This window comes from Elephas maximus, chromosome 13 (assembly GCF_024166365.1).
Source record: "Elephas maximus indicus isolate mEleMax1 chromosome 13, mEleMax1 primary haplotype, whole genome shotgun sequence".
Lineage (NCBI taxonomy): Eukaryota > Metazoa > Chordata > Mammalia > Proboscidea > Elephantidae > Elephas > Elephas maximus.
The window spans coordinates 76,284,028-76,354,786 of NC_064831.1; the positions used below are offsets into that span (position 1 = coordinate 76,284,028).

General features: G+C 53.1%; 1 protein-coding gene across 1 annotated transcript; it reads right to left on the reverse strand.

Annotated features, from left to right (window-relative positions):
- Window positions 1-18,239: 18,239 nt before the first annotated feature.
- Window positions 18,240-51,747, reverse strand: LOC126087849 (uncharacterized). The gene is made up of 7 exons (XM_049905701.1): window positions 51,730-51,747; window positions 51,431-51,575; window positions 51,017-51,199; window positions 50,620-50,949; window positions 35,164-35,267; window positions 23,490-23,661; window positions 18,240-18,314 (listed from the first exon to the last, which is right to left on the reverse strand). Exons 1-7 carry the CDS (start codon window positions 51,745-51,747, stop codon window positions 18,298-18,300), a joined length of 969 nt encoding a protein of 322 aa, XP_049761658.1. The 3' UTR covers window positions 18,240-18,297.
- Window positions 51,748-70,759: the final 19,012 nt, after the last annotated feature.

Here is a 70,759-nt window from a genome sequence, read left to right on the forward strand (position 1 = left end):
CTGGTGGTGCGGTATCATGGAGGCAGAGCAGGGCCCTGGGGGACGCCGGCACGTCTGCGTGGGCCGGTACTTTGCAATAAACCGAGGAGTTTCAGAAGGCGAAACGGGCCAGGGACCGCAGATCTCTCCCAACCCCTTCCAACCAATCCAAAACATCCTCAACATGACACGTCCAGGTGAGGTGGGATGGGAGAGCACCAGCCTCGCCGAAGTCCAGTTGTGCGGTCAAATAGCAGGCTTCGGGAGCGCCCAGCGTTCCTCCCCGGCCCTGCGCGTCTGTGCCGCTCCCTCCGAAGCCCAGGGCCTGCTGGGCTCCGCGCCTGAGCTCTGATTTCCAGGATTATCGAGGCGGAATCCTGCAGGCCTTCTTCTCGCGGTTTTCCAGCTCCAAGCCAGGGGGCCCCCGTGCACTCGGTCACAGGGATGGAGAAACTTCCGCGGCCCCTCGTCGGGAGTGGAAGAACAAAGCTGAAATGGGATATGCTGGGATTTGGGGAGGCCGGGTGTTGGAGGACGTGCCACATTGGGTGAAGAGAGCCGGGCTGCCGAGCTTCGCTGAGTCCTGAGTCCCGCACCGAGGGCCTCGCCCGGGCCCCCTGCGTTTCCCAAGAGGCTGCCTCAGACCTCGGGCCTAGCTGTGCTCCACGCAGGTGGGGGAACCAGCCCCTAGCGGCTGCGCCCTATTCCGACTGGATTCCGTGTCACCCTGGCCTTTTGGAGAAGTCGTGTTCGGATCTGGAAGGGCAGCAGGGACTTGGAGTGGCTGAGAAGGTGAAAAGGAGGGCGCCAGCACGGGAGAGGGGGCGGGGTTGAAGTCCTTCCAGCCGCGCCTCGAGGGCCTGTCCAGGCGCTTGGGGAAACCGCCCAGCTGCCCTCTTCTCCCCACCCCCAGCCCTTCGCCGCAGCCAGTAGCAGCCAGATGCGTGGGTAGGTACGGAAGCGCACACACCCACGCCACTAAAGCATTCAACACTAAAACGCAAGAGCAAGGAACTCGAATTTCAGAAAATTTCCCAAAAATAAACTAAACCTCACGTGCGACGCTCAAGTCCTGGACCCCGGGTTGGAGAATGGGCGCAGAGGTGGAGAAGGGGATTGAGGGATGCCCTATGGGTTGGAGGGAACCCCTCGACCGCGCCCACCAGGCCGTGGCCCAGGTGCCACTGCGGATGAGGGGCAAGCCAGGTTGTGGGCCGCCAAACGAGTCCACGTGGCCTGAGGCAGCCCACAAGCCTCCACGCAAAAGTGCCTGGGCTCTCCCAACACAGGGGCTGCTGGAGTCCGATTTGTAGCCAGAAATACCGGAGACGGGGAAGTCCGAGCCGTTCCTAGTTTAAACCGTATCTCTAGAAGTCACCCTCATCGTTCCGCGTCTCCCCCCCCCCCCATTAATTACCTCCCATTAATCATAAAGAGAAACGGAATATTGTTTTTTTCTAGAAGATTCCAAAGATGAGTGACTGTATGAAGGGCGAATTCCAGCGGGCCCAAGCTTGTTATTTTCGGCACAATGGAGCTGCCAGGGCTCGGGGAGGATCTGTGCAGTCCTGGCGAGGGCACGGTGGTGGGCGACACAGGGGCTGAGGGCTTGGGGCTACCCGCGTTTCCACCCAGAACCGCAGCCTAGATTCCTGCCCCGGCCCCGCCGCATTCCCGGGTTCCCGCGCTCAGACCCGGCGAGCCCAGCAGCCTCGCGAAGAGAACCCAGTTCCCCAGCAGGTCTCCCAGAACCAAGCCGGGCACAGCGGCTTGCACGACCGCAGGATCCCAAGGGTCCTACCCAGTCAATGGCAAGAGCCTGGAGGCTGGATTTTCCGAAGCTGCCCGCATTGGGCTCGTGGAACAGTATTAAGGGAACTCGCTAGGAAATTCTGATATGCAGGGATTTTCTAAACATCCCGGATCCTTAACTCTGCGTCGTCACCGGCTTGAGGCACGCAAGGGATGGTCTGCAGAGCTGGGCTTTCGGCAGTGGTTTCTAGGCTTGTTTATAAAACACAGAAAGAAACCGGGAGAGCTGAATGAAGACAAAGCCATTTAAAAAACGTTCAATTGGCAAAATCTCCATACTCGGCTAACACTTGAATTTTCCGAGCTGCCGAAGGCCCTATGGAGGGCCAGAAAATCGATTATGTTTCAGGGCGAATTCCTCCCAGGGAACAGAGTCCTGGGAACGTCTCCCGTATATACGGGAAGCACATATGTTGGAAGGAATGAATAAATGGTAGAGAAGGAAGCCCTCTGGACCCAAAAGCGTTTATAAACTTACTGGTGGGCATTTCTGGATCTATACAAATGTATGCCTGTTCTCCCTACTTTGGGCTGCCACCGGTGTGCAAGCTGAGACCCTTTTTCTTATACTGGCCTGGGGTTTTGCAAATTGAGTTGCCCATCCCATATCCTGGGTGATTTCTGTTCAGCCTTAAGAGCTGGACTTTTAGCTGTGGGGGCAGCCAAAGGTGGGGAAGGAGTCTCAGGAATTGGGAAAGAAGGTGCAGCTGGAGCCCACGCAGTCAAGGTTGACAGGCTCCACTGTACCCTGGCCTGCCGTTTCCGATATTTGCCGGCACCAAGTGGAGGAGTCCACGGAGTAGTGTGCCCGCACATTTGTGCAGGTGTGTCCCCATGCCCCTGTGGCCAGAACGCAGGGCAAGGCTTTTCCAAGGCCCTGTATTCTGCGCGCTGACTTTTCACATCAACCCTAGAGACATTCGGACTATTGACCCAGCGGCCTTCTCCTCTCTGCCTATTGTCGCCGCTCAATCACGCACTTACCGGAAGAAAAGCGAGTTTATCTTAGCCTGGAAGGAGCCTCGTGTTGTGTATGTGTGTGCGCGCGCGTGCGTGTGACTCAAGGGTGGGGGAAATTCTACAACCACGACTGTGCAGATGGGCTGAGGAAAGACACTTTCAGAAAAGGGCCAATTTCCCCTTCACAATGAGCGCTAAGTACCTGATAAATGGGACTGGTGTTTATTCATGAGCAGGTACTTTGGAGATGGCGATTAGAACAGCCAGCCGCGCCGCCTCGCCAAGGTACTTAAAGCCCGGCAGGTGCAGCGCGGCTCGCGGCCCCACCGCACAAAGCCCCCGGCCGCCGCCGCGCGGGGAGGAGGCGTGAATCCAGGCAGCTCCCGGCCCCGAGGACGCGCTGCGCTCAGGCACCTTAGCCCTTTGTTCCTCATCGGAGGCCAAGGCCACTTCACCGAGGGGCGCCCCGAAAAAACCTCCCCTCTAATTACCGAGATTCCCCTTAGCACCTCCTCCGGGAGTCCAGGCCTGCAACTCCGGGTCTGGCGGGCGCGGGGACTCAGCATGAGATCCGGCTCTGCGTTTGCATAAATGTTGCCTGGCTATTAGCTAACCAGCTAAATAACGAACTAACTCAGCAACTAAGGAAAGAAACAGACTCAGGCCTGGGAACCGCCCGGGCACGCGGCCCAGGCTGCTCCCGCCGCCGCGGCGCCACCTCTGGCCGTGCGGGTAACCTCGGGCTTTCAGGTTTTGTTTCAGCTCCAAGGGGAGAAATTTGGGGTCTGTCTCTTTCTACAGCTTCCTGGCGCCGAGGTCGTGGGACAAATCCGATCTGGCCTTCAGAGAGGCTCCAGAATCCCTAAAAACCCCCAGCTTTTGCCCGCGAGCGGCGGCCTCGGCCTGGCGAGCACAGGCAGCGCCGTGGGTGCCTGGGCCTCGGGGGACCGAGCGCGGGTCCTCCGCGGAAACAGACGTGGAGCTGCCGAGGGAACTCCTCAGGTCAGGCCTGCGGGCTTGCCGGGCACTGAGAGTGTTCTGCAGCGCCCGCGGGTCTGGCACTCCCTTGGCAGAGCGAGTGCTTCGTGTATGCAACGACCCGAGGGCTGAGGCACTGATGGCGTGAGCACCCTCGGCCGAACTCATCGGGCCTGTCTTCCCGAGGCCACTGCTCTGGACCGCTGGTCCGGGTCATTGCCGGGTGCACCGCCTGGTACCGCCAGGCCGACTCGCTCTGGCAGCCCGGTACACACCTGTCGGGATGCCTCCTGTTTTAATCGTTTAGAATCACAGATTCCGAGAATCTGTCCTGTCCAGAGACAGAGAGGAAAAATTTGTGTTTCAAACAAATCGGATTCCTCTTGGAGATGAAATTCTTTCAGAATGACCAGAAACGAGGACAGGGCTCTGACGCGACCCACGAAGGGGCAGTTTTTACATTTTCCAGATTGACCGGGAGATCGGATAGTAACATTATAGATTTCTTGGAACCTTCCCCAATAACTTGGAACCTTAGGGATAGATAGGATAAATTACAGAGATATTTAACAATCCAGGTTCCTGGGGAAACCCGACTTCCCAGATACAAGCGTAAATCGAAAGTGGTAACCAGGGGGCGGCAGGAAGCCGGCCCAGCGCCGTGGCCCACTCAGCCCGGCAACCAACCCGCGGCCAGCTGGGCAGGGGTCAGGGCAGGACGCTCAGGAGGCCGCAATAAGTTAGGAGGGGCCACAAGAGAATCAAGGCTTCCCTCGCGCCTTCTGCCAGGACCTGAGTTAGGGGTCGGGGATAAAGCGTTATCTAAGGCACTGTCGGCACCGCCTGCGCCCCAGCTCCAAGGAGGCGCTGGGGGATTGCGAGACAGCCCGTTCTCCGTAGAGAGCCCGGACGCCAGAAGCTGCCCCCATCCGCGCGCCTAGGCGTTGCCGACGCCCTACAAATAGCCTCATTTACGCTACCGCCTACGGTAAATGTTAAAAGAGCGCTGGGCAGGGCCGCACTGGTCCCTACGCCCGAAAGGCTAGATACCCGGACCGCCTCGCCGGGGCGAACCTGGCGCAGCCTCCTCGGTCCCCGCCGGGAGGTGGCTGCCGGAGGCCCCCAAATTAGGCAGGATGTGGAAGATAGGTCCAAAATGCATGAGGGTGTTAAAGACGACGCATCACAAAGCAGTATTTACATTTTTCCATTCGCAAGACCTTCAAGGCGCACCGAAAAGATGCAAACGTGATCAGGAGGGTCAGCAATCCTGACGCCCACAGTTGATTTCCTTCGCATTACACATTTACAATAATCAAAATATGAAGACTCCGAATCCCCGGAAGCACCCTTGGCCCCTACTCCTCTGGTCTGCCCTTCCCCAGCTGAAAGTTTGTTTTGTTTTTCTAAGAAAGCGATTTGGGCAAATGCATTTTGGGCCAGGTTAGGCGTCTGGCTTCTGCTTTCTGCCTCCTGCATCTCACTCTAACGGAAGCCCCACTGAACGCAGCTTTCTCTCCGGCAGTCCAGTATGCAGGCCAGGAGGATAGCTAAGCAGGAGCCCTGGGCGGCAGCGGCTAGTTAGAGTGGGCCCTTAAACTCCTACAGCCTCTGGGTATTGCAAACGTTAACGTGCTAGGTTCCTAACTCCAAAGGCTGGAAGTTGTGTCCACCCATAGGCACCTAGGAAGAGAGACCTGGTGACCTACTTCTAAAAGATCACAGCCATTGAAAACCCTATGGAGCACAGTTCTAATCTGATTCTGATATATATATATGGGGTCGTCCTGAGTCGGAATTCACACTCAACTACATTTTTTTTTTCTCCCTAATGCCCGTAATTTCATCTTCAGACTCTTTTTCTGGTGTTCCAGTGCATTGGGGCAGAGATCTCCAAAGGGGTTTTTGTACTCAGCTACTACTCATTTATTTATTAATTTTTTACTACATCAGGTGCCTAAGGTTTCAGTTGGTTGGTGCTGGAACCTCTCTATCTCTACCAGGGAAAACTAGGAATATCTCATTAATTTGTCATCCTCCTCATCACCAGCCCAGAGATGGATATAAAGTGGCGCTAATGAAATTTGAACTTGAAGGCATTAGGCTAGAAGACAGACTCCTGAACCTACCAGCTGGGTGTGTGTTGCCTCCCCTCACCCCAGCACCCTCCTCATTGTAGCAAGCTCCTCCACAGGGTAGGACAGAGGCAGCGCTCAAGATGAAGGACAGGTGGGGAACCCCAGGATGCCCACCCATATCTCTCTGTCCCCTTTCCTCTGATCCCCCGTCGTCTCTCGCAGGGTTTTTGATTGAAGGACTGAGGTTTCTTTGACCCAGGACCAAACCAGACAGCCATTGCCATGCTGAGATCTCCTGCCAACCTCATCCCTTGCAAAACACCCTCACACACAGTGCCTCCTCTAATCCTCCACCTGCCAGACATGCCAGGAAGACATGTCAGCTTCCCTCCACAGACAAGGAAGTGAAAGCTCAAAGAAAGGGTGGGATTTGCTGAAGGTCCTCCAGAAGGTACCTCCCGGTGTTCTGATTCCATGTCCACAGTGATCCTTGACAGCAGCCCCCCCAAATGTCGAGGAGGATGGGGGCATCTTTTAGGGGACTTGTGGGAAAATACGGAAGGAGTCAGTTATGCACCCCTGCTTCCCAATCATTTCTGTTTCTGTAGGACCTGGCTTGGCACCTAGAGGTGAAGACATTTAATTGAATGTCATTCCTATGGACTCCCCACTTCTGTGCAAGACACTTGTGGGGGAGGGGCACAAAGATGACTCCCTGGTCTCTGAAACAAGGCAGCTAATGAGAACATTCTCTGAAAATCTGGCAGGAAACCATGTCCCCTCAGAGGGGATGCCCAGTGTACCTCGGGCTCTGGAGGGGCAGGGCCAATTCAATGCGGGCAAGACAGGGCAAATGGGGGGTCTCTAATCAGGCACTGTGGTGCCTCAAGTGCCCCAAGGCCTTTAGAGATAATCTGGGACTTCTTTGGGAGAGGGCTTGTGTGTCACTCTGCTGGCTCCTGGCGCCAGGAGGTGGAGGTAGCTAGAACCATGAGGAGTCACCAGTAAGGGAGGCACCTCTTCACCTCAAGACCTCAAAATGCAGCCCCAGCAAGACAGTGTGTGGGCCTGGCACTGCCAGAGCCAGAGGTCCTCGTGTCCGCTTCGACAATGACACGTGGCAAGTCACTCACCATCTTCAGTGTCTTCATCTGGTTGCAAAAGAAGGCTCTTAATAGCTCTAATTTGGAGCTCCAAGAAGTGCAAAGGAGGGCTGTGGGAAGGAAACCCCTGCTGAAGAGACTCAGGGAATGGATTTCACCCCAAGTTAGTGGAAATTTCTTTCTCATACATGGTCCTGCAATAACCAGTTTGGTAGAGGTTTAGGTACACAGACTCTGGGTCCAGGCCGCCTAGGTTCAAATCTGACCTAGGTCTGCCACTTATTAGGTACACGACCTTGGGCAATTTACTTAGTCTCCCTATGCCTCAATTTCCTCATCTCTAAAACAGGGTTAATAACGGTACTGACCTCATAGGGTTGTGGTGAGGACTGACTGAGTTAAAGCACTTAGAGGCATGCCTGGCATGGGTTAGCTGTTAATATGATTTGCCCAGGCCCCTGGATGCAGCCTTGCCCCTCATCCATCCTCTTGGTTCCCTCCGTTGAATGTCACCATATCTGTTCCCATATCACTGACAGGGTCAGCCCTCCCTGGGTCATAGCATCCGTGTCAGGAAGGGGATGGAGGAGGGCAAGACAGTGCCTGGGCACCGTTGGCCCGCCGGACAGGTACTTTGCCTCAGTCCTTTTCTGATGTGGAAGGAAGTTTAGTCAGTCTCTCTCTCTCCTTTATTCCACCCACAGCCTGAGCCCTGACAGCTGTGTGAAAACATGTGTTCTTGGCTTTAAGGGGTGAGAGAGTGAGGAGAGCCCATTGGATCCTCCCCACCCCCCCCCCGCCCGCCCAGGGATCCTGCTCAGAAGAAGGCAGTTCTGTATAACACAGGACTATTGACGACCTCTCTCTCTCTCCCTACACACACACACACACAGAGAGGAATGAATGTCAGCTCCCTAAGGACAGAAGCTTTATCTGTTTTGCTCTCTGCTATGTATCCCCAAAATAATGCCTGGCACAGAGCAGGTGCTTGATAAATAAATATTAATTGAATGCAAAGGGGAAGAAATCTCCCACTGACCAGATCTGCTTTGGAGGTAGGGTCTAGTCTTAATTTGTTTTCCTTATCGAGAGGCGATGCTCAGATTTTATGGCTAAGAAGTGGGGGGAAAAGAACACACCTCAGATTTTTTTCCTTAGTAACCTTCTCAGCCCCTAATTCTCTCGATATCCATAGGGTCCTTCTTCAAATAACTGCTCCCTCCCCGCCTCTAAACACCCCTAAGTGGGTAGCACCCAGGAGGGACAGGATTTCAAGGATCTATTTTTAACTCATCACTGTCAAAGACATTGGGATCCGTGTGACCTCCTGGGACTTTGGTTTATCTGCTTGTAAAATGGAGCCAGTGTCCTTCCACACTCCTGCCAGCTGGCCCTCGGCTACTTGGTTAAAGCACACGGAGGCCTATTTTTTCCCTGAGGGGTGAGGGATTTTGTTTTTTGCAAATACAAAGCAAAGGTGACATTGTCATTAAAGGTGCTGTTAAAGGTTGTCATTCGTGGGTGCATTTACAATGTCTCAGGCACTGGGCCAACTATAGCATCTTATTTCATCCTCACAATGAGTCCAAGAGACCAATTTACAAGACCATTTTACAGATGAGGAAATAAAGATTTAGCAAAAAGTTATATGGTTTGCAAGGGAGAGAGCCAGAGCTTAAACACAGGACTCTAAAAGCTGGGCTGTTCACACCTACCTCCTAACTCCTTTCTGTCTTTGGTTATTAACTGAAGCAAGGGGATCAATGGGAAATGTGATTGAGGCAGGGGGATGGAGGTCAGGGGTGGGGCATTTTCAGCAACGAGTTTAGGAATAAAGCCAGAAGTTGGCAGTATAGTCAAGAAAAACAGAATCTAAACCAGCCTGCCCAAATTCAAGCCCACCTTAACTCCTTTGTAGCTGTGAGACTGAAGGCAAGTTACTTAACCCCTTCACACCTCAGTTTTCTCATCTGTAAAAGGGGACTAATAAGGACACCCACTACTTAGGGTTGTTGGGAGGAATCAGTTATTATATACAAATAATAAATCATTTTTTTTCTCACTCTGCTACAGAGTAGTATTTACACCGCCCTTTACAAACAAACTTCCTTGTTCTTCCCATCCAAGAACTGAGGTCCTTGGCTATTGGGAAGAAAAGCAATGGTTTGGCCAAGATGTCACAACAACCCAGGGAGGAGGAGAATCAGATTAGACCTCAGACCAGAGGTTCCCATGAGAAATAGGGGGGATCTAGAGTAGTTTTTGCAGTTTTCCAGGAAAAAAAAAAAAACTTTCCAGTTTCCCTTTTTAAAAAGGTGTAAACGTCTTCCCAGGCTCCTCTGACATCAGCATGTCAGTGATGAATCATCAGGAACTTAAAGGCACGCACTAGGTAGGCCACGTTCTCCATTTTTAGTCAAGTTCCTGGTGGCCCCACTGAGGCCTTGCAGGAGGGTCTGAGGTCTGTTGTGGTGCACTCAACATCAGCCCCTCCAGGCCCTCAGGGACCCAGCCAGTGGAGGCCAGGGGCTCCCTTCTAGCACTTTTTCATTAAAAAAAAATTTTTTTAAGCAATTTGCATAGAATTCTCCTTTATTATTATTATTATTATTATTATTTTTAAACAGAGCATGTGAAACCAGCCTTTTCCTATTGGTTCTGGCTCATGAATGAGATTTTGTAAGTGACCGAACAGAGGGAAGCCCCTAGAGTTGTTGTCTCATGTCTGAGCCATGTTAAAAAAAAAAAAAAAAAAAAGACTCAATCCTTGGTGCTTTTTAAGTTTATGTGTGTGTCTTTTTTTTTTTTTTTTTTAATACGGTTGTCCAGAAACTATTTCATTTATTGTCTACTACACACGTCATTACAACAGATACAAAGATGACTCCAGCAGACCTTGTATCTGGACTTGGGGAGATTGCAGTTTGGTGTGGAAGTTAAAACACAACACTAATTCAAAGTGGAAGCAGAAAGTGTGTTGAGAGTGGGGCAGACCCTCTGCTGGAGGCATTAACAGAGGGGAAGATGTGAGGAAAATCTGGGTGGGCTTCCTAGAGGAGGTGGCACCGGGTAATATTTGGCCAAGTGGAGCAGGGAAGGAGTACACTCTTGGAGGCAGGTACTTCAGCGTGAGTCAAGGCCCAGAGCTGAGAAATCTGGGGACCACGCAGAAGAGACAGCAGAAGGAACACAGAAGGGGAGCAGTACATCTGCGGGGAAAGGCCCTTCTCTCCCTTTCCACAGAGAAGGTGTCATTTGCTACTTCTAACTTACTGTGAATTTAGAATCCAACTCTCGGGGAAAAAAATTAGAATTGTGTATAAATCAAGAGTACATAAACAACCTCAGCGTGAGCACCTGAGAGTGAAAGACAGGAATGGGGGGCATGGTTTGGGCCACTCAGAAGCCCTCTGTGCCCTTTCAGCTTAGTGGCTGGCGTCCTGGCTGGGTGAGGTACAAGCTAACACCTGTCTCCACAGAGAATTCAGGAACCTCGCACAGCAAAGGGTCCTACAGGAAGAAATAGGGACCCACTTATGGCCACTAAATTACACCCCGATCCCACTCCAGTCACCACCATTTGACCAATACCTGAATTTAGGGGCTGTAGGGAAATAAAAAAATATATATATTTTTTTTTTCTAGGGAAATAGCCATAACTGATTCCCCTAAGAGCTGAGCCACCCACACACCTCCAGGGCTCCAGGAGGAGCCTCAAGGCCTGGGGAGGAGCTAGGTCCTAACTGGGAGCCCTTCTGGCCTGAGTCTGAGGGGAGGCCAGGAAAAACCAGAAGGAGCCGTGCAAAAGGGGAGACCTAGAGGCCAACCGACAGGAGGGGGTTAGCCAGAAGCCCTTGGGAAAGGCTGGCGCCCTTGCCCACTGTGCGCCCTACCCACCCCTCCTCCACCTGGTCCCCCTCAGAGCCCTGGAGCAGCAGCGCGCCCTCCGGAGGCTCGGCGTGGCGGCCCAACCTCCCAAATCTTTCGCAGCACACCGCCCTCGGCCCAGCTTCTCCAGGTCTCCTAGTTCCGGGCGGGGGCTGGGGGGACAAGGGGTGCGGGACAAACCCCGCCAAAGGCTCTTACCTGAGCGCCGGCGTCGGTCTGACCAAGTGCGGTTTGCTGCTGGGACTGCGGGGCCAGGGAGGCTCCCACGGACTCGCAGCGCGCCTCCCCCCTCCCCAAGCCAAGCCCAGTCCCTTTGGTGGCCCCGCTCGGGGGCGCCGGGACCAAGGGACAGGCGCCGCGCCGGCTGGAGGAGGAGGCTCCTGCGGGGCGGGTGGGGTGGGGCGGGGCGGGGGTGTTTGCCCAGCCCCGCCCGAGAGGGGACGTGGGAGCGATTATCCCGGAGAACAAAGGCGAACGGGGAAAGCGCGGAGCACCCCCGCCCCCGCCCCGGGCCTAGCCCTGAACTTGAACTTGTACTTGACACTTTGTCCGGAAGGTGGCGAGGGAACCCGTCTGAGCTGGGACGGGTCTCATCTGTCCACCTCCCGGCCCGGGAAGGGGGCAAGCCGGCCCTGCTCTGCGCGCGGAGGGAGCCAGGCAACCCCATGTGGTTTTGGCCACCAGTGCTCCTCAAACTGCCTCGGATTCGAGGGCCTTGGGGTCCCTGCGTCCCCTCCGAGGGTCAGGGTGCGGACGAGGGCGCTGGGTCTCCAGCCCCAGGTGTAGGCCAGAGTCCTGCGCCCTTCCCCCAACCCACCCTAACCCTCACCCTCACCCCCACCCTCGCGCCAGCCCGGGCCTGGCCCGCCGCCGTCACTGAGCTGGGCTGGCCGGATTCTCTGCACGTCGCGTCAGGCGGCCGCTATTCAACCGCTAATTGAACGTTAATGGCAGGTGCGGATGAGGTCACCGGAGCTGGCTTTTCTCACACATTTTTCATGCAAATCCGCGAAACTCTAAACAAATTTAAATAAAAAGCTCTTTGTGCCGCGCGCCCCCAGTCTTCTCCCTCCCGCCCGGGGTCCTGGCTCCTCCCGGGACCCCAGGGCCCGAGCCTGCTGCCCCGCGGAGCGCGGCTTGCGGTGGGAGCCGGGCACCCCGGGCAGCGCCGCCTGCCGGCCGGTGGTACTCACCCAGCCCGGCTGCCCGCGGCCAACGCGGTCTCCACTGCTGTGTGGGGGCAGAAGCGTCTCTCTGTGGCAGTGGTGCAGGGCGGGACCAGCGAGGGCGCAAGCCCTTTAGGGAGGCAGAGTGCGCTGTGGTTAAGTGCCTGGTATCTGGATTCAGTCGGCCTGTGCAGGCATCCTGGATGCCCACCAACCTGTGCCACTTTGGGTGGTTTATTCGGCCTTGCTCTCTCCGTTGGTTAAACAGGAATACTGTCTGGCTACGAATAGGTGTGTCTGAGGATTAAATGATTTAGGACGCGAAAAAGCACTTAGAACAGTGCCTGGCACAAGAAAGTGTTGACTATTACCTGGGGCCAAAGGGGGGACCGTGAGAATTGATGAATGCACATAAACTTACAGGGGCTTTGGGAACACTCAGACCTCCTGAATTCTATTCAGGGCTTCCAGGTTAAGAGCCCCTGGGGTAACAGAGTGACCAGATGTCAGGTCACGGAGATGCCATCTGGAACCCAAGTCCAAGGCTTTGTGTGGCTTTGAATATTTCTTAGCCTCTCTGATCCTCAGCTTCTTAGTCTGTAAAATGGGATTAAGTTTTATGGGGTCACTGTGAGAATCAAATAACAAGACATTAGTGAAGGTTTAGGAGCAGCCTTGGGGTTTGCCCCTTTCTTGGAGGCCAGGGTAGCTATGATTGCTGCCTTCAAGTCTAGAGGTAGTCCTTGAGCTGGCCAGCAGCCTTCATCTCTTAGCAAGAGCTGCAGGCCCTAGCCCAAGTCAGGGAGACAGGCCTTCCAAGGCCTTGGGAGACTTCTCACTCCATCCTTCCTATCCATCCCAGGTCTCCACCACACGTTATCTTTGCTAGTGGCTAAGCCTCCCTTTCCTCACCCATGTCCTCCCAGAAAAATGGACCCGGGACGTAGAAAACTTCGCAAAGAACCTTTATTCATGTTGAAGGCTGGGGAGAGAAAGACAAGTTCATGGGACAGGAAGAGGCCCCTTTCCCAGAACCTGCCCCAGTCCTGACTCAGGACTTTGTCTGATCTAGGAGGACCCCACTGGCCAATGATTCAAGCTGCCTGGATGCATTCCCTCTGCTCCCATTTCTGCCTCTGTCTGCCCAGAGCCCCTCCTCAGGCCAGTCTCTGGAAAGCACTGGAAAGCCTTCTCATCTTCCCGCCAGGCTCCTTCAGGCCAGGGACCCCAAAGAATAGGTGGGGCCTGAAGCAGTGCAGATGAACAGCAAAGGGGAAAGAAGGAAGGGGGACTGTAGCACCCAACAAACCCTCCAGACCCCACCCACCCCACCTCCCACCAGGTGGAGACCCAGGGCCTTCTCCAACACCCACATCTCCCCCAGTGCTCATCAGCTGGGCTGCATCCTTGCCTTCAGGCTACCACTTCCAGGAATCCCATCTAAGACTTGCAGCTACTTCTGGGCAACCCCAGAGGAAAGGCAGTACTAATGAGACCAAGGCCCCAATATGGACCAGGCTATACACTCCCCCCTCCCACCACCTCAGTGTCTAGACCACTGCTGGGCACACCAGAAGGAGATGATGACATTAGGTGGCATGCGGGGAGGACCCTGGAAAAGGGACTATTTAAGAAGACCTTGCAGGGAGGGTTAACTTTTCTATGTATAGGGGCTGGTGAGGGAGGAGTTGCAGCTTTGGGGACCTCCTTTAACTGGGGTGGGGAGTAAAGACTTTAAAGAGACTTAGGTTCTGCCACTTAGTACCTGTGTGACTTGGGACATATATCATAACTTTTCTGAGCCTCTGTGTCCTCATCTGTAAAATGGGTGTACTAGTGGTACCTACTGCCGATAAAGTTATGAGGAGTCTCTGAGCTAAAGTACATGGTCTGGCTCCTGTAAGTCCTCGGCACACAGCCGCTCTTAATGCATCTTCCCTCCCTTCTCTGCTGGCCCCGCAGCCCGTTGGGGTGAATGTAGACACCAGGGCTCCAGGAGCCCTCAAGGGCAAAGGGGGCCCTAAGGGAGACCTCCACTGACAGCTGTGGCCTCGCCCTGGCCTGTGGTGAGTGTCACTCCTCAGAAACACTTTTCAGGCCATTTACTCTTTGAGGGTGAAGTGGGCAGGGAGGGGCCACAGTTGGCGCTTGGCGCTGCATTCAGTGCGGTGACGTCTCTCTGTCCAGACACAGGCTGCTTGTGCAAACAGGGCCTTTCACGTCTGTCTACTCCCCCATGCTGGCCCAAGCTGGGCCCGACCCCAGCACAATGACACCTCTGTTGGCCTGCGGGGGGTGGGGACACATTCCCCCCTTCCCTACTTTCACCGTCCCCAGCACATGGACCCCCCGGGGGGGAGGTGGGGCTTCCAAGAGCCTCTTCCCAAAACTCACAGCTCCAGAAAGTGAAGGGGCAAAGTCTACCAGCGGGAAACACGGAGCCGACCCCCGCCCCTACTTCCCAGACACCTAGCTCTACCCGTCACCCACAGGGCCATGGGCAAACCCATCAACCTTTCTCCCACGACAGTGAAACTGGAATGACGATGCCCAGCTAAGCGAGATCTAGAGATACTCAACCTGGCGCTTAGCTGGCTTCTAATTAGTAATAGGAGACACAATGATGCTATATGATTATTGGGGCCCCAAATGGCCAAAAGCAGCAGTCATCAGTGTTGCTGGGATGCTTTGCCCTCCAACGTCATCACCCTTCTCTTGGAGCTCCCACCTCAAGATGGTTAGTAGAAGTTAAACCTATGAAACAGCCTCTTCAAACAGAAGGATTTCACAAGCATGGTAAGAAAACCTAACAGTACAGAAGAGTGTATCCCTCCATCCCCACTCCCCAGAGGTCGCTTTCAAGTCCATCTTTCCAGAAGCTCTCCATATAGAAGCGCACCTGTGCCTTTTACATACACACAAATAAAGACCATACACCACTGCCTATTCTGCAGTTTATTCTACCCATCTCCTGATACGCGCTGCCAGTATTCCACACCGGCTGGTAGACACAGGGCAGCCACGTTACTTTTTACAGTTGCATAGTATTCCACGGGATGAATGGGCCATCGATCTGTTTCAATTAAAAAGAAATGCTCTGTTGAACATCCTTGTACATACTTCTTTCGGGCCCTTTGCAAATGTAACCACACAGCAAATTCCTAGCAGTGCCATTTGTGACAAAGTATATGTGCCTTTTACATTTTGATACTGCCACATTTCAGAAACAGTGACACAATTTACACTCCCCAACCAACAGTGCTGGAGTGTGTCTTCAAACAGGCACACGATGGTACAGAAAGACACAAAGACTGCAAGCCAGCGTGAGAGACAGGCCACAGAGGCGTGGCCACGGAGCCCACTGAGAATGGGATTGGACTAGCCTGTTGCCAGTGGTTTCCTCCTGTCCCAGCTTGTACAGGCCGATGGCTCAGGGGTGCCTGGAGTCAGAGGGGAGTGGGGCCCGCAGGGGTGCTGGGAGTGGAGGGCAGACCAGCCTGGCTGGGACCCCGCCTGAATAGTTTCCCACAGCCATTGTCTCCGCCGTGCTTGGTCTCCTTGGGGGAGTTTATTCAGGGGCCTCCAGAGAGGGTTTGGGCAGGAGGAGGAGGAGGGTGTGCAGTCCTCACCAAAGGCACCCAGGAATATGTCACAGGAGGGAGAGAAAAGGGGAGGGGCCCATTCCTGGGAGAAACTGGACGTCAAGAACCCCTGACGAATGAATAGCAAGTTTGCCCTTGAACCTCACTGGGCTTCGCCATTCTCAGGCACAGAACAAGAGCCGAGACACGTCTGAGCCCAGCTGCACAGGGACGGCGGCGGTTCATCTCAGACACTTTGACAGGCTGGGCCTTTTCCCTGCATAGCTCAGATCTGCCTCCCGGCTCCCCTGGCAACAACGCAGCCACACGGCTCCTGGGTCCCGGCCCTGCCTGCTGTGAGTGGGAGGAGGGACGAAGAAGAGCACCAAAGGGAGGACAGCTGGGAAGAGAGAGGTGTTAACTCCTGGAAGGCTGGAGCCCTTGTTTGGCAGCCTCCCGGTGTGCTGCCCTGGGCCCTCTGGGGTGGAAACGTGGACGGTGATGAGCTGCCAATTGCCAGAAGCACCTCAGACCCAGCACAGGCAGGTGGTATAATGGGGCAGAGATGGTGGAGGTGGAGATGCTTAGCCAACAAACCAAAGGCATGGCCCCTGCAGGATGGGTTGGGCCAGGTGTCCCCAGGTCCCCTGCCCAGGTCCTCCTCCTCCATCCTGCCCCCTGGCTTCTGCAGCCTCAGGACAGTGGCAACTGTGGCTTTCCTTCCTTAGCAAGTGAAAGGCTTTTCCCATGCAATGGTCTCGCGTGTCCTGGGGCAGCTTGGCTCTGTATTCCAATCCTGTGACCTTCGAAAGACCCACAGTTCCTCTTGGTTTCCATTTTCAGAAAAGCTGAAAAGAGGCTGTCCCATCACACTTGACAGGGCAATCTAAAGAGAAGAAAAATCACACGTGAGAAGGAGCTTTGCACTCTGGGGAGGGAGGTGTCCTATAAATCTCATTCAGGTATTATTAGGGCTGAAACTAGGTATTTCTGCTCCCTGGGGTGGCTATAAGTCGGAACTGACTCAATGGCAGTGGGTTTGGTTTTTGGGTTTAGGGGAGGGAGGAGGGTTGGCTAGGGGGAGACGTTCACCTGAAGTTTTCTCAGAACCTCCCCAGCATGGCTGTCCTGAAACGGCAAAGTCAAGAAGTTGGGAAGGACAATGGTTTATGTCTGGCCTTTGGAACCTCTGGGTCTGGTTGACACTAAAGAGAGTATCACCTGTATTACTTCTATGCCTCACTGTAACTCTACGAGAAAGGGACAGTTATCCTCAATTTAGAAATAAGAAAACCGAGGCTCAGAGAGGTTAAGGAACTGGCCCAAGGTCATACTGGTCCTACAAGGATCTGAGCCCACGTCCCTCTGATTCCATGGCCCATACTTGTGTCAGCTACTACACTGGTGGCAGAGCTGCCTGACTGAGGGTGCAGGGGAAAGGGGACAGGCACCCCTTGGGGCTACTTCTCAAGGCTTGGAGCATTTGAGTCTTAAGGCCCTGGCCCAGGGAGGTAGGACAGGCAAGCTCCAAGGAGAACGCCGTAAACTCACCCTGAAGGCTGCCTTGCAGCAAACAGAGCCACTGAGAGCAAACAGTATTGAGGGCAAAAGTACTGAGAGCAAATGAAAACAGAAGTGAAGGCACTCAGATTAGGGGCTGGGAGCAAACCCAGATAAGACTTATGCTCCCTGGCCCAAGTCACTTCCCAGCCCCGTGTCACTTGCCAGCAGTGAACTGGGTTTTCATTTTTGTGGCCTACCTCCCTGCATCCCAGGGCAGCTTGAAGGGGACAAAGCCAGTTGGCTTTCCTGTGAGCCAGCATGGGAGTGGGGGTCACTGGCAGGTAACAGAGGAGAAAAAGCAAGAACTTTCAGATTACAAATTGTCAGAGCTAAAAGGGGCTTCAGACACCATCTTATCCAATGCTCATTTTCCAGGTCCAGAGAGGGAGCTGGTTTGCCCGAGACCACTCAACAGCTGGGCGGGGCTGGGGTGCAAGTCTTTCCCTCTCAGCTAGGTGGGGCTGTTCCTTCCTGTGCCCTTCGTACTTTGCCAGGCCACCTGGGGCCTTCTGGGATTTCACCCAGCATGGGAAAGAGAAAGGCCAGGGTAAAGAAGGGGTGGGGCAGGTGCTACCATGGGGCTAGAAGCCTTCGTCATCGACAGATCAAGAGGCTCCAGGCCCCCCTCCCCACTCCCCGGCCACACAGTAGGAGCCATACACCTCCTCTGGCTGCAGGAGAAACAGGCAGGAGGAGGTGGATCAGAGAGGGAACAAGCCCCTAATCCTGACCCACAATGCTTTTTGAGACGGAGGACCAGGACAGAGAGACAGCTCCAGGAGATGTGAGGAGGGTGGGAACCCCCAGGAGCAGCTTGTCACCACAGAGCCTGGTGGCTGAGCTGCAGCCAGGGCCAGGCCTGGAGCTGGGGATGAATCTCAGACCACTGCCCTTTGCTGTCAGGTCCTCTGCGTCAGGCAGGGGTGCCCTGTGCCAGGCAGATCTGACCTGCTCAGATTGCAAAGGAGATCCCAGAATCCCCGATCCTATGACTGACCTCGCCTCATCACGCACTGCCCTCGAGTGAAGTCTGTGCTTGCTGATGAACAGTCACGTGATAGAGCAGAAGGACACGAGGACAAATGAACGGATTTCAACCCAGCTGTGCCCCCCTCCTTGGAATGATGGTTTGGGCCAGCTGCCATTCTGACTGGTTGGGACCAGGCTGTCCCAGAGAAGTTGAACCCCTTCATATCTGCCCCATACCTAAGGGGAAGGGAGAAGAAACATGAACCCTTATTCAGTGGCGCCCACCTGCCCCACACTCCTTATAGCACTCTATGTTGTTGCTGTTCTTCGCTGCCCCAGAGTCGGCCCCCAATTCATGGCAACTCCATGCACAGCACAACTAATCGCTGCTCAGTCCTGCTCAATCCTGCATAGGACGCAGGATTCTGGGAAGGGTTTCGGAGCCGGCTTTTGTGATCTATAGGGTTTCCGCTGGCTGAGTTTCAGAAGTAGATCGCCAGGCCTTTCTTCCTGGTCTTAGTCTGGAAGCTCTGCTGAAACCTATTCAGTATCATAACAACACGCAAGCCTCCACTGACAGACAGGTGGTGGCTGCACATGAGATATACTAGCCAGAACTCGAACCAAGGTCTCCGGCATGGAAGCTGAGACTTCTACCACTGAAACATCACTGCCTCTCTACAGCACTCCATAAGCAGGGATTATTACTCTCACTTCACAGATGAGGGTTAAGAGGCCCCAAGACATTCAGGGCCCTACTGCGTAGTGATGCCAGAAGCACAGCCCTGATCTGGTCTCTGCCCACAGTTCCTCCTCCTCCTCCTCTGCCCCACCCCCACCAGCCAAGGCCCCAAATCTGGGCACTGCCATCCCAGTGTCCCAGAAGCCTCAGGACCACCTGGGCTTGCCCTCAGCATCCCCACCTCAAGTTCCTAACTCCCCAGGTTTTCTCAGGGCCCTGCCCAGCATGCTTGCTTAGTTCTAGAATAATCTGTGCCCCCTGACCAGCCCAGCCCTGAGAGCATTTTCTCACTAGCCAGAGGAATGCCTGCAACTCATAGGACAGTTTCTTCTGACACTTGGAGCCAGGAGATCTGGGAAGTGGCGGGGGGCAGGGGGAGGAACACCAAACAATAAAATCTTAGCCGTGCAGAAAGAGCTGGAAGGCCTTTGTCTCGGGAAATTTCCCCCTGTGGAACTAGGAGTAAGGTGGCGCCCCATTTCGTGCCAGGTCTGTGGCCCACACTGTACCAGGCTCCCCCATGCCAAGCCCAGCCCAGCCAGGCCGCCTTGGGAAGGGGAGCCACACTTGGAATGTGATTCCTAGGCTTTGTGTGACGCTCCCCTTAGAGTACAACTCCCAAGACCCCCCTGTCACCTCCTAAAGCCCCTGCCAGCCCGCCCCCTAGCACCATGTTGATCACCAGATTAAGGAGCTCAGAGCTACAGCTGAGGCGGCTAAAACCCTGGAGGGAGGAGTGGGGAGGAGCAGGGAGGGCAGTGGGCAGCTCTTCCCCACCCCTGCCATGGGCGCCCTCTCTCTCTGTCCCTGCTGCAAAGCTCTAAAGCTCTAACCTCTACATTCTTCTCTTCACTGACTTCAAGATTCACCTGCAGACACCCAGCCTGGGTGAGGAACAGCCAGGGAAACACAGGAGGGGGTAGAAGAGAGGCTCCCAAAAACAGGGAGACAGGTGGGCAGAGGGGACAGGCAGCTCAGATGCAAGGAGTGAGTATGCTGGGGCAGGACTGGCTGGCGGGGCCATGTGAGGCAAGGAAGGTGGGTGCTGGAGGGAAGGCCCAGGGCTTCCCCAGCTTGGACTGAGCAGGCCAGGTTAACCCCAGAGGCTCTGTGTGGGTTCTCTGGCCAGCTGCCAGACCCTGAGCAAAGTGCATTCCACAGCACTTGAGGGGAGGGTGAGAGGAAGCCCTGGAGATGGGGGAGGTTGCTAAAAGGGACAGAGAAGAAATCAGGGCATTAAAAGCTTTTCTCTAGGCAAGACCCCAGCATTCCTGAACCAAAGGCTTCCCAAATCAGTTCAAGTACAGGCACTGGAAATAGAGCTCCCTTCTTTCTGTCTAGGGGAGGTCACCAGGACTGTGAGAAATCAGGTGGGCTCAGTCCACCTGTGATAAAGACCAATGGGAAGGAGCTGGAGGATTCTGCACAAGACTGTGAAGGGTTCCAGGCTGGGATTTTCAATTAACCTGGAAGCTATGAGGAGAGGACTAGGCCAGCAGTGCTGAATAGGGCAAAGGCCAGGAAGGGCCTCGGAGCCAGACCCCCTGGTTGCTGAATCCCAAGGCCCCTGCACCCAAACAACCCACAACCCCTGCCCAGCTCCTGAGGTGACTGGAGGGGCTACGGAGAGGGGGAAACTCTTAAGGCAACACACCGGAAGCGATATAGAGGCTCAGCTTGGCAGGCGTCCAGCCCCTTCTCAGCCCTGTACCCAGTCCCAGGGCCTGCAGGGGGTGACAGGACACACCCAGGGCCCCCGGCCAGCAGCTCTTCCTCCTCCAGCTTCTCCTTTGCTGCCCCTGCCAAGCTCCCTTCTAGCTGGGCCACCACTGCAGGGTGGGGGCGGGGGTGAGGGGAGGAGGGCCGCGCTGCAGGAGGCGGGGGTCTGCGAGGACCTAGGAAGAGAGGCTCTGTTTGCTCCTGATCCTGCAACCACCCAAGTTTTCAAGTCCTACAACTCCCCTTTCCTCTCCCAAACAGAACTCACTGTCCCCTTCCTGTCATTATGCTAAGTCAGCGAGCGCTAAATCAACACACACTTTGAAACAGCCACCACCGCCATCACCAGAAGTCAGAACCACACTTTCTAAGCTAGAAGGGAACGGTTTTGCTAATGAGAACACTGAGGTTCAGGGCGGGGCTTGGTCTGCCAGAGGTCACCCAGTAGGCCAGCAGCCAGGGCTTGACTGAGCTGCCTACCAGACTCCCTCCCTGCTCAGGGCCAGGCCTCTGCAAGGCTCTGAGAGGGGGCTTCTCCATCACATCCTCAACAAGATCCTGGCCCAAGCGTGGGTGGCGGGGGTCTGGGGCCAGGGGAGGCCGTAATGCGATAAGCAGACTGGCCATCTGGCTCGGGGACGGACAAGAGCCCAGACTGGTCGCTTCTGCTGCCCCGTCCCAAGGGGCCCTGTGTCGCGAGAGACAGAATGCCAGATGGACAGGCACTGGCCTGGGTCTGGGTGGAAGCCAGTGAGTTCCCTGTAGTCAGGGCTAACCAACTTCTAGACGTGGAGGGGTTGGAGTAGAGGGGGTCAAGGGAGCAAAGCCAGACACCCCAATGGGCAGACAGAGAAGCATGATGGGGGAGCTGACAGCCCCCACAGGCTTGGTGCCCAGCTCCCCAGGTAGGCCCAGCCCCTCCCAGCTCCATAGCCCCCAGTCCCACAGACGGGGCCCCCTCCAGGGGAAAGGCAAACAGGTCTCTGCTGGCACCTTCTCAGACATGCATGCAAAACTAATTAACATGGGGCGACGTGCGAGCAGCCGGCCAGCTCCACACCCTCGAGTCCACGCAAACAAGGCAAGCCCTTGTCCAGGGGACATGCACAAAGCTTTGTTGCTAATTTAGGCATCTGTCTCTGTCTGGTCTGGTCCTCCTGCCTGCGCTGGGGTTTTTCCCAGCCCCTCGGACAATGCTGGGAACAGGCCCGCCCGATCCCTTATTCAAATCACACCCTGGACAATGAATTCATTGTGCGGGCCACAGAAAAGGGGATGCTGGGGTGTGTGCGTGTGTGTGTGCGCGTGCGTGCGTGCATGTGTGTGTGTGTGTGTGTGTGTGTAACAGGGCAGGAGCATCAGAGAGTGGAGACCCACAGGGGGTGGTGGGTGTAGAAAATGGGAACCCAGGAAAGTGTTTACTAACAGAGCTTCTGCAGCTGCCTTGGGCCCCTTCCCTCTCTGGCCTGGCTGGGAGCTGGGGAGGGGGGGTATCTGGGACTTGGAGGTGGGGGTCCCCGAGTGAACGAGGGGCCTTAGGCCCAGCAGATACAAACTCTGGCTCAAACCTTCACCTTGTTGCCCTCTCCCACTTTAGCGGTCGATAAGTTACCTCCGCCTGTCCAGGGCGGGCATAGTTTTTATAGGTTGATTTGGGGGTTCTTGTTGTTTGTTACTCAGACTTAGCAGGGTAATGCAGACCCCGACTGCAGGGGAGGAGACAGGGCTGGGGGGAAGAGGTGCTGGCGGCTGTGTGGGGTGGGACCTGCTGTCTCGGCCATTGTCTTCAGGCAACGTTTCATTTTCTCCTCCTTCCCAGCTAATAAATTAGAGAGGACATGGTGAGCTGTGAGGGGACAAGCTCCCCATGGGCGGTGGGCGGGCAGGCGGGTGAGTCTGTGAGCTCTCAGCAGATGGGGCTCACCCAGCCCGACGGCTGATCACACCACACCTGGTCAGACCCTTGCACGTAGCCCCACACAATGAACAGCATAAAATATATATATAGATAAATCTCCTGAGATCCCCGAGGGGGAGAGTCAGGCTTTGAAATGCCCTCCCTCCTACCAACACCTCCCCACCCCAGCTCCTTGTTGCACAGAGCACGCTGAGACAGGCGACATAAACAGACACACACAGGCTGACACTGACACGCAGACACAAAAAGAAATACACACACCCAGAGGCAGCCCCAGACATGCACACTGACAATGGTGTAATGAATGTAAGACAGCAGCGGCGGGCGCATTCAGTCCAAAGCCCACATCGTTGGCCACCCAGCCGGGGGTGGCTGAAAGGTTAGGAGGAGGCTGCGAGCCACCTCCCCACCCCTGGCTCCTAGAACGTGCTGCTGTCTGCGCAGGAGGTGAGGTAAAACACCATTTCAGGAACCCAAGCGGAAGCAAATGCCTCCTGAAACAGAAAAGTTTGAAATTGGTCTCGGCCCTTAGTCAGGGTTGGCTGAACTGCCTGGAGTTGTTTTTTTTTTTTTTTTTTTAATATTGAAAGAAAAGGTGCTCAAAAATCATCTTAATTGTCCTGCATTTCAAAGAGACACATCCAGAACCAAAGTGGAGCCTTGCTGGGGCAGCTTTCCCTTGCAGTAGAGTCCACAGGTTAGGGTAATTTCTTCCTGTTGTTGAAATAATTTTGAGAAGGGTATCATAGGATGAAGAGGAACACAGATGGTTCAAGTCCCACAGACCCCTTAGAGTGTGCTCATGGGGATAAAGGTGGCTCCCTCTCAATCCTCCCAGACTGGGCTGAACCATGTGAAATTACCAATGCTTGACTGTTTCCGAGCTACAAACAGGAAATTTCGTACGGTTCAATCTGATAGGCAGCTGGTTCCAAGAATCACCTGGGCTATTTTTTTTAGTTCCTCCCCAAACTGAGTTATTCTTCTTAAAGAAGAAAAACAAAACAAAACAGCAATAAAGAACCCACTCTACCTCTCCGGCTGCACACATACATGACGCAGAGAGGCTGAAACAGCTGCTGGAAAGAACTGGGCATGTACACACGCAGCACAAAGCCTGGATCAGGCCTGGACCACCTTCCAGCTCCTGCTACCAGTGTCTCCCACTTCTCCTTTTTCCCTGTCTCTGGCTCTGGAGCGGTGTCCTGAAATGGAGAGAAGGAAAGAGCATAAGAGGGGTGACAAAATGGGAAAGGGACAACTGTAAAGCTGGCTTCTCCCCTGCACGAAGCGTCTCCTGGGCTAGCCTCGGAACTGGAGCATGTGCCGTCAATGAGCTACCACATCTAAACACAAGGCAAGTCTCCATGCACATGACATTCATTAAATAAACCTAGGAGATCCAAGCAAGAGAGCCAGAAGGGAGACAATGCCCCCCAGCATAGGGAAAGCCCACTGCCTATCAGGTTCTGATTGTTCACTTGTCCCACTGCTCACCGAGGACATGCAGGGTCAGTCACAGAACCCAGAGTGCACGGCACCCTCCTGGGAAATCAGCCTCATCAACCTCTCTGGGTTTCAGAAGCAGAGTCCAGTGCTGTTCTGTATGTCACTACCAGCCTCTTGCTTGCCCATAGAGAAAAGCCTGTTCTATGAGCTCATCAAGCCCACCTGCAGTGGCTGGCTGGACCATACAGAAGCTGAGGTATGGAAGCTGACCCAAGAGTCTCTGTGGCCAAGGACCCAGGGATCCATTCAAAGATCTGGTACCATGTTCCACATAGTCAGAAGTGCTACAGCCCGTCCTTGCAGTGTGATGGACTGCTTTTATATGGCCTTTCTAGCCATGATCTTGTAACTCCCACCAAATGATTGGGTGGGGCTATGCAAATAAGGAGCTTGTGGTCCATCAAGGCAATTGGACAGCTTGATAATAATGCAAAGAAGAGCACGGCACCCTTGTGAGAGTAACCAAAAAAAAAAACAAAAACAAACCTGTTTCCATTGAGTCAATTCTGACTCATAGTGACCCTACAGGACAGAGCAGAACTGCCCCGTAGGGTTTCCAAAGAGTGGCTGATAGATTTGAACTGCTGGCCTTTTGGTTACCAGCCAAATGCTTAACCACTGGAAGGTGTATGGAACCCTAAAGAGGGGACTGGTCAGTTTTGCCATCTCCCTAGGCTTAAAATGAGCCAGCCCAGAGGCAAAAAGGGGGACCTCACTACCACCAAGAAGAAGAGATGGGAACAAAGTGCATCCTTTGGACCCAGGGCCTCCATGCTGAGAACCTTCTAGACCCAGGAGACATAGAGACAGAACCCTAACACCAGATATGGCACAAGACAGCAAGAAGCAGCAGCAGAACCAGGACACCAGCACAACATGGCATGGTGGGCTTCCCTGCCCACAGAACAAGGCCACTATAGTGGGTGTGCCGACCCGCAGAGCAAAAGAGCTGAGCACCTTTGGGCCAAGGCTTACTGGTGAAATGGGGTGCCCCCAAGCACTTACTGGCAGAGTTAAAGAGCTTTGTGACACTTGGCCAGGCAGGACAGAAGCCAGGTGGCTGAAGAGGCCCAAGGGGCCAAGGGGTCTGATCCTGAATTTTAACCTGTTACTTCCCTAACAAACCCCAAAGTGTGAGTATGGTCTGTGAGTTCTGTGTGGCCATTGCAATGAATTATCAAACCCAACAGAGAAGCAGAGAGTGCCATGCGAGGGATAGATGGTGTCTGGATTAGTAAAATATCGGAGAGAGGAGGTATATCTGACCTCCACCTCATAGAAGTCAGCCTTGGGTTGCTGATCTTGATTCTCCTTCTCCCTTATGAAGTTAGAGGAGGTCAGACGCCCCACCATACCATACTTACACACCTACATCCTTGACAAGTACTTTAACCACAAATGCCATGTAACGTCTAAAGAACTGTGTCTATTAAAAAAAAAAAAGAAGAAACACATCAACCTCCATTAAAAAACCCACCAAAGTAGTAATAATAACAAGGAGATGAAATCTATACTCCTGGGAGGTAAGTGGGGGCATGTCAGAGCTTGTAGTCTGGCTGCAGGGCTGGTGGACTCACTGGCCGGTTGGGCCCCAATCTAGGGGCCATACTGACCACTCTCCAAAACTCCAGCCAGCTATGTGGAGAGAAGGTAGCTGGGCACCCACCATTGCTAGCTTATGTGCAGGCCAACTTGCCAAGAACTATACTCAAGGTCCAGCTTGAGTAGAACCAGCTAGAATTCTAGCCTTGGTGCCCCAAACAGTGTCTGATTTGTTCCAAGGAGGAGAAACCTCTGTACCTGAATTCAACCAGACGTAATTCATTATCTGATTGCCTTTAAGATATTCCCTACGAATCTCCTTCACAAATCTCAATCGGTAACTGCTAGTCTGATTCCTAAGATCACAGTTGTTTTTAAATGGAGAAAAGGAAATGGAGATTTCACAGTTCTATAGTTGGAAACCCTGGTGGCGTAGTGATTAAGTGCTACAGCTGCTAACCAAAGGGTCGGCAGTTCGAATCTGTCAGGCGCTCCTTGGAAACTCTATGGAGCAGTTCTACTCTGTCCTATAGGGTCGCTATGAGTCAGAATCGACTCGACAGCACTGGGTATATAGAACAAATGGAATCTGGAGAATTCTAGTTCTTGCCCAGGCTCAATGATAGCTTAAGGGCACAGTAGACCAAGCAGAAACTGCCCTCTAACCTTGTTCTCCCAGGCTCTTGGGGTACGGAGAGGGGCAGGGAGACCCGGAAGCCCGGAAGCCCATACACTGATAATGGTCATGCCCCCAAACCAAAAAAAACAAACCCATTGCCGTGGAGTCAATTCCAACTCATAACGCCCCCACAGGACACAGCAGAACTGCCTCCACAGGGTTTCCACAGAGCGGCTGGTGGATTTGAACTGCCGACCTTTTGGTTAGTAGCCATAGCTCTAACCACTGTACCCCAGCACCCTCTAATCCAGCACCCCACTCTCAGCCTGGCCTTCCCATTCTAGATGTATAGATGAAATTTCAACAACCAGATTACATAAGCATAATGTGCTGGGCAAGGGACTGTGGTTTTCTTCTCTTTCCCTAAGGCCTTGCCCAGAGCCTGACACAGTGGGCCATCAATAAATGTTGAATGAATAAATGAATGCGGTAGAAAAAATACACTCCAGCATGGGAACACTTCCAATTTCTGAACTCCACAGTTTCCTCACTAGCTGAAAGATGCTTGGCAACACAGCCCTGGGGCTGCTAAAGTCCAGGCCAAGTGCCAAAGAGGTTCGGGGGCCCAGGGCAGCTGTACCAGCTCAGTATGGGCTGGCTGGGGCAGATGGGGCCTGGCAGCCCCCGACACCCACCCATCTTGCATGTGGTAGGCAGGCCAGTTCCCTTAGCCTGCTCCCACCTCTGCCATTCTCAGCCTCCATCACCTGACCTGACCTTCTGCACCAAATCTCTGGCCCAGTCCAGGGGAATTCCTCCCTGCCCTTCCATCCCCACCATGGGGCCTCTGCTCAGGGAGTTCTTCTTCCTCCCAGGCAGGGAGGCCCTGTCCTCCCCTCTCCCCAGCCTAGACGTGTTTGGGCACAGTAAAACTTCTCTGATGACTCCACCCCAAACCCATTCCTCCCCGCTAACTCCATAGTCAATTTGCTCCTTGAATATGTACCTCCTTGGCATAAGGGTTAAGTGCTACAGCTGCTAACCAAAAGGTCAGCAGTTTGAATCTGCCAGGCGCTCCCTGGAAACTCTATGGGGCAGTTCTACTCTGTCCTATAAGGTCGCTTTGAGTCAGAATGAACTCGACGGCAATGGGTTTGGTTTTTTGGTTTTAGGCTAGCCAACGCTGGTTTCTCTGCTCCTTGGGGTCAGGGAGCAGTGTGTGGACAGGCAGTAAACACCATGACTTACTGTGGAGGGACTGATGGACAGAGAGATGAGCCCAATCCCTTGTTCTCTGCCTTCCCTGGGCCTTCACGCATTACAGACCTGCGCGTGTGCGCGGCACGCCAGGAGGATGGTCACCACAGCAGAGCCTTTCTGGCTCACTCGTGCTCAGTCTCTGTCCCCCAACAGTTCACGAGCTGCAGGTCCTCTGGTGGGGAAGGAAATGGATATTTCTTGAGTGCCACAAGGTACATATTGTTGTTGTTAGGTGCTGTCGGTTTCAACTCATAGCAACCAAATGGCAAAGAGTAGAACTGCCCCATAGGGTTTTCTAGGCTGTAATCTTCATGGGAGCAGATCGCCAGGTGTTTCTCCCAAGGAGCCACTGGTTGGGTTCAAACCACCGATCTTTCAGTTAACAGCCAACACTATCCCTGATGAGCAAAGCAGCTCAGAGGCAGATGTGAGGTCATATCCTTGTGGGCTCTGAACAGGCTCTTGAAGGCTAAAGGGCAGCTGCGCCTGTAAACTTGAGAGCTCCCACTCTTTACTCCGTCTTCCCTGGCACTCCCCAAGGAAGTGGCTGCTCTCAGAGGCATTCACTGCCTCTCCTGTCCTAGAGACAGACGTGCTGCGCCACCCAATGGGACAGACAAGAAGAAGGTCTAACGTCCTCTGCTTCAGGGCAAGGCAAGGCAGGAGAGACACCATGGGCCACCCTTCCCCTCCTCCAGAGGACTGTAGGCACTGCCTCAGGGGGCATAATACCACAGAAAGCAAAACCCCAACTGCACCCTGGGCAGCCCCAATCCCTTGGCGCCACGGGAAGGCTAGTAAGCTTAGGCCAAGCCCCTGATTTTACAGACTGAGGCACATCAAGGCTATGATCACATTGGCAATGAGGAGACAAGCCGGAACAGGGGAATGCCTCACCTCCTCAGCCCTCCCGGCATATTGCCAAGGTACACAGGGCCCAGCACAGAGGCTTCCTGTCAGGGATTCTCCAGGTTCTTGGCCAGCCGAAAGCAAAAGATGCTGCAGAAGCATCCTCTAGCAACAAGCTCATGCTGTTCTCCAGAGCCCAGGCTGACATCTTGGGAGGTGAGGACCCACTGGGGACTCAGACTCCCACCTTCTTAAGGGGCAGGGCTGTAGCTTCTGAGACATACTCCATGCAACCACCAAAAGGGCATATGGCTTGGAAAGGAAGGCCAGACCCTAGATTATATCTGCCACTTTTTTTGTACCCCAAGAGATGGGCCTCAAAGGAGAGAGAGTACTCAAAGTGTTAGCACAGAGCCCAGGAACAAACGGTTCTTGTCAACCATCACCATGACTCATCATGACTTCCTGGCCGCCCATTCCTCACCTCCAAAAGTCTTGTGAGGAACCATTTACAGACTCAACACTTACTGGAGCTGGAAGGCCTTTGATTTAGCCCAGCCCCTACATTTCCGGGGTAGGAAGTGGAGTTTCTGAGAGGGAAAGGGAGCTGGAGGCAAGGCAGGACCTGCAGCCAGGAGATGAGAAGGGCTGAGCAAGGCCCCTCTGACAGCAGGATACACCCAGCACCATCCAGAAAATCTCTCCAAAGACCCAAGTCTTGGCAGGGAGCCAGGGCAGGAGGCCTCTCCAAGATGCTGCTGGCTCTTAGCCAGCATGCATCCCAGAAGCTCCAGCTCACCAAGAACAGGGAAGGCTGAGGGGGGAGGGGCAGCCAGGAGAGGGGATCCACCCAGGAGCTCTCAGGCCAAAGGAAACCTGATGAAGTGGAGTTGGCACAGACCTGGGAGGCATGGCTGGCATCCCAAGGCCTGTGGGTTCGGTACATCTGGGAGAGTATGAAACCACTGGCAGGACTTGGGTGGCGGGGTGTCCACCCCTAAGAGAACCCTCCTGTCATCTACAGCTGTGCCCATAAAACTCCACTGGGGCATCATTAAACCTTCATCCAAAGATTCTTCTGGGTATTACTGACACGCTGTCCTCCCCCCAACCCTAAATGCAGAAAAATATGATGCCTACAGATTCAGGCCATGACTCTGGCCTCCAAGAATGGAGGTATAATTCCCACTGAGGGGGCTGGACTAGGCACCCCTCAAAGCCCCAAAAGTCAAGGCTCTTCGCCTCCCACCCCTTCAGTGTATCTTTTCTACAGCCCTCTGCACAGAGCTCTCTGTGGCCAGAGGCCTCCGGGGATGGACTGGGATTAGTTACTGAGCACCAGGGCCAGAAGAGGTCTTGATTCTCTAGTCTAGACCAGCACTGCCCAAGAGAAATAGAACGTGGGCTCCATTTATAATTTTCAATTTTCTAGTAGCCACGCTAAGAAGCAGCAGCAGTGAAAACTCATTTTAATAATACATGTTATTTAACCCAATATTATCATTTCAACATGTTGCATAACCACAGTTCAGGAGATCCACAGCACATGTGTCTAGTGGTTGCCATATGGGATAGCACAGCTCCAGGCTCTGGCAACCTCGCCTGATTTTCAGAGGAGGATGTGGTCTAAGCATCTAAGGAGAAGGCACCAGGGTCAAAAGGGAAGCCCCAAACTCCATCCCTACAGCTGGCCCATCAGCCTTTCCTTTCAGCCTCCAAACAAATACTCATGGCATATGAAATAAATTACGATAAATCAAATTCATGGAGATTACCACATAAACAATTGGAAACAGACAATTCAGAGAGGAGAAATCACTATGCAGTACTTGACATGACAAGGCCAGGGAACAAAGAACAACAGAAAGGAACAGGACGGAGGTTCTGTGAGACCCCTGCACTGGGCACAAGTCTTGTTGAGGACCTCTGTTTACGCCATCCCCAATCAGGGTCACCTGGCTCCCACAGGTGGTAAATACCCACGCTCCAGCCTGGGTCTGGTGAATTTTCTGCCACGTCTCCCTGGAGGAACAACCCACAAAAGCTCCTCTCTGCTTTAGAAGGCAAAAACAAGTCGTGCATTTACCCAGTGCTTCTAGTCTTCTTACTCCGAGTCACCATGCCAACACACAGTCATAATTACTGAGGAACACGTCAATAGTGGCAGCATTGACAAAGACACTATATCAGGGCCTGTGAGCCAAGCAAGGTCAGGCTCCTTGCAGCCCCCCAGCTTCCTGCCCACTTCCTTTATTCCACTCTGATCCATCTCTTTCCCTTCATTCTTTTTCTCCCACCCAGATGGTCTCTGATTACATTTTCTCTGCAAAGAAAGGCACCACAGCTCAGTGTATAAAACACTTTTACAGCAATTAGGAGACAGGTTCTCCTTTGAGGCCCGATTTTAACTTGTGGGAAAAGTCACTCTGACCCCCTGGCCTCAGTTATTTTTCTGAGAATGGGAAGGATATTTTGGACACTGCTTATTCAGCACGTGGACACCTGCCTTTAGTTCACCTTTCTAAACTCAGGGGCTGGTGTGTCTAGTCGACTCTGAAATCTTCTTTAGGAGCAGCACCAGAGGTACCAGAAGCTCCAGGAAACAAAAGGCGGCTCAGATCCCAGAGGCCGTTGGTTCTAATACCCTGAAAGCAGCAAGGGCTATAGTTTCCCCTTTCTAGAAAGGGTGGAAATCTCAGAAAGCCAGGAGCTGCTGAATGGTGGGCTCTACTAGATTATAAAAAGATGAGTGGGATGGATGAGAATGATCAGGCGAAGTGACAAGCATCCGAGGCCCCCAGTGAGAAACAGGACATGCGCCCATTTAAAATGAGAGATCAGAGAAAGAAGGCAGACAGCCATCACCCGAGCCCGACACAAGAGCACCCCAATTTCTGAACACCCAGTGCACCAACATCTGAACTTACAAAGGAGATAAATTGGAGGCTGATGATTAGCATCAGAAAATGATTATTCCCTTTGTAAAAGGCTTCACTGCAGGACTGCTTTAAATAGTGCATTTAAACCATGATCTGATTTGCTAAATTCGATTTACACACATCCACTGCCTAAGCTGGCGTGCGGCTGTATTTACATGTCTTCCCTGGCACTGAGGAGGGGAGAGGCCAGCCATTATTTGGGGCCTTTAATCCTTGTAGACAGTCACTAATCTGGGGAGCTGAACCCTGTTTTTCTTCCACAGCTGGGGCCTTAGCTGCAAACCAGCCCCAGCTTCTCACCCTGCTTTGTCAGTGCGGACTCTGCCCCAAGACAACATCTGGGATTTGGCCATGATTTGTTGGAGCCTTTCTGGGTATAGGGCCTCCTCACCAAGAAGCAGACCCCATCTACCCACTCATCCAAGGATGGCACCTTTCTGGTACAAATATCCAGAGAATTTGGTCTGTGGCAGGGTCAATAAATTTATTCAGCACCTACTGGTATCATGCCAGGGGTTTAAAGGCTACATTTCGGGAGCCATGGAAACTTATTATTCTGAGCCACATTCTGCAGCTTGTACTTAAGCCATGGGAACCAACCCTGGGCAGGCACAGAAAGGCTGGCTCTCCATCGCAAGAGGACAAAAGAATGGGTCTACCAGGTCTAATGGCGGCTGTGCCCACGCAATGGGAAAACCCTTCTTAGTTCACCTAAAGGGATTTGCAGGTCTCACTGACAACACAGTCCCCCAAGAGAAAAATAACCCCTTCCCATGAGGCCCAACAATGTGACAGGGCATTTAGGGGAGCTGGACCTCCACCAAAAGGGGAAACACATTATCCAGTGTGCACCAATTTCCAGAAGAGAGGTCTGGGTAGCTAATGGACTCAGGGACCCAACATTAACAAAACAAAGTCCCCGCACAGAACTTGAGCCAGTGGCTCCTCCTCCACTATCACTCTCATCTCCTGGGGGCTAGACACTTAGCCTTTAAGAGAGGTTTTCTCAGTAGTTTTTCATATATTTACAGACATCCACAGTGATGTGCCTGGCCCAGCACTAGCAACTGGGTCAAAGAAAGGAACAAGACAGTATCCAGGTTCCAGTTTATAATAGGGGATGGAGGGATCACTAGACAACAACCAAACCACCTCCCTGGTGCAGTACCACAAGCCTGGTCACAAAAGCATGGGAAATGGACTGGAGTCAGGATACCTTGCTCTACTAGCTTTGTGACCTTGGGGAAAATCACTTAACCTCCCTGGGCCTAGTTCTTCATCTGTGACATAAAGCAGTTGACCTACATAATCACCAGCTTTAAATTTTCTATAAATCTTACGCAGGAAAAACGTTCATCCCTCCAAAATTCTGACCAGCTTCCTTCCCCCCCTCCCAGTATTGTGTACTGTTTTACCTGTCACCAAGGTTACCACTTATCTATTGTCTATTTAGTGTTTTTCCATCCTCACCCCTTCTCTCCCTCGTAACCATCAAGGATTGTTCCTTTCTGTGTGTAAACCTTTTCATGAGTTTTTATAGTGGTAGTCTCATACAATATTTGTCTTTTTGTGATTGACTTATTTCACTCAGCATAATGCCCTCCAGATGCATCCACGTTGTGAGATGCTTCACGGGTTCATCATTGTTCTTTATCGTTGTGTAGTACTCCGTTGTGTGTATGCACCATAGTTTATCCATTCATCTATTGGTGGGCATTAGGCTGTTTCCATCTTTTTGCTATTATGAACAATCCAGCTTCCCTTTTTTGAACAAGGTTATAAACCATCAAGTTTTCTTCTTTGTCTTGGCTGCCAGGAAGCTCAGAACAACCACAATATTCCATCATAACATCTATTTTACGTCAGGGATTTAGGCTAGCTTATAGGGTATGTGAGTGGGGGGTGCAGAGTGAGAGAAGAGCCCTCATATATGAGTTAGGGCAGTGTGGGGATGCGGCCTTGGATTCAGAAGGGGCTTTGTTTGATATATGAGACCACAGATGCCTGTGGTTAAGAACACAGGCTTTGGGGCAGACAGTCCTGGGTCCACATCCTGACTGCCACATCCTAGCTGTCGCCAAAATCACAAAGAGGGAATCATCACTCTACCTGTCAATGTACAGCCAAAATGCAGGCATGTGTGTGAAGCACTTAGCACGAGGCCTGGCATCTAGTGGGGGACTCCTATGACACAAACTAGTATTACTGGAGTCTCTTGGTTACTCTACAAACGAACATCATAGGTCCCGCCTTAAGAGGGTGGTGGGCCAGTTGGGGCAGTTAGAACAGCAATTGCACTTATTCACAGGGGTGGAACGAGGGCAAAGAAAACAGAACTGACCCTTTCTTTGGTCAGTGAGCTCAAAGATGATGCTCCATGGAGTCAGCTCATCGGGCTTCCCCTGTATCTGACCCGGGAGAACCTACGGGGCTGGAGCTGTTCTCAATCTAAACCACACCAACCACAAAGGGCCCTGCACTCCCTGGCCAGCCACTAACCTTTCACTAGAGACCACACGCAGTGCGGGAAGGGCGGCCTCAGCCTGCTTGCGCCTTGGGCCTCGTGCTTTAAAGCGGGTGTTAGCCACGCGCCTAACGTTCCTCTGAAATAAAAGAGCGTGAAGCGCCTCGGGTTTCAGACTCCAAAGTAACTCCATTGTTTGGCTCCGGGCCGCTGGCCTAGGCGCGCCGCTCCGGACTCCTGGTCGCTCCGGCCGCGGGAAAGGCCATTTAGCCCCTGCTTTTTTTTTTTTTTTTTGATGCGGGCGCCCGACCAGGCTGGCTTGGGCCGGAAGCTCCTTTCTCATCAGCAGCCGCGACGCACCCAAGCCCCACTGCGGCGGCCAGGGGCGCACGTTGCAGACCCGGGTCGCCAGTATCCGCGACGGAGGGTCCAGGCGGGATGTGCCAAGGGGGCCGGCGGACGTTCGCTCACGAGGCCTCCCGTGGTGATTACCACTCGGAGCCTGCGTGGACGAGCGGTGGCAGAGACAACCCCGGGCCGGGCGCCCTCGACGCGCATTCCGCTCCCGTGGGCCGCGCGGCAGGGCGAGAGCTAGGAGGGGCTCGGCTGGGCCCGGCGGCGCCATGACCTACCTCGTGCCCACGCAGCCATCTTGCAGTCGCTCCTCGCTCCTCTCAAAATGGCCTCCGGGCCCCGCAGCACGGCCGCCGGAGCCGCGGCACCAGGCGAGGGGACTTGGCTGAGGCCTGCCGCGCCCTTCCCTCCTCCCTCGGCGAGTCTCGGGCGCCCGGCTCGCGCGCGCGCCCCTCGCGCACGGCGTTCTGTGCCTCGCAGCCGGCTGGGCGGCCCTGGGCTGCAGGAACTTCTGGCTCCGAAGGCTGTAGGCCCAGGTCCGGGTGTAGACGAGGTGTTAAAGCTTAAAAAGGATCCTTTCTCTGCGTACGCTTGCGCCCCACTGCGGCCCCTGAGCCTGCTGGTTACTTTATTTTCAGAAGCCCCGGTCGTGGGGGGCTCGGGCCCAGGCCCTTGGTTCCTCTGGGACCATCCTGATCCAAGGCAGGGCGGGAAGAGCCGCGTCTTCCACTAGGTGGAGGGGTAAGGCCGGGCCGGGCCTGGCAACTGAGCGCCTCGGGTCCCGCGGAACGCCGTGAAGGAGAGCCGGAGAGGCCAAGACACAGCCTCCAAGGCCCGAATCGTCAGGGCCGCCATTTACTTTGCGCCTACTGTATGCCACACGCCCTGCTCTGCGTCAGTTCTGCACCAGCTCTACCAAAGCACAATAGCCAGTTGGTGTATTGTTAAGCTCGTTTCACATATTGAGGGTTGATATGATATTGTCTCGGACCTAGGGAAGGGAGGAGGTAGCCTTTTTTGGTGACCCAGGTGAAAACACAGCCGCTCTACCGAAATGATGCTGGAATCTCCCAACCTTCGGGCTGCAGGCCCGCTCTTTGAGATCCCTTAGGACAGAGTTGGGGTGCAGCCAGCCAGCTCCACCTCCCGCACCTGGACTCTGGCCACTCACCTTTCCTCCGGCGTGCCCTCCTACGAGCCAGTGCCCACAGCGAGTTAGTGTCCCACGAAGAGGACGCCGAGTGCAGGCGGGAACCGCTCCGAGGAGGGAGGCTCCTGCAGGGGAGTAAAACAGAGCGGAGACCTCAGGTGCCCCCCAAGCCCGCCCGGGAGCGCGCGCCTCGGTCCACTCCTTGATGGCCCTGTACTCCTGCGGTGGTGACCTGAGTAGCGGGATTGGGGGGGGCTGGGGCGACACGCGTCCTCGGGTCGTGCGTGATCACAGCGGGGAGCTGTCGCTGGGCCCTCTCAGCCCCTCAGCCCCGGCCGCCCAGGACGGAGGAGGGAAACCGGGCGCAATACTGGCTGATGGGGCCGTGTCTCCGACCCTCGGCCGGGAGCTCCTTAGAAGCCAGTGGGTCAGGTGTCCAGTCACCCACAAGGTTGCCGCTAGGGGCTCCGCCCAACACCCTGGAGTTCTGGCTCGCCCGCCCAGGGACCCTCCTCCGTCTTGGAGCTGGATTTCCGGAAACATAGAACCGCGGAAGTGGGGCACCTGGACGCGACTGGGACCCAACGGAACTCCGAGAGTCTGCCCGCGACCGCCCCGGGGACGATCTTGGCTCCGCCTGATAGCGCCGCTCCTGAGTCCTGTGACTCGGAACCTGCCCGAGGCGGGACCCCAAAACATTTTCCGGAAGCGCCAACCCTTAGAAATCCTGTACCCGGGGCTAACATGAGTCTCCTAGCGGCGCCCTCGGCCGGGTCTTCTGGAGGCGCAAGTCAGTCGGACACTGCTCCCTTCAAGCCTCTAAAAATACTTATATGTTCCCAACCGCAGGCCAGCCAAGCTCGGAACTGTCCACCCGGTTTCCCGCTTCCTCCTGCTCCTCCCCGGGGCGCTCTTTGGGGCCCTGATTCTCCTTGTGTGTGAGGAGGGAGTGGGGGGCAGCGGACTTGATCCGCACAGGGGCAGTGAGGCAGCCAGCCCGTCCTTCCGTGAGACTCTGGCCATCTTTTGGGGCTTTCACTGTCTCCAGCCGGTGGAGTTTTCACCTTCAGATCCCCACCTTCATATGCACCCCCTGCCCCAGGCTAGAGAAAGAACTACCATTTGCTCAGCATCCACTGTATGCCAGACATTTTATTTGTATATTTTACTTAATTCTCACATGAGAGATACAGACCATTGCCCCCGTTTTACAGACAGGGAAACAGAAGCCCAAAGAGGTGATGTGAGTTTTCAAAGACACAAGGAGTAGTAAAGGCCAAAGCAAATGAAGGAATCCTGCCTCACAGGCAGGGGCATCCTTCCTCCGCCCCCAACCTCAGCTGCTACCTTTCTGGAATTTGGATCTGGTTTGTTAACCCAGGCCAGGATAGTCCAGAGTCTTCCACCCTAGTGTCTCAAATCAGAACTTGGCACCCGTAGGTGTAGAAGCAGTCACAGAGGGGAGCTGCTCCTTCTGTTCTCACAATCAGCAGCAGGGTGGGGATGGGGTAGTTCCCCAGCCCTTCTGGGCACACCAGAGGCATTTCTATCTCCCCCAGCCCAGGCCCCGGGCCCCGGGGGAACCTGGCGAAGCTGCATATGGGCTAATAATCCACTTCTAGTTTTCAAGATCCAAGTCTGACCTGTATCATTATCAGGATAATTCAAGCAGGAGAAAATGAGATGCAGGGGCAGGCAGGGCTTGCTATTTTTACCCATAACCCCAATGGAGACCTGAGGGGATTCGAGAGCTAAAAAGAGGAACATTTCCAGGAAATGCCCCCTTTCTGTTCACTGCAAGGCATTTCTACCCAACGGAAACTCACGCAGGAAGCCACAGCTCTCCCAACTACCAGGCTGAGAGAGGTGCTTTTTCTTTAAATGACATTAATGTAATGTTTCTTTTTTTTTTTTTTCCGATGAAACCTCTATAAGAGACAACCCCCATTTAAAAAAGATTATGTCCACTGGGCCTGAGGTGAAATTAAAAAAAAAAAAAACGAGCTTTTTCAGAAGCCTGAGAGAGCCTGCACCCCTAGGCAGCCTGAGCCTTCAAAGATGGCACCTATAGGTTGAGATGGGTGGGTACAACCAGACTTGGGAGGTGCCAGGAATGGAGGTAATGGAGGGAACACGAGTCTGAAGCCACAATCTCCAGAAGGCAGAGGAGAGAGGTCTTTTTCAAAATAGACCCAAATTGAAAGTCTAAGACCAGCCTACCTGGTAAGGAGGCCATGGTGCCCAAACCCCCTTCCAACCTGCAATCTGTCTCCAGCCCTACAGGAGAGAGGCTGAGAAATGCCATCCTGTGCAGTGGTGCAGTGACACACAAAGAACCAGGGTTTGACCAGAGATAGAAGCTAGCAGCTCCCCTCATAAAACACCCTCCAATTCATGGGGGGAACAAAAACTAGGTTGCAAGGGAGGGGCTGAGGCTGACCAGTGAGGGGCTCCAGTGCCTGCGCAGATGGAAGCTGAAAGGAAGTTCTAATTAGCACAAAGCCGTCACCTTCCATTAATAGCTCACCACCGGCTCCTGGATGCTGCTGAAGGCAGCCAAGTTGGAATGTGTGAGGCTCACCTGTCCCCAGCTCATTAACAGAGCTCGGGTGAGAACAGGGCTCTCCTGGCTGAAGACCAGCCCAAACCAGCCCCCACCCCCCAAATCTAATCACAGGTCTGACTTCTGGACCCATCAGGAGAGAAAGTGTTCAATCCACCATGTCCCAGACACATGCTCAGCCTGCCCTCTTAGAAGGAGCTCCTTCGATACTTGAAATAATTTTTTTTTTAGTTCTAACATATGTTCCATTTATATGGAACTCTAGATCGGTAAAATTATGGTGGTGGGGGGAGGAACAGGGATTGACTAAGGAGAGGCAGGAGGGAACTTCTGGGGTGAGGCAAATGCTGTGTATCTTGATTTGGGTGCTGGTTACCTGGGTGTAATTGCATTTGTCTGAACCCATACAAGTATACACCTATGATCTGTTCATATATGTAAATGATACCTCTATTATATCTGCGTGTATAAATTATATCTCTATTAATATATGTCTATGTGAGTGTATGTGTATATCACACACATACACATACAAAGGTCTTGGCTCCTGACTGATTGCTCCACAGCCTGTGATCTTGATGATATGATGGTTCACACCCTTTTCAAGGGTCACTGTGGAGAAAAGGACCAGAGCAGATGGGGAAATGGGGCTGCACACATCTCACAAGCACACGGCCTTGGCTGGCCCGGTGGGGAGGGGGGCTGTCTGAATTGAATCAATTAGCTGCAGAAAACTTCAGAAAAGAAGTAAGGCCCTTCATAAAAACAAAGCCCACTCCTTAATCCCCAAAGGCAATCCTCTCCCCCATTCCCATGGCCATTCCTCAGTAAACAAAGAAATCCCTCCTTCCACATCCACACCTCAATATTCATTATGAGCTGACATTCGCTGCATTCCAGCCTCCCTGAGCGCCCTAATGACTGGAAACCCAAAGGCAGATGACTGAGGGCTTCGCTCTCTTTTCTTTCTCTCCAGTCGCCTCTCCCCTTCCTGGGACAGTCTGTCTTTCTTTCCTCCTCCTCTCTCTTCTTCTTTTCTTCAACTTAGCGAATAAGCAAACCCAAGGCAAGCAAATCAAGGCAAAGACATCACAACTCTACTTTGTTCATTTATTTTGACAAGTGCAGTTTAATTTTAATTATTTATGATAATACTTCATAGCAGACGAGTAAATGTGCCGGGGTATATTTGGTAACATTAATGAAGTCTGCCTAATAGGAGCCTTCACTCCAGCGCCACCCCCCACCCCCCCGCCTGGAAAGCTGCTTGCTGAAGTGGGATGAGACCACTGGCCTGTGATAGGGTTTGCCATTTTTTGTGAGGGTGGGGGTGAGGGACATAATGGGTTTGAGGATTAGTGAAAGGAAAATTAACCTGATTTCAGAGAAGAGGCAAAGACGAAAGCCCATAATTGTGTATCGATGCAGAATGTGTGTATTTAAACACCCAGCAAGCCCACGTTGTGATAAGGAGGCCCAGGTGTGCACACAGGCCACGGGCATATTTACACATGAATCTCAAATGTGCAAATCAGCAGAGGCCCAAAGAAATCAGGCTCTGGGCAATTAAAAATTGAAATAAAAATGGAAAAGGTGATACACAGAGTTCTGTATCTCTTCAAAGTACCTGTCTCCGACGTATGTGTGCCTCAAGTGGGCAAACATGGGGAAAAATGTGGAAGATAATAAAAAAGGCAGGGGATTTATTTAGCTGATGATTACATAGGAATGTTCCCTTCAACACACAATGAACCATGAAAGGCAGGTCTCAGTCAATGCCACATCATTTTAAATGGGGCTCTTTTTATAGTGTCCTCCACCATCCTTACCACATTGTTAATATAAGTGTATGCTTTGGTATATGGACCATATGCAAACAAGAATGGATATATTATATATATGAACATGCAGTCATTTGGTCCACGCACACATTTCATACAATCAAAATTTAAGTTAAAATTATTTACAATAATGATAGATTTAAGTCATAATGTAACTAATGCTTCATCTTTGAGAATGTAAAGAAATAGTTGGTCCTTTATTAAAAAAAAAAAAAAAAGTACCGTTAGGTTTCCTGTTTCTCATCTCTGCCTTGTCTGACTATATCCAGAGATATTCAGGGACATTTCAAGAGACAGAAGTGGGTTATCAGGATAGAGTCCAGGATTCTCCCAGAGTCTAAAAGCCCAGGTTTGGTCCAGGTCCTGGGGCAAGAATTATTAGCTTGGCCATTGCAGGTTTCTCCTGCTAGATGGTCGATGTGGGGAAAATGAGGCTCCTCCATTTTTACACCTACAACCAGGGTGCACCACAGGTTCAGAGAAAGGGGGTCCTTTCTTGGCACAGCCACATGTGTGAGAAGTCTGCTCCAGCCCCTAAATGCAGGTGCACATGAGAGGCTTCCCAACAACAACCCATCCTCCAAGCAGAGGGAAGTTTTGGCCACCAGTGTGGGGTCATCCACTGGAGGCACCTGACTCCCAGCCTTCTGGCCTAGCCCTAAGTTCCTCGAACACTTCTCCTTAAAGCCATGGCCTGCTTCTGGCGTGGGAAAGGCGGTTTGGAGCTTTTCACAACTCCAGTATCCCCTTGAACCAAAACCAATTAGCCTGGTCCAAGGTCCTGTCATTGAGGCCCTGGCCCTCTTTTCAAACCCCTGCGGCTCAATTGCGGTGAGGGGTCGGCCAGTGAATGCCCGGCCCACTTAAAGTGGTGCTTAAGCTGGACCAGGCTGGAAGGAAGGAGACAGTGCTATAGGAACTCAGCGGCCATTCTCAGAGCCAATGACCAAGGTTTTGTTCCAGCCACAGCTCCCACCCTGGCTCTATTTTTAAAAACTCTTCTCTCCTCTCCAGTTCCCAGCTGTCTGAGAAGAGATGAAAAGCTCTAGGAAGCCATGAGACACCCAAATTTGGCTGCTCTGGACAGAAAGGATGTCCCCAAGAGGAAGGAGTTCTAACAGTGACAGGGCACTCACTGGGCACTCAGTGTTTCCACGATGACCCTGCACACCAACCCATCTTATAAATGAGAAAACTAAGGCAGATAGCATATGTGACTTGCCCAAGATCACAGCACTTAAGAGTGAGGCAATTTGGGGGAAGCCTCCGGAACCCCACTCTCTGAGGAGAAGAGGGATAGAAGAGGGTGAGAATCTTTGGGCCAAGGCAAGGAAGGGGTCGGTACAAACTCCATGTGCCTCCACGATGGAAAGGGGCACATCCTTGAGGGAAGGAAAACTCATAAAAGAGCAGCGCCAGGACAAGCCCAGAGCCCCACGAAGGCGCTGTGCACACCATCCATTCTCCCCCCAGCCTGCCCTAGCTGAACTGACCCTAGGCAGGATGGGGTGGGAATAGGGACGAGGTGCCACAGCCTTCTTCCAACACCCTCCTCCACCTTCCCTCGCGTTCACATGCGTCCAAGAGGAGTGAAGACTCGCCCTCTGAGATGGGCAGCACTGCCAGGGCGCCCTGGCCGTCGCCATGGTGACGCGCATCCCACCCTAGGCCAGAGCTGATTGGTCACTCCATCCAGGCTGGCGGAAGGGGGAGCTAAAGTCAGGGCGGGATGGGGGACGGAGACACCCCGCCACACACACGCGCCAGAGATGCCAAAGGGGAAAGGGAGGCTATTAAAATGGCGCCGCGGCCTCCAAGGGGCCGCGTGCTGTGGGTGCGCACACTGGGCTGGCGAAATCCCGGCGGTTTTCTCGACCACGCCGCTTGGACTGGGCCTTGGAGGGCGCATAAATCCCGGGGGTCAGTCCCGGGGCTCCAGTCTGACCCCTCCCTGCCTGCTCCCTTCCTGGGCCTCTGTTCCGGCCCGCCACACCCCGCGGCACATTCGGGCCCGGCCAGCGCGGTGCCGCGGATTAGCAGTGAGCCCGCAGATCCGAGGGCGCGGGGCGGGCGCGTTTGGGGGTGTGAGGGCGGGGCGGGGCGGCGCCTCTAATCCGGGCGCTGCGTGTGCGAGCGGCCGGATCAGGGAATTAGCGCTGTAACTTCGGATTAGCAACGCTCGCTAAATGAGCGCCTAATTCCAACCCTTCATGCTTTTCAGCGTCGCGGCTGGGCCCGGGGAGGCCTCCTGGCCTCGCTCCCTTCGCTCCCTGGTCCCATGTCCCGGGAGGCCCGACTGTGGCCGGCCGAAGAGAGTTCTCTGACCAGCTTAGATCCGGTCGCGCTGCAGTCTGATTGTCAAGGGCTCTCACCGATGCCAGCTCTTCATTGGCCTGGGCAGAAGCCCTCCTGGTCCCACAGTCGTGCGGGGTTGGCGTCCGCGGACCAGACAGAAGGAAGCCCTCGATGCCTCACCCAGCACTGTGGCTGCCTGATTTCTGTCCACCCCACCCCCGCAATAGCTTGCTGTGCTATCTTTGCCGAACCCTGGGCTTTTCTGAGCCCGATATTTCTAGATGTAAAACGAAAGGGGTTGGATGAGGAGTATTTTTGAGATCCCAATCAATTCTGGCTTCCAAACTGCAGCTTCAGCGGCTGTCCCAGGCTCCCCCAAGCTTTTTGGATTGGGGGTGGGAAGGAGCAACTGCAAGCTGGAGGCAAAGATGAGGTCCAAATCTGGGGGAGCCAAATGGCCAGAGAAGGCTTGGGGGAGGGAGAGAAAAGCCTCTCTGGAGCACAGTAAGAAGACCCGACACAGAGGAAAGGGCTGAGAAGGCCCCAGGCCCAGCCGCCTCTTCCAGGCCTGGGCAAGCCAGAAGGGTCGATGGGACGAGGCACCAATTTTGAGCCTGTGCCTTGCACTAGGTAGTGTCCAGAAAAGGTTTGAACTTCGCTCTGTGGGGGAATTGGGGAGGGATGAATTTTGAGCCCAGCGCTCCGGGGAATTCATACCCTGAGGCCAAAATCGGGAGGGCTAGCTAGCCTCTCTTTGAGAGTTGTCTCTAGTGGGTGTGGGGTGAGGTCTTGGAGATTAGAATTCAAGTGCCCTTTGCCCACATCTGCGATCTTTCCCCAGATGGGGGAGGTTTGCATCAACGGATTTTAGTAGAAAGCAGAAAGAAAACCGCGCGTTCTCACCGGCGCAGGCTCTTGCTTCATCAGACCCCCCAACCCGGGATTCAGGCCTGTCCACACCGTTTAAACCCTGGTGTTTAGCACAACAACAAACCAACAACAAAAATCTCACTTGAACTGTGTAGACACAGCTGTAAGACTGCCAAGGCGCCCTTGCAAGATAGCGATGCATGTTGATGGTGGGCGGGGAAGAGTGAAGGCCTGGGCCTCAGTGCCTGCCCGTTGCCTGGGCTGTGCGCCTAGCAAGGCCGGGACCTCGAGGAGGAGAGGTAGGGAGCGCAGAGTGAGAGGGCTGGAAGAGCTGCTCCGGTTTCCTCCGAAATGAGGTCAAGACCAACGCACAGGCTCCCAGGTGCGCTGGGAAGGGAGAGGCACTGGGGGATGCTCTGGTGACCTCGCGGAACCCAGAGTAGGCTAGTCACCCCTCACCTCATGCCACGAAAAAGGGAGATTGGCCTTTAAAATTGGGGGCCGGTGGCGCACGCAGGAACAACAAAAACTCTCCACCCCGTGATTATCTCTGGGGAGGAGAACCGAGGATAGAGCTAAGAAGGAAGCTGACTTTCCCTGCTTCCTCTTTTGTTTTTTTTATTTTCAATAGATAATACATTCACGTGCTTCAAAATTCAAAAGGCCACATAGTGAAAATTCTCCCTCCACCAACCACCTCCCCAGAGCCAATGGGTTTCCCTTTCGTACTGTTGAATTTTTGCCTTGTACACATATAACCTATTGGCAAAATAATTTTGTTAAGCAATGAGCCCCCCCTCCCCAAAGGCTTGAAAGAATGAAGATGGAAAAAGATTTGTTACCACAAGGAGACTGAACAGGTTTTAAGTAGAGACTGGGAGAAGCCAGGCCTTATAAATAAGGGAGGGAGATGCTCTGGAGAATGAAGTGGGTGGAGATGGAACTAAGGCAACCTGGGCCCCAGCTGTGTGCTTCCGAGCTATGTGACCCTGGCTAAGTCACTCCAGGGCTCCAGATCTGAGTTTCCTCTTGTGCAAAAGAGAAAGGAGATGGGGAGGATCAGGCCAGGGTGGCGGTTCAAGTCCCTGTCCCCTTATCAATTAGAACACTGACACACCCACATACCTACAGAGCCCCCCAGGCCATCGGGTGTAGAACACACATGCCAATCCTTTCTTCCCTGCGGCATGGCAGGGTCCCGGTCTGGGTCTACAGCCATTCATGCCAGGAGCCCAGGTGGTTCCCCAAGCCGCGGGAGTCCCGAGCTTCAGGACAAGCCGCGGTGTCAGTGAGCAGAGTGACCTGGAGCCAGATGAGGACCTCAATCGGGACTCCACGCTGTGTGGGGCCGGGAACCCCATGCAGAGAGCTGGGGCGCGCCCCACTGCCCGGGCGCAGGAAGAGGGGCCGAAGCCTGAGTGGCTGGGTGTGCTGCACTGGGTTGCCATGGGAACGGAATGCAGATTTTTCCCCCAATTGCTTTTTTATTTGGTAGACATTGTAATACATCTTATGTGGCGACTTCGCTGTGCGGGAGGAGGGGGCACCGGGAGCCTGCCTGCACCTTAGCCACTCCGGGAAGTTGGGGAGGAGCGGGCTAGTGTGTCCGGCCAGGGCCAGAGCAGAGGAGGCGCAGAGCTGGGCTCTGTCCCTCCGCCCGCTGGCGCTTGGTTTGTATGCAGGGCAGAGTCGGCCCGTCGGGGAGGGAGGCCCCCGCCCCGGCCCCTTGCCATTGAGCGCACTCCCCGCCAGTTCTGCTCCGCTTCACGCTGCACACAGACCCCCCAACCGCACACAAAGGCAGCTGCCAGAGCCCGTGAAAAGTGATCAAATTATCAAGAACTTGACCTCACCGAGGGGCGAAGCTCCGGCAGCCCCCCAGCCGTATGCTAATGACTCTCAGGGACTGACTCGTCGAATAATTCGATAAAGGCAGCATTGTTAGCGGCGGGGCAACCCTCTGCCCCCCCCCCACTCTCCCACCCCCACCCCCTACCGGCCGCTGTCTCTCTCCCATCGTATTTGCATCCCAAAATCCCCGTTTGCAGCTCCTGGGGCAGATTGTTTCAGCCTGATTTATGGGGTGAAGGCGAAGGCTGGCGCCTTCCCCGCCAGCGACCCCTCTGCAACCTCCACCCCCTCCCTTCTCCCGGCTCGCTCCACTTTGGGGTTCCTGCTCTGGCGCTGGGGGGAGGTGGGGAAAGAGGAGGATCAGGGCGGGGAAGCTGGCAAGTTCCTTCAGGGTACGGAATGTGACCCGAGAGAGCGCCGAGGTCAGGTACCTGGTCCGGGCGCGGCCGCTCCGCGGGGCTGGAGTCCGCTGGGCCGGCGCTGGGCTCCTGGGCTCCTTTGGCTCGTGTGGGCCGGGGCGGCCGGCGGGGCGGGCGCTCGCATGCAGAAGTTGTGAGAGTCATTTCTACTTTCGGTTATCTAGCTTTATGACGGCTCTGTGGCACTCATACAGCTAGATAACCAAAGAGAGAAACGAGCCTCCTTCGCCACCGCCGCGCCATGGGCCCCACGTGCCGCTGCCCGCCGGGCGCAGGGGCCTGAGCGGCCGCCGCTCTCAGAGCCCCGGGCGCACGCGAAGAGCCAGAGGGGACCGACAGACACACAGACACACTGACTCCCACACCGAGGCGGGCAGCTCCAGCTCAGCTGCTTCCCTCCGTTCCTTCCCGGCTCCCCGCTCTGTGCACCCAGGCACCGGCTCCGGCTGCCCGCTCCGACGGCGGCCCCGGGCGCACGGAGGGCACCCGCGCGGTAAGCTTCTGCAGCCTCGGGCGCCCAAGCCGCCCCCAGCGCACTGGACCGCCAGCCCACCTCTCTCAGGCTAATCGCCCCGCGGGGAAGTGACGTCAGTCCAGGGCTCGGCCAATCATAGGTTCTCATTCAAATCCCAGCCCCCTTCCCGCGCTCCTCACCACCCAGCCTTACAATGGCCTCGGCGTTCACGGCTTCCCTGCCTCCGAGCGCAGGGGAGCGCCCCCGCTGCCCTCAGATGCGCCGGGGGCTGCGCGCCTAGGTGCGCAGCGTCTGCTTTTCCCCCTAAACCCCTCTGCCTTCCCTCAAGCCCAGGAAGCCAGGCAGCCACGGCGGACCATCAGAGTTAGGGAGCCAAGTGTGCTCCGGTGATGAGATTTGACCAGACGCGTTTTGGGGCATGGTGAAGGTTTCTCCAGCGCGGCCGAGTGAGGGCTTGGGAGGTCGAAAGCAGGAGCCCTTTCTCTTTTAACTTCCCTCCTCCTCTCCCCATGCCCAGCACCTTGCAATAGGCCCAGTCCACCCACTCCCGGAGGCTGGTGGTAGGGGGAGGAATGAAGTGTCCTGCTGCTTGCCCCGGGTTGGTGTGCACGGCAGCTCAAGTCCCGCCCATAGGGCCTGGCGTGCAAAGATTCCAAGAGCCATGCTACACTCGGGCCAGGCCCTGGGCCTCAGTACCAGGCTGCTGGGTGCCCCCTCCCTCACTGTTCCTAGGCACAGCTAGAAGGGTACAAATGATTGCGCCTTGTGTCTTTGGAGATGTCCTAGGTCAAAACTCGGTTGCTGGTTAGATTCGTGTTCTACCAACAAATGAAATCACAGAACCATGCCTGGACCTCCTCCAGTCCTCAGCACATACTTTGCCCACTCCATCCAAGTGATTGCTGCCAGAGAAAGGGGCTGTCACTCTGGAGGCCCTGAGTCATCCCTAGATGGAAGCTGGCAGGACTTGTGGCTCCATTCCAGCCTTGCAGATATGAGTGGCCGGTGGGCATCCCTTCTGGCTCACCCCAGCCATCACCACCTTCCTCCTTGCTGCTGTGGAAACCCTCCAGTCTGGGGCCCTGGGATTCACATTCACCCATCAGTCATCCCAGAGAGCAGAAGAATTAAATATGGAAAATAAAATATTCTGCTTCCAGGCAACCCCCCGAAAAACCTTCAGGCCAAGAGCCAGGAAGAGATTTCGTGGTGGAACAGGCTGGTGCATTCCCACTTCCAGAGGTCAATACTGGAATTTACTTCAACCAGAGACTCCATGGCTAGGGGCAGAGCTTCCAAACTGGCTGGGGTTGGGTGGGGTTGGGCAGAGGGTGCCCAGGTGGCTCTATTTTAATGGGGCCTGCTTGGGAAGCTTAGTGGCTATTAGCCAAGCAAAACCGCTCAGGATACGATCCAAAGAGAGTCGAAAATGAGTGGCTTGGGAAGGATTTCATTATTTCTCTAAATATCTCTTTCTCCCTTAGAAAAAACATCTCGATTTTGTCAAGCTCCTGATTTTGTTAAGCACCTGTTTTGCCACCACTTGTCTCGGGTTTGTTCTATTTTCATCCTTCTCCTAAACCCCATTTGCGCTGCCTCCAGCTCCCATCCCAGCCAAGCATTTACACATCTCCCTCCAAATCCCATTTCGCAAAGGCTTCCCTCTTTCCAGAAGGCGAGCAAGGGCCAGACCGAGCCGGGAAACACGGGGGAAATGGAGAGGCCCACAGCGGAGGGCTCAGGAAGGAACCTGATTTTGGGCCCGAGACAGTTAATTCCAAAGGATTTCCATAATTGGGAGGCGCCCCTCGCTTCCCCTCCTCCTGCAGCTCCAGTAACCCGCACCTTCTCTTCTTGGTGTGTGCGGGGGCGGCCTCCCAGCCCTAGTCCTTCTGGGCCACTCCGGAGTGGGAAGGGTGGGGCTGCGGAGGCCGGGAGGGGCGCCAAAGCCGGGTTCACCTGAGAGAGAAGGGGCCGAAGAAAGGGAGCGTGGGGAAAGAGAGCGAGGACCAAGCCCCTCTGAGTGTGATTTAAGCAGGATGCTGCGCAAAATGGCTCCTCAGCAAGGCTCACGGTAACACGGCGGCTGGCAAGGCGAGGGCGCGTGAGGGCTCTGGGAGAAAGAATTCAAAGCCCCGTTTGGATTCAGTTCAGATGCGGAGGAAGGTCGCTGTCACCAGGGCTGCATATCTGCTGCCCTTTTTGGAAAACCTAGTCCCTTCGTGGGCAGTGGGTGAGCAGGGCTAGGGTGAGGCTCCCCACCCTGCCTAGGCCCTTCGAGCTGCTGGGTTGGGTTGTCCTGGAATCAGCGACCCCTCACCTACAGCTTTGGCCACTGGGCATTGTAGACCTCCAGGGCTTAGGCAGCTGGGAGGAGATAGCTCTGCCGGTCAGTCGCAGGCTGCAGTCTCCGCAGGTCGAGTCTCAATATGCTTGCGTGGGTCCAGGACTCTCAGTTCCCATCCTCAGGCTGAGTGCCCTCTCCGTGGCTCTGCTGCTGAAGGCATCCGCATTTCCAGCGGCAGCAGCCCGGCCTGGGCCTCTGGTCTCCTGCTGGCGTTCAGCCTCCATGCTCAGATCAGACCGGGATCCGGGATGCTGTCCAAGTCGATGTGGGGCAGAGGCACAAGGTGTGGGCCAGACACTGCCCGCTGAAGGCGGCAGACCGATGCCAAGCCCGGGTGGGGAGAATCCGACCAGCCCTGGCTGTCACTGGGCCCTCTGCTGCCCCTCGGACTGGCTCTGAGCTCCATTGGCTTCGCCTCACTCCGAGCCCCTGACATTGGCCTTCAGGTCCCCGTGCAGGCCCTGGGTCACAGGAGAGCAGGCTCTGGGTTTGGCTGGGTGCTGGCGCTGAAGCCAAAGCTCCTGTGGCAGCCTCCGGGCCCTGGCCATGGTGCTGAGAAGCCTCCCACTGGGTGGCTCTCCCTGCCGCTTCACCTGCGTTTGGAACTTCCTCTGCTTCCTCCCCATCCCAAACCTGAGCTCCGAGCCCCTTTAGCTACCAGGGGAAGGGAACAGCCAGAGAGAGAGCTGGAGGGGGAGGGGGGGCAGGAGGCTCCTCCAAAGGGGGCCTCCCTTCTAGGTGCATCCATCCAGGGTCAGAGACTCCATTTTTTGTACTCAAACATCTACCCAGGGCCAGAGAAGCTTCTGGGTGGTGAAACCTCCATACCTGGATCTATAGAAGTATCTATTCGTGGTGCAACCACACATGTGCCTTATACCTGTTCCAGCCCATGAAACCTGTACAGCACTTGCCCATACACCCATCTAATGCGCAACCTAAGGAGCTTGCAGGTACCTTGCCCCTGCACACACACACGTACCCATTGGCAGGGATGCTCTGGCTATGGGAAATGGCTTTTGCCCAAGTTCCTGTTTCCCATTGGTGGTTACACAACTCAGTGCAGGGGCCCTGAGGATCCACAGGAGTGTGCTACCCATTCCAGAACACAGCTATTTAAAGGACTAAATGGAGAGAAGGGGCAATTCTGGCCCTAGACAATAGCCTTGTGAAGACACCCTGCATCCTGTGACCAGACTTGCCCTGATCCAGAGGCTTGAAGCCTGAGGCCAATGGAACTCCCCAGCTCCAGGCCAGGCAGACACAGCCGCCTGGTCTACCATTTGGCTTAGACCCAGAACTCCCTTCCCAAGTCCCTCTGGGCCTGACCCCTGGGCCTTAAAGAGGAGACAGCATCTCCATCCACAACCTAGGTTAAGTCCAGGTGCCCTTTCCCCATTGCCCCCTCCCTCTCTTGCTCCTTCCTGAGGTCGGAGCTTTGATTAAGCTGATCTCTCTATTGTCTGGAAGCTGGAAGGGCTGCCAGCCAGAGACCTAGCATTCGGCAAGCTCAGAAAGACACAGCTCCCTACTCCTATGGGGTTCCAGGTCCCCCCCCTCCACCTTCACATACTTATGGACAGCTGGGTTTTAGTGCCCTGTTCAGCTCCCACATGGAAGTCAAGGCCTAGCAGCCAGTGTGTGGGCTCCAGGGAGGTACATGCTGGGCAGGAACCTGGAAACACCCCTCTTGAGAAGCCTTGGCAGAGCAACACCCTCCCCTGGGGTCTCCAGCAGCTGGCTTTGCTATGAGAGGCTCCTGGGTGGGCCTTGCATGATACCCATCCCTGTCAGTGACCACCTAGCTTATCCTCTGGCCACAGTCCCTTGATTGAAGGCCAGACTCTCAAACTCTATCCACTTCCTCTCCTCGGTTGAAGAATCCACCTCCTCCAAGGTTATGGGGGCTCATAAAAGGGCTCCCTTTCAGCCCCAGCACCTCAATTTCTCCCCAGCCACAAAGACTATTTCTGAATGCATACGTGGCTTTTGTGATCTGACCCCAGAACCTCTCCCACCTTCTGCCACCTTCCTGCACTTGCTGGGGGGCCAGCCTGGACCCACCCCCCCAGGTTTCTCCTAGAGCAGCCCCTCACCACAGCCTCGACCTCCTCGGCTTCCTTCATTCGCCCCAGCTCGCTGGAGCCTGGGCTGGAGGAGCTGCATAGACACCCACAGACAGATCCAAGAGCCCTCTTCTGGGACAGGGGCCGGGCCAGGGCAGAAAAGATTTCCCAGCAACTTCCCATTTCAGAGGGAGGAAAACATGCCATAAATCTTGTCTAGAGGGGGTGTTGTGAATTGCATTATTTCTTAAAATATTTTTTTTTCAGGAAGCCACCTTCCAGGTTATTTTTTTTTGGTGGGGGAGGGGATGAGAAGAAATGGGAGCCAGGGACAGGGCAAGAGAAGGGGTGGCCCAGGGACTCCCCGGAATCTCACTTCGGAAGCATTCTCTCCTCTCCCACAACTTCCATCCGGGCCCCATGCCCCTCCCCTCCTCGCACACCCAAAGTCCCCACCTCTCAGAGCTTCCGACTGACCCGCGACCTTGGCGATTTGCCCGGGTTGATGGGTCAGGCCCCAGAGGCCAAGCCCTACCTCCTACCCGCAGTCCAAATGCACCCCCAGTCCCCGCCCTGGCGACAGGAAGCTCCAAGCCGCCCCAACTGCCCAAGGAGGCCGGGCAGGGATGCCCCAGCCCCCTCCCCCAGTGCAGTCCAGCTCCCTGACGTTGCCCTGGCCGAGGCCACCGCCCTCAAGCCTTAGCCTCCGCTCCCCAGCCTCCCCGAGACACAGCGGGCAGTGGCACTTACGGACCGGGAAGGGGCCCGGGACCTGGGAGGCAGCGGCGGGGGTGGGGCGGCTGCGCCGACCGAGGCTCCGTGGCTCGGGATCAGGAGCGTTCCCTGGCTCGGCCCGGCTCCAGTGGCTCTCCAGGCACCCCTGTCCCGGCGGGCGCACGACTGGGAGCGGGAGGCGGGCACGCAGCGGCGGCGCTAGGGTTCCTGGCGGCGCGCCGCCTCTCCCGGCTTTGAGCGGCTCCCAGCGCTGCCTTCTTAGGCGGGCACGGCCCGCAGTGACGTCAGCGCGGCTCCCCCCGCCCCCCAGCTCTCTTCTCACCCCGACCAGTGCGGAACTAAGCGCTGGGGAGGGGGCGGAGGCAGGCGGCTAAGGGCGCCGAGCCCTGCGCCTGGTCCTTCCTTCCCCCACCCGGCTTGCCTCCCAGCTTTTCCGGGGAGTCGCGGCGCCATTCGGCCGGCCCGGCACCCCCACCCCCTAGCGCCGTCAAGCTCGCCCAGAGCCACCCGGGAGGCGGTGGCGAGCAGAGGGTTGGAAGCCTCGCTGGCAGCTCCAGGCTCAGGGATCCGGGTTGCTCCGGGGAGAAATGGAAAGCTAAGGGAATGGGGCGGGGGAGTCTACTACACTCTGTTGAAAGGGGGCGTCTTATCTTTTCCTTTACGCTTGTGGTGGTTACTGTGAGTGTCTCCACGCTGGATTGGCCGTCCCAGGGTCCCCATGTGAGCTCGAAAAAGATCTTTTAGCTCGGGAAACGAGAGGACGCCTCCAGGCTGGGTCCTGCTTCTTCAGGATCCAGCAGCGCTCCCCCTTTCCCCTCTCTCCCGCCTTGGCTGTTCACCTGCAAACTCCGTGCGGGGCAGAATGCGCCCGGAGCCGCTGTCCAAATGCTGAACTCGAATTCCTCGAACGCCGGCTCCCGACGCTCTGCTCCCCAACGCTCCTCATTGCCTGCTAGGGCAGCGAAGAGGTCCTGGGCCGTACAGCGCCGAGCCCCGGAAAACTTTGGTGCTCCGGAATTATTTCAGAAAGCGCCAGGAGAGAAGGCGGGTGACCGTGGGGGAGGCTGGAGCAGGGGTTGCCCAGCCACGCCGAACCAGCGCGCCTTGGCCGCTCGCCCCAGGTACCTTCCGCCAGTGTGTCATTCTCCCGCCTCCACAGCAGGGGAGGTCCCTCCAGCTGAACTTGTCAGCGAGTGTCATCATCCATCAGAAGCCGGACAGACAGGCCAAGTTCACGAGCAACTCTGTTAACCCCTTGCAAACCGAGCGACGCCCACAGGAGGGAGACGCCTGGCCTGCCGAGTGCTCTCTCCGATTCCGGAGGCACAGGCTCCCAGAAGCTGAGGATGCCACGGCTCCTTTCTTCTTCCTAGCTTCTCTCCTTCCTCAACAACTCGAGGGAAGGGCTAGAAGAAGCAAGGAGTATTTAGACTCCCCTCGCTTCGTATTTTTTGACCATTTATTCCATCATTTTATTTATTCTCTCGGTCTCCACAACCTCTCTAGTTTCTCCTCTTCTTAGTTTGTTACCTGTGTGACTGACCGCTTTTCTAAACATCTTCCCCTCACCCATTTTCCAACTGCGTTCATTGTGGAAAAATCGGAAAGTTCAAAAATACACTAAATAAAATAATACCGGTCCTAACTTCTACACCTAGAGATTTGACTTAAGAAAAAAAAAAAAAAAAAGGAATACACGCATGGGAAAAATCTAAGATTGTTGGTTGTGTGGGGTGTGACCCACGTGGGGGGGGCACCCAGCCTTTTTGAACTGGAAGGGCAAAACAAAAACAAGCCCTGAGCTCGGAAAAAGGAGCAGAGAGGAAGATACCTGTCTAGAGAGACCCTGCTAGAGAAGCCATGGAGAGATCCAGTGAGGCGGAGAGCTAGACACAGGGAGGGACCCAGAGAGAGACCCATTTAGACGCTGGTGGGGAACCAGAGCAGGATCCTGACTCTCCTCTCTTGTCTCCCATCCCCCCGCCCGCTGGGTGTCTCTCCACCAAAGGCCCCTATTCCAATCTCTAAAGCCCAAGGGGAGTTTCTTCTGGCCTCCCTCTTTAGCCCAGCTCCTGCGCTTGCCCCTGGCCCAGAGTGGAAGCCTGGGGAGTGCATATCCCTGGCTCTGCTTCAGAACTTCAGCCATCTCTTGGAGAACTTTCTTGACCCCTCCTTCAAGGTCCGGGTGGACCTAGGCCACTTGTCCTCCCTCTCCCCGCCTCCCCATTTCCTATTGAATTTCTAGCCTCTGGTAGCTGGCGGCGAGGAAGGCGACCTACCAACTTTGCCCCTGGGCATTTTCTCATCCCCTCCACCCCCTACTGTTCCCCCCCCCCCCCCCGCCCCCGCGCTCCTTTTGAAAGGAGGCACCCTGGCCGAGAACGTGTTCTGCAGCTTAACTACTTCCAAATTCTTTGTTCAGGTCACCCCGGGACTCCATTGTCCGCTATTGAGAGCGGGCAGGCGCGCCTCGGTCCCGCAGCCCTGAATCCATTAGGCGGCTGCTCAGGCCCGCACCGCCCATTGACTCGCCCGCTTCACCGGGCCCCCGGCGGCCCCCATCCCAGACCCTCCACTCCCACCCTCAGCTGCCTTTTTGGGACGCCGCGGTGGAGTCGCAGGACGCTGCAGGTCAGCACAGGGATTATCTGGGTCTCACCAGGAGGGACTAGGCAAAAGCGCAGGCCCAGTGTGATTCTTGCTGTCTCCACCCAAGCCTGCACGTCCTCATTCCAGGCCTTGCCCAGATCCTTTTGCTGGCGGCTGGGGGCTTGGGCCACTGGGCAGCCTTTGAGTAGACTGCAGCCCTGACCTCCGGAATGGGGGCGCAGAGAGGTGCGGCTGCATATCTCCTCCAGGACTCCCCCAACCTCCCAGCCGCGCTCCAAAACCTTATAACCAGCCCTGGCTTGTCCCTCTTCTCCTTCCTCCCGGCCCAGACCCCCAGCTTCCAGTTGGTTCAAGCCTTTCCTAACTGGAGAGTTTCAGTTTTAGGAGGAAGCACAGCTCAGGAGCGCCAGCTTGTTCTGCGTCCAACGTGCGCCCCGGTGTCGTCCTCAAAGGGAGATTTCCCAAGGGAATCAGTTCTGTGGTTCGCGCCAGGGGAATGGGCTTCGTGGCCTGTGCCCTGCTAAGCGCCCCAGCGAGCCTTCCTCAAGCCCCAAAGAGAGGTGAACTCTCGCTCCAAGCCTGTGAAGGTCCTAGGAGAGGCTGAGCCTTGGGCTTCAGCTGACCACATCGAGGTTCAGACGGGCTGGCACATCAAGAGTGGCCAGAAACAGGTTGGCTGTTGTGTATCTTTTCCCGGCCTGCAGGGTCCTTCCACCCTGCCCCCAGACTGTCCCTCCTGGCCTGGGGTTATAAGGTCAATGAGTGCCAAGCAGTCGACACCCAGACCCAGGGCTTGAAGAGGTCACTCAGGACTCCAGTCGATTCGCTTCCACCAGGCCCAGGGAGCTGAGCTGTAGGGGGAAGCCGTGGAGGAGCCCGCCGATGAGCGGGGCGGAGGTGTCAGGGAGGGTGCTTCCCGCGGAAGGCTGCAGATGGGGCATAACCTCAGAAGAAGAGCCCTGAACAATGGGCGCCTCTCCATGCAGGCCGGGGAGGGATGGTGGGCGGCCTCGGTCGCACCGGCCTCACCCCACGGCCGCAAGACTTCGACTCCCCAGGACAGGACTGCTGGAGACCACGATGCGGAGATTTCGCGGAACTGGCGGAGCCCGTGACACGTGGAGGAGGAGGCCAGACTACCGCCCCCCGGCGCTTCTGCTGGGACTTGCACAATACCTCCTCGCCATTCCCCGTTCTCTCGGTTCCAGACCTGAAGCTGGGGAGCCTAGAGTTGCGCAACCCCGAGACCTGGCCAGACCAAGAGCACAGAAGCTCCTGAGGGTCTCTTAGTCTCCCAGTTCGCATCCTCCTCCCTCCCTGCTCCCCACCTCTCTTAGGTCTTTTGAGTCTGCGGTCCTAAGGGCGCCGCTCTACCGCCCCAGCGCTCGGCTCCGCGAGCTGTCCAACACCGCCCCCTGGAGGACATCCCCGGGAGATGCAGGTGTGCCTGGCTTATGCCGCTGCGGCCGGGCGGGGAACATAACCCGCCCCCTGGCATGGACCGTGCCTGGGCGTCTGCATGATGATTTGAGTCCAGGAAAAAGAGGACAGGGATGCAGTAGCTTAACATAACTGAGAACCTATACCCCCACCTGGCTCCTTTCTGCCTCTCAAACTCCACTCAAGGCATCTGCTCATGTGCCTGGGGCCTTCACACTGCCCAGGAAACAGCCACCTGCATAGTGGAGATGCTACGTTAGGGTGAGTTTAAAGCCCACACTCCCTTCTTCCTGGGCAGGGACTCTGCTATCCTGGCCTCCTTCGGAAGGTTCCTGAAGCCTGAGGTGGAGAGGGCAGCCTCAGGACCTTGCCTGGGATTCTTGCAGGCAGACAAGCTGTGTCCCTTTTCCCCCACGGCAGTTCCGGTCCATTCCCAGTGCTCTACGCCCAGCTCTGCATCCTCCTTTTTAGCCAGGGTCCCTCTCATACCTGCAGGACCTCTGAAAATTAAACAATAAAAACCCCTCTTCACTAGGGCTAAGGAGCCCTGGTGGCACAGCAGTTAAAATGATCGACTGCTAACCAAAAATCAGCGGTTTGAAACCACCAGCATCTCTGCAGGAGAAAGACGTGGCACTCTGCTTGCATAGAGATTTACAGCCCTGGAAACCCTACGGGGTCACTATGAGTCTGAATCAATTCCATGGCACTGGATTTGGATCACTAGGGCTGGGGGTCTCTCGATGTTCCAGGGTGGGTGGGAGATGGGCAACAGAAAATGATGGAGTGTGCAAGGAAGGCCTGGGATTTGAAGGGTAGCAAGTGTTGAGATTTATCCCAGGCTCACACTTCCAGCGGTAGGAGCACCTGGAGAGTGGCAGGCAAGGTGTCCTGTTTCAATTTGGCCATAGTTTTGAAGAATTGTTGATACTCATTCATTCAACAAATATGCACTGAGCTCCTGCTATACACCAATCCCTTCTGGGAACATAGCAGTGAACAAACAGACAAGTCCCTTGCTCTTGTAGCACTTCCAATCTAGCAAATAAATAAGATCATTTCAGAGAGTTGTAAGTGCTATAAGAAAACTAACTCATGGTACTGGGCTAGAGTGGTGAGGACAACTTCTGGTCGGGGGAAGTGTGGTAGTTTGGAAAGTGTGGCCATAATATTTCGCAGCTCCTCCCATCAAGAGTGGGATCTATACATTGTGCTGGAAGTCTTAGCTAGAGCAATAAGGCAAGAAAAAGAAATAAAAGCATCCAAATTGGAAAAAGAGAAGTAAAGTTAACCCTATTCGCAGATGATATGATCCTATATATGGAGAACTTGGAGATTCCACAAGAAAACTACTGGAACTAATAGAAAGATTCAGCAGAGTAGCAGGACACAAGATAAACAAACAAAAATCAATTGGATTCCTATAAACCAAAAAAAGAGAACTTCAAAAAAGAAATCAGGAAAACAATACCATTTATAATAGCCCTAAAAAAAAAATTTAGGAATAAATCTAACCAGGGACATAAAAGAGCTGTACAAAGAAAACTATGAGACACTATTGCAAGAAACCAAGAGACCTACATAAATAGAAAAACATACCATATTCATGGATAAAAAGACTCAAGATAGTGAAAATGTCAATCCTACCCGAAACAATTACAGATATATTGCAATCCTGATCCAAATACCAACAGCGTTCTTTCACAAGATGGAAAAACTAATGACCAACTTTATATGCAAAGGAAAGAGGCCCCAGATAAGCAAAGCATTACTGAAGAAAAGGGACAAAGTAGGAGGCCTCACACGACTTATCGTGGATTGAATTGTGTTCCCCCAAGACATCTGTCAGCTTGGCTAGGTCATGATTCCCAGTATTGATTGTATGATTGTCTACCATCTTGTCATCTGATGTGATTACCCTATGTGTTGTAAATCCTATCGCTATGATATTAATGAGGTGGATTAACAGCAGCAATATTGATGAGATCTACAATATTAGATAGTGTCTTTAGCCAGTCTCTTTTGAGATATAAAAGAGAGATGCAAACAGAGAGACATGGGGACCTCATATCACCAAGAAAGCGATGCCAAGAGCAGAGCACATCCTTTGGACCCTGGGGTCCCTGCACTGAGAGGCTCCTCCACCAGGGGAAGATTGATGACAAGGACCCTTCCTCAGAGCCAACAGAGAAAACCTTCCCCTGGAGCTGATTCCCTGAATTTGGACTTGTAGCCTACTAGTCTGTAAGAGAATGAATTTCTCTTTGTTAAAGCCATCCACTTGTGGTATTTTTGTTAGAGCAGTACTTGAAGACTAAGACACTACCTGATCTCAGAACCTACTATATATCTACAGTAGTCAAAATAGTCTGGTACTGGTACAATGACAGACACATAGAACACTGGAAGAGAATTGAGAACCCAAATGTAAAACCATTCATCTATGGTCAGCTGAACTTTGAAAAATGGTCAAAGTCCACTAAATGGGCGGGGGCGGGGGGAGAGTATTTTTTTAACAAATGGTGCTGGCAAAACTGGATGTTCATCTGTGAAAAAATGAAAAATGAAGCAGGACCCATACCTCACACCATATACAAAAACTAACTCAAAATTGATCAAAGACCTAAATATAAAACTTAAAATGATAAAGATCATGGAAGAAAAAATAGGGATACTAGGGGCTCTAATACATGGCATAAATACAACCTGAACCATAACTAACAATGCATAAACATTAGAAGATAAAGCAGATAAATGGAAGCTCCTAAGAATTAAACACTTATGCTCATCAGAAGATTTCACCAAAAGAGTAAAAAGAGAACCTACAGACCAAGAAAAATTTTTGATTAATGACATATCTGATAAGGGTCTAATCTCCAAAATCTATAAAATACTTCAACATCTCAACAACAAAAAGACAAATAACTCAATTAAAAAATGGGTAAAGAATATGAACAGACACTTAACCTAAGAAGACATTCAGTTGGCTAACAGACACATAACAAAATGCTCAAGATCACTAGCCTTTAGAGAAATGCAGATAAAAACTGCAATGAGATACCATCTTACCCCAACATTACTGACACTAATTAAAAAAAAAAAAAAAACAGAAACTAACAAACATTGGGGAGGTTGTGGGGAGATTGGGACTCTTATGCACTGTTGGTGGGAATGTAAAATGGTACCACCACTATGGAAAATGATATGGCACCTCCTTAAAAAGCTAGAAATATATCCTAGAGAAAAAAGAGCCATCAAACAAATAGACATGTGCACACTCATGTTCATTACAGCAGTATTCATGATAGCAAAAAGATGAAAACAAACTAAGTGCCCATCAACAGATGAATGGATAAACAAACTATGGTATGTACACACAATGGAATACTACACAACGACAAAGAACAATGATGAATTGGTGAAACATCTCACAACAAGGATGAATCTGAAGGGCATTATGCTGAGTAAAATAAGTCAATCACAAAAGGGCAAATATTGTATGAGACCACTATTATAGAAACTCAAGGAAAGATTCACACAAAGAAAAAAAAACATGCTTTGATGGTTTCAAGGGAGGGGAGGGGAGAGAAGAAGAAACCACTAACTAGGTAGTAGACAAGTGTTAACTTTGGTGAAGGGAAAGACCACACACAATATAGGGAAAGTCAGTACAACTCGACCAAGGCAAAGTCATAGAAGCTTCCTAGACAAATCCAAATACCTTGAGGGACCGAGTTACTGGGGCTGGGGGCTGGGGACCATGGTCTTGGGGACATCTAGGTCAACTGGCATAACATAGTTCATAAAGAAAATGTTCTACATTCTACTTTGGTGGGTAGCATCTGGGGTCTTAAAAGCTTGTGAGTGGCTGTCTAAGGTATATCTATTGGTCCCAGCACATTCAGAGCAAAGGAGAATGAAGAAAACCAAAGACACAAGGAAAACAGTAGTCTGAAGGACTAACGGCTCACGTGAACCACAGCCTCCACCAGCCTGAGCCCAGAAGAACTACATGGTGCCCATCTACCATCACTGACTGCTCTGACACAGATCACAATACTGGGTCCTGGGCAGAGCAGGAGAAAAACGTAGGACAAAATTCAAATTCACCTAAGACCTGACTTCCTGGTCTGACAGTGACTGGAGGAACCCCTGAGACTATGGCCCCCAGATACCCTGCTAACTTGGAACTAAGGCCACTCCCAAAGTCCACCTTTCATCCAAAGACCAGATAGGCCTATAAAGCAAACAATAACACATATGAGGAACGTTCTTCTTAGTTCAATCAAGTATACGAGACCAAATGGGCAACACCCACCCAGAAGCAAAGAGAAGAAGGCAGGAAGGGACAGGAAAACTGGATGAATGGACACTGAGAACCCAGGGTGGAAAAGGAAAGAGGGGGAAGTGCTGACCCATTGCGGCGATTGCAACTAATATTACAAATCAATTTGTGTATAAAATTTTTTATTGAAAAACTAATTTATACTGTAAGCTTTCACCTAGAACACACACACACACAAAAAGAGTGGAATCTCTTTCCCCACCTCCTGTGCCTTGCCACAAGTTTAGACCAGTAGACTGTGGAGGAAGCGAAGTAATGGAATTTGGGGGTCTGGGACTCAGGAGGGAATACTATTCAGCAACAAAAAGAATAAACCATTGATACACACAACAGTAAGGGAACCTGAAAACAAAACAATTATGACAAGTAAAAGAAGCCAGACCAAGAGAAAAAGCAGATGAGTTGTTGCCTGGGGGTGGAGGTGGATTTCAGAGACAAGTGCAAGGGAAGGGTTCTCAAGGAGCATGAGGAAACTTTTGCAGGTAAGAGATATGTTCACTATCTTGACTGTGGTGATGATTTCATAGGTGTATACCCACATGTCAAACTTAACCAACTGTACACTTTAAATATGTGTAGTATAGTGTATATCAATGATACCTCAATAAAGCTGTTTTTGAAAAATGCTGGTGAAGCTCAGAGAGGGTAGATAACTTGCTCAGGATCACACAGCTGGAAATTGCTGGAGTCATTATTCAGCCTCAGGCATGTGCCACCCTACCACCATGTCTCTTTCTCACCTGGATGATTTCAGAGGCCTCCCAGTTGGGTTCCACCTCAGAACTCAGCCCCCTCCAATACGGCCTCCACACAGCTGCAGGAGAGCCCTTTTAAAATGCCAATCTGATAATGTCCTCTCCGTGCTTAAAATCCTTCAGCGGGGCTTTATTGCCCTCAGGGTAAAGCCCATGTTCCTCATGGGCATTCAAGTTCTCTCAGAGCCTGACCCAGGCCCCTCTCTTCAAACCCTATGATTCCGCAATCTCTTTTTCTTCTATTTCCTCAAGGCCCAACCCTTCGTGTGCACCTCCATTTCCTCTACTTGGAACACCCCTCTCTCCCTTGGGCAAATGTCACCTCCTCTGTGAAAACTTCTGACCCTGACATATTCACCATGGTCTCCCCAGGAACAGGTAGGCCTAAGTGGTCATGTTTGTATCTCCTCCCCCTGACAACGAATTGAGTGAATCAGTCACGGCCAACGGCTCACAGGGGCAAATTCCTGGCCCAGCCTGAAAACAAACACTGAAGTGAGACCAGGCTGAGAAGTCAGCAGTGAGAGGGGAGTCAGTGCTGTAGCCAGCCGGGTAATGACAGAGCCAAGAAGCCAGGAAGAGAATGGAGCAGATGGGTAGAGAGGCCAGCGGAGAAAAGTCCATGGGGTTCCAGAGAGAGGGAAATAAGAGAGCATCTGAGAATTTTCCAGATGGCTTCCTCCCCTCATTGGCAAGGGAGTCTTGCAATAAGCCTGTTTTGAGCAGGATTCTGTCCTCTGCCACCACCCACTCCCTGACCCAAACTCCCTCCCAAAAGCCCTGATACTCCTCTGGGTGCCCTCATCCCCAGGCGGCTCTCCCACTACACCATAGGCAGTTAGCACATCTCACTGAGGCCCAAAAAACCTAGTACCATGGAGAGGCAGGCCTGGCAAAATTCAGCCGTCAGCAATAGCGCCACCATGTGGCAGTTACGACAAACACAGTTTAGAATCCACCCTTTGACCAGCTCAGAATGATGAGGTTGTTGATTAACTTTCAAAATGTTTTAGAATTTGCATTTTTCGGATTTCCTCACAGGATGAGAATTTGTTAATGGTTAACACTTACTGAGTGGGTACGTTGTCCCAAATACTATTCTAATGTCTTCATTATTGATCTTCCCAATTAAAAAAAAAAAATAGGTACTATTATTATCCTCATTCAACAGATGGGAAAACCAAGGCACACAGAGATTAAGTAGTTTGCCCAAAGTCACACCAGTTAGTGGATGAACCAGGATGAGAACCCAGAGTCCAAGTTCTTAACCACTATGTTAAACTGCCTCTTAATGGTAGTTTTATATTGTTCCACCTCGAGTTCAAAAAATCCAAAAGTGCATGTTGCTGTTAGCTGCCACTGAGTTGATTCCAATTCATCTCGACCCCATGAGTTATAGTGTAGAACTGTTCCACAGGGTCTTCTTGGCTGTAATCTTAGTGGAAACAGATCACTAGGCCTTTTCTTCCATGGTTCTGTTGCATGGGTTTGAGCCATCAACCTTCAGGTTAGCAGTCAAGTGCAAACGGTTTGTACCACCTAGGGACCTTCAAATGCATATAAGCCAACCAAACCAGCACTTATTACAGTCTACTGTAAGCCTCTCTTGACTTCTCTGTTCCTCCACCACTTATTTACCGTATGGCTTTTGGTAACTGATAACTTTTTTGTACCTGAGTTTTCGTACCTGTAAAATGGGGTAGTCCCCTCCTTATGGGACTTATAAGAGGATGAGACGGGATAATTGCTAGAAAGTGCTTAGAGCAACGCCTGCGCATGGGTTATCAATACATGTTAGCCCCTGGCTTTAATACAGGTACAGCCCCACGGTCCTCTTTGGTGTGACCTGAGAAACTAGAATTACACAACTAAGAGATTTTCTAGCAACTTGATCTGCCCGACCAGGAAACATGCTTTCTGCTGGGGTAGTTGTGAGAGCTCCCTGTTGCTGGAGGTGTGTAAGAAGAGCCAAGATGGTGGGTAAACCAGGCAGGAATACTCTCAGGCCACAGTTCATCTGGTGCTTCAGGACCATGTTAAAGGCTCCATGCTGTGTACCCAACCCCATGCCACACTCTCCTCTGATTCTAGCCTTCGGTTTGTTGCTTGGTCTCCATTCCTTTGCTTTCATGCCTCAATTTTCTGTCCCTGCAAAGCCCCTGTGACTTAGTTGCTTCTTTATCCCTCTTGGTGATTGAGGTCAATTTTTCAGCTAAGGCCATGGGGTACCAGCCAGGGCCTGGACACCTCCTTTAGGCCAGGAGCAAGGGGCTTTCAGTTCCCTTCTCTGTTCTCAGAAGGAAACTACCAGGCCTTCTCCCTCTTCCTTGTAGACATCTCTGCCTGTCTGCACGATGGCAGCCCACACACTTGAAGGGTACAGTTTTGGCAGCTAGTAGAGCAGCAGTTCAGCTGGGGCTGCCTCCTGAGCCAGGGCCACCATTGACAATGGTGCAGATTGGGCACTGTACAACTCCAAGGGATGCCATTCACATGGGCACTGGCACTTCCCCCCGGGGTACGTATTGCCGAGGGAGGAGAGGTAAGAAGGAGAGGGTGCAGACCAGAACCTTCAGACAAGGAGGCATGCCATTTAAAAATCAATACTGGAATATAATTTTCTTTTTGGAGAAATGAAATCCTGCATGGCTTATGTACTACAGAAAATACAGAAAAACTGCGAAAGCCAGAACTTAGGTAAGGCAGAAACCTGTCAGAGAAAGAAAACGCAAATGTTTTCCACTAAAACGAGTGAAAAAAGGTGGTAAGGACTGCACCCTGTCAAAGGTGGAAAGCTTGTGAGATCCTGAAGAGGGCAGTCCCATCGAGTTCCGGCTCTCACAGGTTTCACTGTATATGTACTATAGAAAGTGAAGCTGGACAAAATATTTTCTTCAGAGGAGGCGGTCTTGATTCTCAATGAGGTGTGTGAGGGAGGGAAGGTTTGTGCTTATTAAAAGGTGATCACCTTAAAAAAAAGTTGAGAAATCTGGTTGACCCAAAGAGTGGGTGGGTGAGCCTCCTGGCCGCCACCTCTAAGCGTCCACCAGGGAATGAATGCCAGATGGTGGCCACTGAACAGGCTCAGGAGTCAGAAGACAGGGGGGCAGCCACCCAGCAGCAGTGGGAGGCCAAGAGGTTGGTGGGGGTGACTTTAGGCTCCCTGTAAGTTCCAAGAGCCTTCTATAGCCACCCCCACAGAGAAACAATAATCTTAATCGTGTCTTAGACAAGGAAGGGAAAACACTAAGCCTTGGAGCACTGTTTTGCTATTTTTGATGATTTTAATGTATGCTTTAAAGACAAACAGTGTGTACACTGGCAGGGACCATATCAGCTTGTTCACACTGAGTTCTTTATGCCTGACACAGTTGCAGGCACTTTGTAAAGGTGTGTTGAATCATTGAATATACCCATCACCCCCTTACCCCAAGCTGACAATTCTTGTCCACTCAGGTCAGCATTCCACGTTTCCACATTCTGGGAGAGATGGGCAGCATCCTAACCCATTTCCCACCTTGGCCATGAACTCCAGGCTGCTGGGGCCAGTGTAGGTTTGAGGGCATAGGGGTTATCACAATGCAAAGACCGCCCTAACTTCCATTTCCCAGAGTGTGTGGTCCAGGCCCACAGGCTTTACTCACCTCATCACTGGGTCACCAAGATACTCTCGTTCCTGCTCCCCAGTCTAACCTTTCCTGAAGCCTGGTTTGGTTTGACCCCTCGCTCCCTGATGGACCAGCTGTCCTGTCCTAACCCACGCACCTTGTCCCTACCTCACGCACACTCAGGAGTCTGCCACCGGCTCCTCTTAGCCAGTAGTCCATGGGTGGTGCAAACAGTTAACGCACTCAGCTGCTAACCAAAAGGTTAGAGATTCATGTCCACTCAGAGGCAGCTCGGAAGAAAGACTCGGTGATCTACTTCCAAAAAATCAGCCATCGAAATCCCTGCGGAGCACAGTTCTACTCTGACAAACACGGGGTTGCCATGAGTCCGAATGAACTCGGTGACAACTGGTAACCACGTTTACCGTGTGGACACAGATTGTTCCAGGCTGGCGTGGGCCCCGATCGCAGCCTGGCTGGGAAGTAAAGTCTGTGCTTTTGCATTTCTCCTGTTCTGTCCCTGCTCTGAGGCCAACCAGGTCCAGGAGGGGGCACTCTCTCACTCCAGGCCAGCGCGGGTCAGCAGGCCAGCACTCCAAAGGGCTGCTGTAATCTGTCCAAAGCCTCTTTGTTCGAGAGACAGGATGGCTGTTGATCAGGAGGGATTTTGTGTCATAAACAGGGCCATGTTCCCAGCAGCCTGCGCAGGTGGTGTCCGTGGTGTTCGAGTCTGGGCTAAATGGAAACGCAGTGATGCCACCCTTCTGCGCACAGAGGTGGCACCCAGCCCTGCTCACCATTAGTCATCACCTGTGCAAAGCACACAGAATCCACATGCGCCATCTGGGGGGAGAAAGGCCAATGGAGAAAAAACAGACGGGAAACAACCCAAATGTCCAGGCAGTCACCAGCATTATCGGGTAAAGGGTTACGTGTTGTCACAGGAAAATAACCGCACCACGGGGAGAAAGACAAGTGGGTGGGCTACTCTACACCTACTGAGAATAACAAATACACCAATATCATGAATGCACTCACCAAAATGTTAGCAGGGATCACCTCTGGATGATAGGCTTAGGGGAAGTTTGAGTTCTTTTCTTTTTGCTTATTGGGGGGGAGAGGAGAGGGTGCTCAGCTTGCGTTTATGTGGGATTTAGACAGCCTGGGCTAATCTAGTGAAGGGATAGGGCTTGCAGTTAGAAGCCTATTTTCATTCTAGCTTTGGGAGCCTTCTGGAAATATATAAATACTGAAAATAACACTAATAACAATAGATAACCCTTATGGAGTCTTTACAAGAGTCCAGGTACTTGCCAGGCACTTGGTATTGATTTCAATGACTCTCTGCCAGAGGTATTACTGGGATCCCCGTTTTAAGGGGGGAACTGAGGCTGAGAGAGGTGAAATAACTCACCCAAGGTCACACAGTGCTAGGAAGTGGCAGAGCCAGGATTCAAACCAGCCGTTAACCACTCACTGTGTCCGCCCTTCAAAGTTCGGTGATCTTGGGAACACTGATCCTTCTGTCTTCCCACTGGAGAGGCCAGGTGGTCAGGGTGAGTGCTGGGGGCCTGCTGACATTCAGACAGGCCTCCAGGGAATGGCAAACTGTACTTGTCCCTGAGCCAGTGAGAGATGCCCCCAGGGCTCTGAGGAATACCTGTGGTGAGGGCTGGGGTCACTGGGAGAGCCCAGGAGTGCACACAACCGATTATCAGTGCAATTCCAGCTGTATCCACAGGGTGGTGCCACCGAGAGAAAGACCTGTAACACCCAGAAGCAGTTTCTGATTTGGTTTTTTTTTTCCTGTTTTAGGAAACTAAAAAATAACAAAAGTGACACACGGCTCTCGTAACAAACCAAGCAATACAGAGGTGTACAATGAAAAACCTCGATCATCTCCCTCCTCTCCTGGCTTCCCTCCACCCAGGAGAGCCAGGTTGAATCTCTCCACTCTCCTTTTCCCTGCGCCAACAGATGTAGAAACGCACAGGGTGGGGCAGGTGAGTGGGCTTTTTTTGTTTTGTTTTATTGGTTTATTTTACACATATGGGTCATCTTTTACCCAGTGCTCTGCAACCTCCAAATTTCATTCAGCTAAATATCCTGGGCATCTTTCCAGGTGAATATGTATAGATTTAAACGTATCTTCTGAAATGTCTACAACTCATCTGTTTTTTGTTTGTTTTTGGTAAACAGACAAAGAAGCTATTGGTTACTAAAGAAGGGAGGAAGACGTTGAGCTTTCACATCCCCTGTTAACTCCATTTGTGGCCCTGGGTCCCTTATACAAAGGTGAAGTGGCAGCTGGTCCAGGAGGTGGCCTGTCTGAGTCATCTAGTGCCGCTGTAACAGAAATACTACAAGTGGGTGGCTTCAGCAAACAGAAACTTATTCTCTCACAGTCCAGGAGGCTAGCCGTCTGAATTCAGGGCGCCAACTCCAGAGGAAGGTGTTCTTTCTTTGTTGTCTCTGGAGGAAGGTCCTTGTCTCTTCTGAGCTTCTGCTCCTGGGCCGTCTTCATGTGATTTGGTATCTCTCTTCCTCTACCTCTGCTTCTCTCACTTGCTTGTTTAATCTCTTTTATATATCAAAGGAGATGGACTGAAGATACACTCTATACTAATTCCATTTCATTAATATAACAAAGACAACTCATTTCCAAATGGGATTATAACTGTAGGCATAGAGGTTAGGAATTACAAAAACAGATTCAATCTATAACATGGCCCTTGACTGGAGCTATGGCCCCCCGGGCTGTGGGAGGCCTGCACTCTTCCACAGAACACACAGAGCCTCACTCTTTCTAACAAGGGCAGGGAGCTGAACAGTCCTGAGGCCTTCACACCTGAGGACTCACCTGAAAGTGAGGGAGGCAAGGGAGGAGGCATCTTTATCCCTATTTTACGGACAAGGAAATGGAGGTTCTTAGAGGTCATCTGTCTGAGGCCACACAGTGCTGGAGCTGAGGCTGTAGAAGTGACTCCTTAGATGTGACCTAGGGTGCTGGGCTTGGACACTTTGCTTGAGGAGGCTTCATGCCAATGTCCATGGAGTCAAGGCCTTTGGGGTCCCTGGTGGCCAAGCATCTGGAAAAGAGTGGGTGCTCTTTTCCCTTCCAGGTGGCTCTGGCTATTGACCCTGGTAGGAGTCAGGGGCCTCCTGAAAGAGGAGCAGAGCCTGTAGCAGCCACGTTGTTCTCTGAAAGAAGTGGAATCCTGGCTCCATCATGTCCAAGCAAGTTATTCTGGACCTCCCTGGGCCTCGGTGTCCTCATCTATAAGATGGGAAAGTCATGGCCTCAGAGAGAACTTGTGAGGCTTGACTGGGGTAATAAGTGTAGGCTCCCCACTCAGAGGAGGCTTTGGTTGCGTGCCCACTTCCCTCAGCTAGTTTGTCCACCAGCTGGCCAGGTAATGGCTGCATAGGGCCAGAGAAGGCTGCCAAGTGTCTTTTCTTCATTTGGCCTAACTTCCTGAATGCAGTGTCCCAAGCCTTAGCCAGTCTGCCTGACGTTGAGGGAGATGGTCCACACTGACGTCTCTGAACCCCTGAGCTGGGGTCACAGCCAAGCTAGACCCTAGCTTACCCTAGGGCATAAGACAAGGGCTTAAGGATGCTAGAGCCACCAGGCCCCCCACAGACCAACCCGTTCAACCCCTTATTTTACCCAGGGGAAGACCAATCATGTAGGATTCTTTTGGCTACACGCATTAGGACCTAATTTAAGCCATTTTGGAATTTATTGGCTCACACGGCCAAACTGCAGAACAGGAAGGGACACAGGAACCTGACGTCATCCCTCCCCTCTTCTTCCTGCAGGTCAACTCCGTTCTGTCTGACAGGCTTTCTGTATACAAGACCATTGCTGCTGTGGCTCTAACCACCACCCTCCAGGCTTCGAGACCTGGGACTTTCTGCCAGCTACAGTTTAAAACACTTCAGGCAAAAATTCTGACTGGGCTGGCTTGGGTCATACCCTACCCTTAGATCAGTCCCTGTGGTCCAGAGGGCCTGCAGCTCTGTTCACAGCACCTGTGGGAGGCGGAGAGTGTGTGTGTTTGCGTGTGTATATGCATGTCTGTGTGTCTGTAAGTGCATGTGTCTGCGTCTCTATGTGTACGTGTGTGTGTCTGTGTGTTTGTTGTTTGTGTGAGGGAGGCAGTAACAGAGACTTGGCCACTGGAGGAATCCTAGTGAGTGCTTCCTCTCACTGTACGTCAGCTACAGAAGTTGATATCTGGAGAGGGAAAAGGGCTTTTCTTTCGAAGTTTTAGTTTTAACGTATTATTTTTGAACAGGCAGCAAGTTCACATGGCTTAGCATTTATCCCCAGCCACCTGGAAGCATCAATGGGGCCAGTTTCTCCAGTTTCTGGGAAGCGGTGGAGCCTTGGTAGTTCCCCTGCGGAGTTCCAGGGTGGACCAGAGGCCGTGGAGATGGCCTCCCATCTGCCCCCTGGGTGGGCCCGGCTTTCCCTCCACTACCCTGTCTTCTCCAGCTAAGCCCTGGGGACTGCCCTCCTGCATGTTCAGTGCCACCAATGACCAGAGTCATTGCTGAGGCTGGAAGTGTGTCAACAGCTTTCACAATGCCTTCCCCTCTCAGCCTCATCTGACGAGCTTTAGGTGCAAATTTGGGAGCTCCAGCCTGATCTATGGCCTCCTCCATCCCCCAGGTCTACTTGACAGCCCATTAGACCCAGGACAGGGTAAGACTTGAACACCCTGCATGAGTCACTGGAGCCTGTGCTCTGCATGGCATGGACCACAAAACCAAAAAAAACAAACCCAGTGCCGTCGAGTCCCTATAGGACAGAGCAGAACTGCCCCATAGAGTTTCCAAGGAGCACCTGGCTGATTTGAACTGCTGACCCTTTGATTAGCAGCCGTAGCGCTTAACCACTACACCACCAGGGTTTCCACGTGGACCACTGAAGGGACCAAATGTATACTGACCCACAGGTGGCGCTAATGAGGATGAACTGTACAGCCACCTATTCAATCCCCCCAGCCCCAATAGCTGAGAGGCAGCAAGCCCTGGGCCAGGGGTCAGGAGGACAGCTACCTGGGTTCCTGCTTCTCAGCCATTGGCCACACTTCAGTGGCTTCACTGACATTTGAGAGCCCCTTAATCTCTCTGCAAACCCATGGAAGGGTGTCCGATCCCTCTCTTCTGTTCCCCATGTATTCCTGGGGCCACACTTTGCCCAGGGGCCCCCACACTAGAAATACCCCTGTATTCCACACCTCTTGTTCTGGAGCAGTCACTCTCCGCCATCAGAGTCCCCAGGGCTCCTCCCTAGCCTGGTCCAGGCTTGCTCTTCTGCCAGTCCGTGGTCTCTGCTTTCCAAGATGCTGCTTGTCCCTAAGCTGAGGCAGTTCAGGTTCCAGCCCCTGGTGTTCAACCCTCCCTCCTGTGGCCTCTCAACTCCTGGGAATAGGAGTCAGGGGCTGGTAATTTGCTAGCAGGTTTTGAGGATAGTCAGACAATCTGAGAATCCATAGTAATTGGTGGGCAACTTGGCCAGAAACATTGATGGTCTGTTCTCTGACGATAGTCTGTTCTTTGACAGGCCCTGTGCTGGGGCTCAGGAGATCTCAAGGTGACAAAGGAGCAGCCCTGCCCTCAATGCTGGGAACCAGTGTGTAGACCTCACTGCTATAACAGAAGTACCACAAGTAGATGGCTTTAACAAACAGAAATTTATTCACTCACAGTCTAGGAGGCTAGAAGTCCAAATTCAGGGTGCCAGTTCCAGGGCAAGGCTTTCTCTCTCTCTGATGGTTCTGGGGAAAGTCCTTGTCATCAATCTTTCCCTGGTCCAGGAGTGTCTCAGCTCAGGGACGCTGGGGCCAAAGGACATGCTGCGCTCCCAGCTCTGCTTTCTTGGTGGTAGGCAGTCCCATTCCTCTTTGTTTGCTTCTTTCTTTTATATCTCAAAAGAGATTGACTCAACATACAACCCAACCCTGTAGATTCAACCCTGCCTCATTAACATAACTGCCTCTAAAACTGCCTCATCAATATCATAGAGGTTAAGATTTACAACACACAGGAAAATCACATCAGATCACAAAATGGTGGACAACCACACAATACTGGGAATCATGGCCTAGTCAAGTTGATACATTTTTTTAGGGGACACAATTTAATCCCTGATAACCCCCATGCCCCAGGCAAGGGAGATGACAAATGTCATAGTAGGGATGCAAATACGATCATACAGAGGTGTCTGCTAGATAGTGTCTGCTGGAAGTTGGCCTCTATTCCTGTCCTTTTCTCTGTTTCTCCAGGAATTATAGAAAGTAGAAGGCTAAGAACTTCCTTATTCCAGATGTCCCTGAAGCTAGGGTCTGGCCGTGATTTATATTCCGCCTGAGATATACAGAGTTGGTGGCGCAAATGGCTAAAGCACTTGGCTGCTAACAAAGGTTGGAGGTTTAAGTACACCCAGAGGTGCCCTGGAAGAAAGGTCTGCCAATCTTCTCCTGAAAAATCAGCAGGCCCTATGGTGCATAGTTCTACTCTACCTGTATCATAAGTACCTTCAGTGTCATAGGATGTTGTGGGTAAAATGATAAGCGCTTGCAAAACTGTAAGCTCCAAAGCACTTTTCAAATGTAAGAATCTTATGTATAGCCTAGTCTCATCTCAGTAAAACTTGTTGTTAGCTGCTATTGAGTTGGCTCCAATTCATGGCAACCTTATATATAACAGAACAAAACATTGCCTGGTCCTGTGCCATCTTAATGATCATTAGTATGTTTGAGTCCATTGTGTGGGTTTCCCTCGTTCTCACTGACCCTCTACTTTACCAACATGACGTCCTTTTCTGGCAATTGGTCTTATCTGATGATGTGTCCAAAGAAACCAAGTTGAAGTCCCACCATCCTCACTTCTAAGGACCATTCTGGTTGTATTTCTTCTAAGACTGATTTGTTTGTTCTTCTGGCAGTTATAGTATTTTCAATATTCTTCACCAACACCACAATTCAAATGAATCAGTTCTTCTTTTTCTGTCTTCTTTTTCATTATTCCCTTTCACCTGCATATTAGGTGATTGAAAAGACCATGTGAAACTTACTTCAGTGGAGTTAGCTAAACAGTATTTTTTAAACATCATTCAATTGTTCAGCAAATATTGAATGAGCACTCAATCAGTGAGGAGTCTTTCCATCACAGATGACAGAAAATCCAACCCAAATTAGCTAAAGCCAAAAGGGCATTCTTGCCCTTGGAAATTTCAGCATCAACTGGATATGTGATGGGATGAGGGAAATAATGTTGATTTCATATTTGGAACAGCCTGGTTGGCTCAGTGTAGTCAACAAGCCCCATCCTGGCTTCAGGGACTGAGTCAGCTTCTCAGCCCCGGCCAGGAGCCAGGGAGGGAC

What these genes read in the sequence shown, in the direction of transcription:
- LOC126087849 (XM_049905701.1), bottom strand. An exon ending in CCCGGGCCCCTTCCCGGTCC is followed by an intron (nt 35,268 to 50,619) that starts GTAAGTGCCACT and finishes ACTCCCCTGCAG; the next exon opens with GAGCCTCCCTCCTCGGAGCG. An exon ending in GAGGGCACGCCGGAGGAAAG is followed by an intron (nt 23,662 to 35,163) that starts GTGAGTGGCCAG and finishes TCTCCATTTCAG; the next exon opens with GACACCGCTCCAGAGCCAGA.